The sequence below is a fragment of the Coptis chinensis genome, chromosome 9, assembly GCF_015680905.1.
Source record: "Coptis chinensis isolate HL-2020 chromosome 9, ASM1568090v1, whole genome shotgun sequence".
Taxonomy (NCBI): Eukaryota; Viridiplantae; Streptophyta; class Magnoliopsida; order Ranunculales; family Ranunculaceae; genus Coptis; species Coptis chinensis.
The window spans coordinates 35,041,862-35,113,950 of record NC_141464.1 but is presented as its reverse complement, the minus strand read 5'-3'; the positions used below and the strand labels follow the sequence as shown (position 1 = coordinate 35,113,950).

The 72,089-nt window shown below is 39.4% G+C and overlaps 2 protein-coding genes across 2 annotated transcripts; both read right to left on the bottom strand.

Moving 5' to 3' along the window:
- Window positions 1–40,457: 40,457 nt before the first annotated feature.
- On the bottom strand, window positions 40,458–41,884 carry LOC147475728 (uncharacterized). The gene is made up of 2 exons (XM_086585513.1): window positions 41,751–41,884; window positions 40,458–41,346 (listed from the first exon to the last, which is right to left on the bottom strand). The coding sequence occupies exons 1-2, from the start codon at window positions 41,882–41,884 to the stop codon at window positions 40,458–40,460; spliced, it is 1,023 nt and encodes a 340-aa protein (XP_086441639.1).
- Window positions 41,885–43,740: 1,856 nt separating this feature from the next.
- On the bottom strand, window positions 43,741–44,052 carry LOC147475727 (uncharacterized). Its single transcript, XM_086585512.1, has one exon. It carries the CDS (start codon window positions 44,050–44,052, stop codon window positions 43,741–43,743), a length of 312 nt encoding a protein of 103 aa, XP_086441638.1.
- Window positions 44,053–72,089: the final 28,037 nt, after the last annotated feature.

The window sequence follows — 72,089 nt, the reverse complement described above, 5'->3', positions numbered from 1 at the left end:
ATTTTCCTTAGTAGTGTTAATCCTACCAAAATCCCATTAAACCCACCCACCCTTGTTTGGTTCTAACTGTGGTTGTTTGCTTCAGAACTGATTTTTTTTTGTAGAAATACACTGAGCACGCCCCTCGCCTCATTGGCCTAAATTCAGAGCTCACCCCGCGCCAAAGTGCCTGGACATCGTTCAAGACACGAGCGCGCCCTGCGCCCCTCCAAGGCCAGAGCGCACCCCGCGTTGAAGTGCCTGTACATCGAGTAAGGCAAGAGCGCACCCTGCGCCCTTCCAAGGCAAATTCAGAGCGCACCCTACGCTAAAGTGCCTGGACTTCGAGTCAGGCAAGAGCACGACCCGCGCTTTTGAAAGGGAAAATCTGAGCGCGCCACATGCCCTCTTCTGAACAACCCGATTTCCACAGGTTAGTACAAACTTCTATTTCTTCAAGTTATTCAGGGTTTCTAACTTGTTAAATACACTGAGCTCACGTATATAAGACGCTATTCATAAGCGAAGCAAGGAGGCATTTAGGTACTTCTTTCTTCTACTCCTCACATCTCCTGTTAGAGGATTTATACTAGCATATCAGGGTTGTTTTGACTGTTGTCGTGTTTCTTTAATATTGGATTTAGCCTTGCATGAGATTAAGGTCAGGTAGAGAAAAAATGACTAACGTAATCTATCGTGAACGTCAACACACACACCTATCTAGTATACCACATACTACACATGAAATAATGGCTAAAGAAAGAGAGTCTCCTCTCTCTGACTTTTACAAAGCCTTGAACGATAGCCCAAAATCTTGCATCGTTATTGCAGACCTAGTGGGGGATTTCTGAATCCCCCCGAATATATTTAATTTGTTACCAGTTTTTCATGGGTTAAACCATGAAAAACCTTATCAGCATATGTGTAGAATTGAACAAGTTCTTACCACATTCCATCATCCTACGGTAGGTGCAAAACAAATTAAATTGAGGGTGTTTCCTTTCACCTTAGTTGATAAGGCGACATCTTGGTTAACTGCCCAAGCGTTTAATTCTGTGGACTCATGGGCTAAACTTGTTTAATTGTTTATGGAACATTTTTACCCACCACTGAAGACAGATGAAATACTTTTCAAGATTCATTTTTTCCACCAGAATCCTCATGAATCCTTTTCAGAGGCTTTGAATAATTTCATTGACCTTCTTATAGAGTGTCCACATCATAACCTTGCGAAAGACACGTTAGTTCGTGCCTTTTTGAAGAGACTTTTACACCATCATAAAGATGTCCTTGATATAATGAATGGGGGTAGTTTCCTCAGTAAAGGAGCCTCAGAGGCTTATAGGTTTTTAGAAGATCAAATAAAGTGTAATAATAATTGGGGGTAGTGACGATATCCCCGCTCCGCTAGTTCTTCTTCAACAGTTAAGGCTACCAGTATGTTTGAGGTTAAATATGATCCTGAGCTTAAAACTCTAATTGATCCCTCACTAAAAAGGTAAAAGCTATTTCTGTTCAACAAAAACCTACCCCTGTCATGAATATCAACTCTATTTCATGTAATTTCTGTTTGAGTCCTGCGCATCCCGACTCCTATTGTCCTCTAGTCTATGAACAACCATCCACACAACCGGACAATGTTTCTTCCATTAATAGTGAACCTAACGCACCTTGGTGACAAAACCCCAACTACGGTTGGCAAAATAATTAACAAGTTACACCTCCAGCGTATAATAATCAAAATGTTAGGCCAGCACACAATTACAATCAAGCTCCACTGAGACAAGGACAAGGACAAGGTAATTATAATAAATATAACAATAATAATTATAATGCTAATAGGGGTATCGTTCCGGTTAATCATAACTATCACAACCCACTTGTTAATAATCAACGTGAGATAGTTCCTGTCACACCACCTGTAAAAACTACACATCCACAACCGGATCGCTTCGACGCCTTTATACAAACCCAACAACAGATTTTAGAATCCATCCAACTTTCCTTCCAGCAGTTAACCCAAGAGAAAGTACAACCCAAAGGTGTGTTTCCCAGTCAAGCGATACCTAATCCCAAAACAACAAACATAGTCTTTGAGGTAAACGGTAATACTAGTAATGAAAATGAAAACGTAGGTGAGCTAAATGCCATCACCACTTTCCATTCTGGCAGAGTGGTTGATAACGCCGTAACTATGCCTGTAGTTACCCCACCAGTAGCCCCTACACCTGATATTTTACTAGATACCGAACTAGAAACTGAAGATCCTACCCCTGTAGAGGTACCAGTTAAACCACAACCTAAGAAACAAAAAGCCAAGGTTAGACATCCTGTTGATCCATATGCTAAATATAAAGAGAAACCACCGTTTCCCCATAGATTAGCCATGTTAACCAAGGATACGAATTTCGATGAGATTAGGGAAGTTTTCAAAAATCTAACTATAAACCTACCTTTTCTTGAAGCGATTAAAAAGTTACCTCACCATGCTAAGTTTCTCAAAGAGTTGTGCACTACTAGGCGTAAGACAAATATTCCTAAAGACGCCTTTTTAACTTAACAGTTTCCAACTTTATCCGAACATAATGGAATCGTTAAGTACAAAGACCCTGGTCGTCCTACTGTACAATGCACCTTAGGTGATTCCCACACGATGACCGCGCTATTAGATCTGGGGGCGAGTGTTAACTTACTCCCTTATTATTTATATAAACAAATACATCTACAAGAGATGCAACCTACTAAAATGACGTTGCAATTAGCTGATCGGTCTATTAAGTATCCTAAAGGTGTTGTTGAGAACGTGCTTGTTAAGGTCCAGGATTTCTACTATCCGGCCGACTTTGTGATCCTCGACAAGGAAGTCGCTAATGACTCTGTTCCTATCAAATTAGGGCGTCTCTTCTTGGCTACTGCCAACGCGCTCATAAATTGCCGCGATGGTTTGATTTCTTTGTCCTTTGGCCATATTTTTATTGAGGTAAATGTTTTAAAAATGATGCAACAGTTCCTAGATACGACTAACGATGGAGAGGTTAGCATGATCGAGAACTTAGCTCAAGATTATTTTGACAACACGTTCCCTGATAATCAGATGCCCAAATTTCTTTCCTTTGGAAGTTTCGACTCTGCCGCTTTCGTCCCTACACTAGTTGATACCCATCTCATGGACGAGGACGAAAATCACAATTTTGACTCCTTTGATGAGATTGATGACTTTCTCAGAGATGCAGGGGTATACCATAATCATGTGGATGCAACCAAACTAGATGAGGAATTCGACGAGTTTCTTAGAGCTTGTGACGATCCACCCTCTCAAGAACTACCTAGCGCACCACCCACCTCGATTCCCCGCCTTCCACCTTTTCAAAGGGCCCTTGAGTTTGCACTTGACCCTCTTGTTTCTCTTGTGCTTCATGATTTTCTAAACTCTCCCAGTAAGAAACTACTACCTAAAGTGCCACCCGATATCTTCATTTTCAGATGTGAGATAATACCAACCCATGCCACAAATGAGTTTTATGCTAAACCCACATTCTCATTTTTTCCATTCCTTACTTCTAAAATTCAACCATATCCACAGCCATCCAAATTTTCACGATCATTCACTTGGCCACCCTTTCGTCAAGGGAAAAAGAAGACTTTGCATGCTAGGCTAGATTATATATTCATCAGTATTCTCTCTCATTCTGTTATGCCACGTCATGGGAAATCATGGTGCTTGATGGTGTTTGGATGTGTTTTATCTGAAAATTATTTATGGCAAGATCCACAACTATTTCGGTTGTTGATATATGGCAAACTGCAGGGTATGTATATATATCTAGTTATTTGTTAAAGTCTCGAGTATTTGACTGTAAACGGCTCACTTTGTTGCTTGGTGTACTTCCTTTCACTTCCATATATTGGTGAGTGCACCATTCAGGTAATCGGGCCCTCCTATTGGAGTGTGTGGCTGTAAGTATCGGATCCTAAGTCCACGTTTAATGTAATTCACGCTTTCCACTCTCGCATGTTTTAATTTCTCGGTTTTTTAGTCATGTTTATCTATGGAGTGATTTATGTCTTTACTGCTTATTGTTTTCCTTATATTAAATCTTATTCATAAAAAGTAAAAAATATTAAAATCATAAAAATAGTAATCTAGGAAGTCTCAGGAATCTGACTTTAAAAGACCCACATTTAAAACAAATTTTCTAAACTTTATTCTATAAAATTTGTTTGGGGGGTGGGGTGTTGGTCTTTCCATCCTTGATTGCTCAACTTTTCATTTTTTTTGTTTATACCGTTTAATCGTATTTTGATTCTGGTTGACATTATCTATGAATTTAGCTTTCATTTGTTCGCATAACTTATGTCATTCACGTACTTCGAGGCATTTCCAACCTTTTTATATGTCACCCATGGTTAGAATAGAGTGTTTTATGGATCATTGGATTGGAAATTCTCTCCTGATCATTTTCATATACCATTCACAAAATTCGGACCGGTAACGAGTCGAGAATTTCAATTTTAATTTTGCGCACATAGGGACAAAATGGGTATTTATGAAATTGTTTGGGCTTGGGTCCAAAATATTGTAGTCACGTGCCTCGCACGTGACACCACAGTAAACCAAAAAAACACATCGCGTTCTTCTTCCTCACGCCTCCAGGTCTCTATTAATGAACCAAGAACTAAAAAAAGAAAAAAAAGAAAAAAAAGAAACCCCCACTCCGATTTTTACCACCACCATTTTTAACCACCACAATCAACACACCCACTCCAATTTCGCCCCATCCTATTCATCTTCTTCACTTCTCTCTCCAACAGTTCGTCTAAAAATAATAATAAATAAATAAATAAATTTTCTCCCAAATCAAACAACCACTCAACCCAAATTTCGATTTCTTTGTTAAATACCTCTCCTCCAACTTACCCTACCCCATTTTCGAAATAAAAAAACTAAAAAATGGCCCAAAAATGCAAAATCCTTCCAGAACAAGTTTTCAAAACGGAACAGTTTGTGCCGTTTTACGATGACGAGATGAAATGTAGGAATTGGCAATGGTTGTGGTATACGAAGAATGATTTTTACCATGAGGATTTGGTTTTGAATTTTTATAAGAAGCGGGAAATCGAGGGTAGGAAGATTTTTGTGAAGTCGAGTGGTGCGAATAGAGAGGTGATCGAGTGCTTTGATGTTGACTCATGTTCTGGGCATTATGCCAAAATGCCAACTTGTAGCCACCATGCAGGAATCCCAGTATGGCGGGGTCGAGGCATTGATGAACGAGACTGTGTTAGAAGGAAAGTACAATGCGAAATCACATTGCGTCCGACAGTCATCTATGAGAAACAACCAGCTGGCTGTAGCTCAGTAGGTTTGTAAGAATGTCATTAGGAAAAAGAAGTTCAGTGACATCAGTTTGAACTATCTGCACGTACTCTGGGTATTACAGCAATAGAGGTATGATTTTTGTATCCTTGACTTCTTGTTAACTATGATTAGAGGAGTTGAAACAAGTACCACACCCTTTCCTGTTTTAATTACTAAGATAATGTTGTCTTTTGGTGAGAAACCAAAAACTGAGCGGACTATGTTGAAGTTGCATGCAAATGCAATTACTTATACAGAATGTGTTCAGAAAATGTAGCAATTGCCTGGAGATAAGGTTGTGGAAGAGGTTAATTCGGATGATGAGGAGGAGGACACGGCATGTTTTGATGCCAATGCCTTGGAGAATTGTAATTCTGATATGGAACACATGTCAGTGCTGCATCGTGGTTTGCATTCTCTGAACCATATTTGTGAAGACTTGCGGAATAGGCAGGTTGCCATTCATGAGGAAAATGTGAACCTGCAGAAGACTATGGAGATGAACGTCCAGCGCGGGGATGAGCGTTGGGTAGTGATGAGGGAATATATGGAGGGATAGGGGCTTTCCAAGACGAAGTCCTTAGATGCTTGCCACCTTATCAGAGTCTTGTTTCTGATGACTCTGACAGGCATGAACGTCGTCGACGCAGGACTGACGACACTGGATCATCTTCCTCCTCATGGCGAGTAGCTTAGTTATTTTGGGTTTAGGAGGTTTCCCTGTTTCGTAGAATTTTATTCCGAGTTGTTTAGTTTATTAGTTAGATTTGAATTATGTATTTGTTTTCAAATATTTGATCCATAGTTGAATTTTTAATCTAATTTAGTTTTTGTCCAAGCATGCGATGATTTCTCCATGAATCCCACCTTCCGAATTATTTGGGGGTGGTATTATTATGTTTTGCATTGCTTTTATCTTATCCACCGTTTTAGAATTAAATTTTGTAAACTGTGAAAATATGAGTGTTTAAGAATGTTGCCGATATTGGTGTGGCTAAGATTATATATTGTTGTAGTGATGAAATTTCAATGAATAGAATTAGGAAGTTGCTATTTTGAATTCAACCAAAAAGCTATTGGTTTATATTCGGAATATTCACCTAACTTGTTTTCGTTTTGGTTTTAGAATATTTTGTTTCCGGCAATTGCCTTAAATTTTTTTGGCAACTTGTGGATATTCGTTTTAAAAACTAAAACCCTATATATACTTGATTCACTCTACACTCACAACCCACACCTCTCACCTTGCACTCTCACCTTTCACTCCTCACTTTTCTCTTAGTTTTTCACTGCAGAGCACTCAAGTTATACCGAGCGCACCCCACACCCTATACAGGCTAAATCCAAGCACACCCTGCACTGAAGTGCCTGGAACTCGAGTTAGACAAGAGCGCGCCTTGCGCCCTTCATAGGCAAAATCCGAGTGCACCCTGCGCTTAAGTGCCTGTAACTCGAGCAAGACAGGAGTGCACCCCGGCCCCTATACAGACCAATTCTGAGCACACCCTGCGCTGTAGTGTCTGGACCTCGACCAAAACAAGAGCACACCCCTCGCCCTTCACAGGCCAATTCGGAGCGCACCCCGCACCTTGACCTTCGCAGCCATTTAAATTTCTGATTTTTTGTGAGTTTTTCCAAGGTTGTTTGCAGCACTTTTAGAGTGTAATTGTTGAAATGAACTCTCCTACACTCATACCGGTATGGCAAACCAAGATCTGTATGTGTCGCTTAACTCTCCTACACTCCTACACTCATACTTCGCGAAACCAAGATCCGTATGTGTCGCTTGAGAACAAATCTTCGAAAGACTGCTCCAGTATGGCAATCTTTAATGGTAAGTTCTGATGAACTTTACTCTCTTGCACTTACTTCATATTTTTATGACCATTGTAAATTCTTTTATCGGATGGATGGATTCTCCATCACCATTGACGACGAAACAATGGAAATAACCAAGTTCTTGTTGGCTTTTGTTGTTGAGCTTCCTATGCCTGCTGAGATTCAAGACTCATGGGGATATTTAGTTGATAATTTCTCTGCCTACAACTATGAGCTTTTGCATGAGACTTATGGGGCCGGAATTTTCCGTGTAGAGGACCAAGGGACATATAATGTAGCCTTTGGTAGCTTGTCCCTTAACGTGGGCACGGTGATGTTCTTTATCATGCTAAACATATTAGGGGAGTGGTGGTTTTCTTCTACGAATGACGCCACTTGCGACGTTTTCCTTGCTCTAGCTGAGGGATGTCTGCTATATGACCTTCCCAAGACATTAATGTCTAGTTTAGCACGAGCCCAGAGTATAAGGCATAAGTATCTTTTTATGCCTGTCTTAGTTTGTCGAATCATGCTATGTTTCTTTCCTGCATTTTGTGCTCGTTTCACGGATTGGGTTAGGGTTGACATTGTAAGACCCACCAACTGCATTATTCATTCTTTCCATGCAATGACTTGGCTGGGTGGAGGCTACAACCTCATTGGGTTGCTCCCTACACCCCATCCAACCAAGTGTCGCTTAACAGGTTAGCGATCGTAGATGATAAATGGCGTGAAGCCTGACAAATCATCATGGCGTGGCAGGATGCGAAGGAACCTCATTTCTTTATAGAAGAGGTTGACAACGCCTAAATGCTGGATAAGAGGTAAGTTTTTATTTTTGTTCGTGTCTGCTTATGTCCCAAGCAATTTACTTCTTGTAACCCCATAACGGGTGAAACTCATATAGAGTTGTGTCTATTTTTATTTATCTATATTAGTATGTTGTAACTTCATTTTGCAGATGTTCCAAAATTTCACGCGCTTCCATGATATTTTTCTACCCTTTTTATTTCAATACTTTGAGGATAAAACATGCTTTTTGTTTGGGGGTGGCATAGAAACACGCGTAATTTAAGGCATCTATTAGGATATAGATATGTATAATATGCACTTGTTTTCTAATAAAAAAAAAAAATAAAAATAAAAAGTTATGTTATACACTTAGGAATATTGGTATTGTTTTCTTTTTATGCTTTTAATAATCTAGAAGTTTCACATTAGCTTTTGCATTGGAATAGTTTTTAGAAACTCAGGTTAATATGTAGCTAATAATTTTTGCATCGTTCTATAAATATATTGCATGAGTATCTATGTTTGTATTAACAGTAAGTTTATGAAATCTAGGCTAGTATACTTATTCTACAAATCCTGTGAGAATATAGCCTAAAACCTTATATGAGTGAAATATTTGAGAAATGACACAAGGGAGAAGTAAATTCGAAATCACACGTCCACTTGCTTGATTACTATGCCATATCCTAAGCGAGAATTTAGGCCCTCTTTGGATCGATATAGCCAGAAATTCAAACCTTATCAAATTATTTTCCGCTAGTCGCCCCTCTGAGCCTTTCATAAATCGCAAATCCTTTACCCTTTTACAAAACAAAATAAAAATAAAAATCAGCCTACCCATTATTTGAATGAGTCTGAGAATAGAGATGAAGAATAGAAAAGAGAAAGACCTTTGAAATCAAGAATTGTTAATTGCTTCAAATAAGAAAAGAAAGTTTCCATCCAAATAAAAAAAAAAAAAAGAATTAGAACTCCAAAAACAGAATCAAAGGAGTCAAAAGCCAAAGAAAAAAAAATGGTTATGGATGGAAACAAAGTGTAGAAGCAAAGTAAAGAACAAGGTTTTCTCTAGTTACATAATATGAAGACTCTATTATCTCAGATTAGTTCTTTTTGAATATCCATTTCCTTCATTCTTAAACCATCACCTAATCCTCGCAACACCTAATAAAGACCTCTAGCTCAATTAGGAATAGGTTAGTGTGATAGTAAGTGGCAGATGTGTTTGATCGACTTCGGCTTTCTTGTGTGTCATTGAGATTGTAAGGTAAAGTATGCCCACTACACACTGGAGTAGCGAAACTTGAGAGGAAAAATCAGATTGTTTTTGTCTTGACATTTATGTGAGGACCTACTTAAGGACGTTATTCCAAAGTTTCAGAAATGGACCTGTTATAAAGCAAGCAACTCTTCTTTCCTTTAGCTACGACAAAGGAAGCTTTGGTTAGTTTCCAAACCCCATTACCAAACAAGCTTTGGAAACCGTCATCATCTAACTTCCCAGCATAAATTAGGCTTAGTCAAATGTCTGGGACATGTTTTACATCCTTGAGTGTCAAGGTGTAGCCAACATTGGTTTCTAGATGAACATCACCAATGCCTATAATCTTTGAGACTTCACTGTTACCCATCTTTACCTCACCAAATTCACCATAGTTGTAAGTAGTGAAGAAACTCCTGTGCGGTATGACGTGATATGATGTTCTGGTATCTATCACCCACTCTGTATCCTGGCATGAGGTACTAACACAACACTCACCACAATCTGACACAATCCTCATTAGATCATTGTTTGCTATTGCGGTAGTATCTCGGCTTGTGCTTCCGTTCCTCTTTACCATGTCTTCATGTACACAATTATTCTTCTCATCCCTCTTCAATGTTCTACACTCATATATGAAGTGACTGGTGGCACAATAGTACGTAATATTGTCTCTCTGTCTTAGGAGTTCTAGATTCAACCTTAGATTTGCTTCTGCCATCACCTCTAGAATGAGATGGTTTTCTACTATACTCTTACCTCTCCCCTGCTTCTTTGTGACAAGGATCTTTGAGTGAGAGGAGATGCTTCATGAGCCCCTTTTTGTCTTCTCATTCAACAATGCACCGATAACCATTTCCATTAAAACGATTCCATCCTTAGCGGCTCCACCAAGAGAAACTGCCAAAGTCTCCCAACTGTCGGGTAGAGAGTTTAATAGTAACAAAATCTCAACTTTGTCACCTATATGAATCTTTATCAAATGTAGCTGATTGATGGTATTATGTACATCCTTAAAATGCTTAGACATTGAAGAACCTTCTTTGTACTTCGAGTTAACAAACTTCTTAATGAGTAGCACTTTGTTGCCTCCATACTTTCTCTCATAGAGGTCTTCCAATTTCTTCTACAAGCTAAAAGCGGTTGTCTCTTGGGATACATATGATGGAAGACACTAACGTCAATCCACTGTTGAATGTACCCAATCGTTTTTCTATCAAGTATCTTCCAATTTGCATCGGATGCTTCTGTCGGTTTTACTCCTCCATTCATATTCTCAATGGGTTGTGCCTAGTCTTTGCAATAAAGCAAGTTTTCCATCTTGGTTTTCCAAATAGTGTAGTTACCTCTATTTAGAGTAGTCATGCGAGTGTTTATAGAATGATCCATCTTCAATAAGCTATTTCAACTCAAACCTCCTCTTAGGAATTTTATCAAACACCTTCCGAGCAAAGTTTGGAACAACAATCTTTGTGATTAATCTAACCATGACTCTGATACCACTTGTTGGGGAAAACAATACCAATTGATCCCCACTAAGATAGGTTGCACTTGGACAATCTACTACTCCAATGAAAAATCTAAATTTTAACTACAACCAACAACCACAACCTAAGCTATGGAATTTACTATCAGAAACAAGCAATAGCCATATAAAGTAACTTACCACAATGAGACACAAGATGTAACGTGGTTCGACTAATGATGCCTACTTTCACAAGAGTAAATCCTTATATAAGTGTGGGAAAGAAGATTGCAATCACTCCTCTCAAGTCTTTCCAAACTTACTAGATCTCTCTTCACTAATCTCTCCTTACAAGCTTTATCTCTTTCCAAGGGTTTTCTTTCAATTTTGGTTGCTCTCAAAATTAGGTTTCTCTAAAAAACTTCTCTTACTCAAAACCTAACTTTGGTTTTATAGTAATCTGAAATTTCAGCGCATCTGCGGAATTTTAGTTCCAAATGACATACCAATGTCGAAATATCAAGTCCCGAACGACATGGTGAGGTCAGGCTGATGTTGCTCAGAACAACATGGTGAGGTCGGGCTGATGTTGCTCCGAACGACGTGAGCAGATCTTGGAGACTCAATTCCAAGAGCATCAACTAGCCTTCGAACGATGCGACCGGGTCGATCAAGCTTCTTACCACACGATGTGAGCAGACCGTTCGAAACTCGATTCTAGGAGAATGAACTTCAAACAACACCACCGCGTCGCTACAGCTTCTTCCCAAACGATGCCAAGGGGTCATCCATCTTCATACTAGTTCGACCTCACCAGGTCGTACTAGCCCATGGTGAGGGACCCCAACAAAATAAGGGCATTTGTAAGGTGACCAAAGGCTAGTGTCACATGGGATTAATCAAACCAAGCTCACCCAAATTTATCTCACTCACTAAGTCCCCCAGCTCTATTACGGGTGAGTTTAGTCACGCACCTAACATTGTCAATTTGTCACCTTGGAGTGAGAAATGAGAATGTCCTTAATAATTTATGAGTATGAAAAAAAAATCCAATGTTACAATTAACTAGCTTTAGAGAGAATACTATGCTAACTTTATATATAACTAGGTACGTAACCTCCTCTCCAAAATACAAAAGTTACAAGAATAGAAATATACTAGATTTTGGACCCGGCCTGGCATACAGCCGAGATTTTTTTAATATAAAGTTGGAATGTTAGACATTGTTTTCATAAAAAAAAACATATCAAGAAAAGCCTCTATTTCTTCATATTACAATGGACAAAAAATTGAGAGGACATAATACAACACAAATTATTATGTCTTTCTTCCATGATAAAATTTGTTTGCAAGCGATGGAACATGTTAATCTCAACACCTAGCTTGAGATTCCTTCTCATCTATTTGTAAGTTTCCCTTTTAGAATGGATTCTGTGTAGAGACAGAACCTGGACTGAGAGTTGAGAAAGACAAACATCAAATGCTCCATCCAGGGCCTAGGCGTCATTTACATGAAGATATTTCACATTTATATTATTTTCACCTCACTAAGAAATGCTACTAAATAGTCATATGTGTTTAATATATTAAGCCAATGAAATCTAATGTATGAAGTCATAGTATATAGGGTTGGCTAAGTTACTGATCAAGCCATGATGAAAGAAATATCATATATACCACTCCTCCAAGAGCTCCGTCTTCTCTTCAATCAAATTTGTAGGGGACAATTCCAACAGATGATAGTATTCATAATATTTATGTCTCTTCACATCGTACTCAAGTTTTCCTGCTTGCTGCAATATGCCATGACTACCTAATAGTGTTGGCCCTAATCGACATTTTGGTGGCCTAAAGCAAGACAATAGAATGTGGCTCTATATGCGTTAATGTTATCATTTTTTTTTCACTTGTGTTATTCAATATAATCCAAGAGAGAGCGAGTGGCGTGATTTTGTTATTTGATAGAGGAGTTTTTTTATTTTTATTTTTAGATATAGATAAAAGTTTGGGTTTTTTAATTGTAGGTTGTTGGTTTAGTGTTTTTTGTTTTTTTTAATTGTTTGTAACGAGTGAGATAAGTATTGCCAAAGAGTTTAATAAGGAGCTGGGTTATTGGGGATTGAGGGATTAATTGAAATCGTGTGTTTATTTTTCTCTTAAATATGTTTATTTTTGTCATAAAGAAGTGACAACTAACTAAACTATTTATTATAAAGTTTACTATTTTGTGTCCATAGTAGTGACCTCTATTTTCTGTTTTGGTTTGGTGGCCCGAAGCAACCACTTGGGTTGCTTTGCCTCAGGGCTGGCACTGTCCCCAACACACACACTAAATTTTCCAAAAGTGACTTACCACAACAAATAGGGGTGACACATGCAACACATGAAATTAAACAGTACTGGTAGTAGTGCCCCAGATATAATGCCTAATCTTCTTGTCATTAACTGCATAGTAGCTGAGGAGTGCATATGTTACCAACACTAAGAGACCCAAGAACAAATAAGCTATCAAGCTTCTCCTTTTGTTTACAAGAGCATACAACACGTATATGGTGATGTAGGCAAGATACAATAGGGTTCTAGTGCCACTGATAACATAAAGGACTATATCATGTGATGTGATGAACCACAGTGTATACCTATAAAAAGTATATGTTATCTTATTAAATGATCTTCTACCCTACAAATAATGTAACATTAAAAAAAATTCTACACCAACGTTCCCATATATATCAAGTATGTTATTTACAAACTTGAGCTAAATTCATCAGATCAAATCCCATACCGGAAATAGCCATTAAAAGTACGTCCTATTTAATTTGTTAGTTAGTTTAATTAAAACTTAAAAATATGAAAAATAAAAAACAAGACAAAACAACAACATAAACAACTTCGTAAGTGAAAAAAATATACGCACATCACATTTAGCCGCAATTTAGAATAGTACTAGATGGCTAGACCAAGCCACATTTTTATTTTTATTTTTTTGGAAATTTTATTGATACTGATAACGAATTTTACAAATAATTAGGAGAAGCGCAAACAAGTCACAAGGCAAGTCCTTCTCGTTAGAACCAGCTGTCATAACGTTACTGTCCATAACTTTCTGAAGTCTCTTGAGGAGCTCAACAGACTGTTGTTTCAAGAAACCGAAAGTGACAAAACTATTGGTAAAAGGAACTCTATTGGTACAAAACATACAAAAAAAGTAAAAGGAACTCTTTGGTAAAACATACCACACAGAAGCGAGGCAGCAATACAAGAAAGTCCCCAATTGCTGCATTTTGTGCAATTTGTATGCATGTTGGTCTGCAATAGAAAATATCATAAAAAGGAAAATGAAATAAAGCGTATCGAAAAATAACTATATATGCAGTAATTAAGAACTTAAAACTAGCAACATGCCAACTTCAATGAAGAAATGACAACTTAAGAAGAAGAAAAAACTTACATTGGCAAAAGGTAAAGACAAAAGGAAGCAATGCAGGCCAACACTTGCAGTACAATTAGGAGTGTAAAAAAAAACTGTTGACCCATCATCCGGTAGGGCACCCGGTTTTCACCCGCCACCCAAACCCGCACCGACCCAAAAACAGACCCGCCCCGCCCTGCCACTATTTTTACAAGGTTGGGCTATGTGTGTAGGTTCTATGTTCAAAACCGACCCATCAAGCCGCCCGACCCGCACAATGTCAAAAGTCGTTGACCCAACCCCATTGACCCGCACAATTTCAAGACTCAAGTCTAATATTTTTGTATTTTGTTTATATTTTCTTTTAACTTTGTAGGAATTTTGGGAAATATGAACACACACTTATGATTTCAACATCAATTTCAAATATTCAAGTTTGAACATTTGGCAAATATCAAAAGTTCAAATTCAACTTTCGAATTTTGGAGAAGATGAATTATTAATCCTTGTATTAATTTTGAATTCTTTTAGTTTATATTTTATTGTTTTGTACTATAGATCCTCGCTCCCATCTTCATTTTATCATGCTATGGAAAATAATCAATTTATAAATGGAAAATCACGATAAAGAAGTTTCAAATTTGCAGATATGGTTTTGGGTTCAAGTTCAAGCTTTTTTTTTTTTTTTTTTTTTATTTTTAATTGATTGATTCCATTTTTTTCTCTATGTTGTGAATTGGAAATATATTACTTGCAGAATTTGAAAGTGTTTTTTTGGTGAAATTGGGTTAAAATGATAATTTCCACCCCACCCGGATAACCTGCCCAAAACTTGCCCCGTAAGCTGACCCAACAGGCCAGGTGATGGTACTAAGACATGACACTTCAACCCGCCCCGCCCCGCCTATCAGGGACCACTGGATTTGTATCCCCTAGACCTGCCCTGCCCAGACTCATCACTATTTGACCCGCGGTTGACCCACCCAGCCCCGTATTACACCCCTAAATACAGTGATGATTGTTGACATTCTGCAAAATAACTGCAAAAGTACGAAAAATGATATGATTCATCTCAAATTAGAAGTAAAAGAATTGAAAGAGAAGAAACAATATAATTTATAAGTAATAATTACTTGAAATTCAATAGAAAAAAACTTTTCATGTTGATAGTTGGAATCTCTAACGGTTTTAACTATAGTCCGGGATTTAATAATATACATAATTTTGATAGCTCTAAAAATTGAAATTCCGTACAAATTTAGAAAATATTTCTAGCTAGAATTTGTTTTTCGCCCCTTATTTATAACTTTGATTTCTTAAAGCACTTAAATATTTAGCGGAATTCCGAGATTCCATTGAAATCACGGAATTTGGTTTTAACTAATTAAGATATCAAAGTTCAAACCTCGCCAACATAGTAATTGTATGAATACAATCATTGATGTCCACATCATCACTCCGTTATAAGAATTATTAGTTGGAACTGAAGCAAGATGTACCCCGAAGAAATTAATAGGTAATTGATTACTTGTTACTCAGCTAAAATCATTTATGCAAGTTAACCAATAAGCAAGGAACCAAAAGTGATAAAACAAACGTCAAAACCCATTGCTTACTTTGAATACTGGTCATAGTGTTGGCCCTAACATTTTGGTGGCCTAAAGCAAGACAATAGATTGTGGCTCTATATGCGTTAATGTTATCAATTTTTTTTACTTGTGTTATTTAATATAATCCAAGTGAGAGCGAAAGGCGGATTTTGTTATTTGACAGAGGAGTTTTATTTTTATTTTTAGATATAGATAAAAGTTTGGGTTTTTTAATTGTAAGTTGGTTTAGTGTGTTTTTTTTTCAATTGTTTGTAATGAGTGGGGTAAGTATTGCCAAAGAGTTTAATAAGGAGTTGGGTTCTCGGGGATTGAGGGATTAATTGAAATTGTGTGTTTATTTTTCTCTTCAATATGGTTGGTTTTTTTTTTGTCCTAAATAAGTGGCAACTAACTGAACTCTTTATTATAAACTTTACTGTTTTGTGTCTATAATAGTGGCCCCTATTTTTTGTTTTGGTTTGGTGGCCCGAAGCAACTGCTTGGGTTGCTTTGCCTCAGGGCCGACACTGCTACCTAACCATGTTATTAGATAACACTAAAGCTGAATCCCATAACACAATCTAGTAGTTTAGCACTTTAGCCTGATTCAATTGTTACTCTATGTTGTTTACAACAAGTTTAATGTGAACGGTATTATTGTTTATAAGTTTTCATAGCAATACATTACCTACCTAAGCAATAGAATTGCATACATAGTGTAGGTACCCTCCGTTCTACATTCATATCACTACAACACATGTGTCCACAACCCAGGTCGTATCTCCATCAGCTCGTACCACATGACCAGTACGTCATAACGACCCAGACTCAGGTCGTCCCAAATCTCAGTTACAATCATATATGGAAGCAAATCATCTAACGCAATCCTGGAGCTCAGTCAACACACCAATGAAGGAGACATTTACTTTGTAACATTAGGAGTAATGGCGAATCATCAAGATAGCACACAATGTGGATCTACACTTGCTAACGGCCTGGAGCAAATAAGGAAAGTCAGCTAAAATATCTATAAGTAGAGAGAGATGAACTACGTAAGGCTTGATTCAAGTTTACCCCAAGAAACTTGATATGTAGGCAACTCTTGTCCCAAGTAAGCGTGCAGCCATTCCCTATCAAATAGAACATCAGGTCGTTGACCCCAAAATACAAACCTCTACATTGGCACTGTCTACCGGTTCGTTTCCTTGAGAAAACACACAAACCATTTTCTCAAGCCCATGAAGCTGGTCATAAAACCACCATGGAAGCACAGCTACATGCCTTAGTAGATCAGATGAAGACTCTCCAAGATTCGTTCATAGCCCTTCAACAAGAAAACCAAACGATGCGCGAGCAAACCACTTCCAACACCAATAATGGCACTCCAGACGTAGTGGAGAACAACGCAGTCACAACCCTCACCACTACCACCAATCAACGACTAGGAGACTTCGCCCAGAGGCTGGAGAAGTCAAATGACAAAAACCAGTATGATCCGGATCGCTCAAAAGATAATCCAAATATACAAGGCATCACCATTGACCACTGAAATCGGGGACAAGTAGCCTCCCTCGAATTCATCCAACCAAAGTTCCCGCTATACGACGGTAGCTCGTGTCCAGGCCGGCACGTAGCTCGTTTAAGCTAGATCCTCACATTCTATAACGCTCCAGACTATGATTACTTGAAGTGGAAACTTTTTCCAGCCCGAAAAAGGATTCGAGCACTATAATCGGTTCTACATGCTCATCCCCGATTCAATCAGCAACTTCGACAAGTTGGCTGAGACATTCGCAGCGGAGTTCGTCCACAACAGGAAGAAACAAGCCGACCTGGACTCCTTGTTTCAACTTAAGCAAGCACACGGCGAGACGATCTGCGCTTTCCTAAGGCGTTTTAAGAAGGAACTCCTATCAATGGAGCCAGGCCTCAAGGACAGCTTTGCAACTTCTGCATTCACCAATGCCTTCCTAGACGACTCCGACCTAGTAGAGTTTCTAATGCGCAACAAGCCAGAACGCTTAGAAGACTTGTACCACAGAATCGACAAGTACATCAAGTACAAAGAATGGATGGCCGAACACAAGGGCAAAGAAGTCCTTGCAGTAAGCGACAAGCGAGGACCCAAAGAAAACAATCACTACTTAGGCAACAACAACAACAACAACAAGGGCTCCAGCTCCTACAAGCCCTCATACACCAAAAGAGAATTCTCCAACTTCTCTAGGATGCCAAGTTATATCTTGAAGAAGATATATACAACACCATACTTCAAGCCCAACATCAACAAAGTCATAGCAATCCAAGGACGTCCATACTGCCACTTCCACAAACTCCACCACCACGACACAGATGAGTGTTGGAGCCTCAAGTACTACCTCCAAGACTTAGTCGAAGAGGAAAAACTAAAAGAGTTCCTGCTAGAAAGGGACTTCAGGCATAAGCTGAATGCCAATCGCAATAGAAGCAGAAGCAGGAGCCAAGAACGACCTGCTCTCAAAAGGAGCAGAAGCAGAACAACCCGACGATCTAAATCTCTAGGTCGATTGAGGCATAACAGGGGACAACACTCCTCCGATCACGACTAGAAAACGGTAATCCACATGATTACAAATACCTCCAACAACGAGACCTCAGGTCGTGAAAAGCGTAGGCGTGTAGGAGCGCTGCAAGAAATCTACCACCTCTCCCATAAAGGCCGAGGGTGATCACTCCTACCAACTCTCAATCTTCGACTTCTATATCATTTACCAAGGAAGATCTAGACAATGTGTGCCTACCCCATAATGATGTCTTGGTAGTGCACGTCAAAATCAATGGGTGGATAAATAAATGGGTCCTAATCGATCCGGTAGCCTCAAGGATATCCTTTTCTATCAAACATACAATGATATGCATCTGCGAGACTCGGTGATGAAAGAATCAAATCCACCACTCTATAGGTTCAACAGAGACCGCACAAATGCCATTGGAGACATCATCCTACCAGTCTCCATTGGAGAAAAGGAGGACATGGTCAATACCACAACACGCTTCAGTGTGATTGATGTCAAGTCATCCTACATTGCCATTCTGGGATGCAGATGGATTCACAAGATCCAAGCAGTTCCATCCACCTTACACCAAGTCATGCGGTTCCCCGGACCCCGAGGCATCATTGAGCTCAGGAGCAACCAACTAGAAGCTCATAGATACAATCAAGTCGGTCTGGCAACCCATAGCCAAAACTCAGGTCGTCCAAGATAAAAAAAGTCCCAAAGCTGCAAGATCCTCAAGCGTCTAGCTCACAAGCACCAGTAACAAACAAGCTCAAGGAGAAACAAGCACAAATCGAATCTGGAGAAAAAGTCAATATGGGCACAAATGATGACCCAAAATTTGTTTATGTAGGGGCTGATTTAGACCCCAAGCTTAAGGAGCAACTTGTCAAATTTCTATCTCTCAATAAAGATGTTTTTGCTTGGTCGTATATCGATATGTCAGGAATCGACCCTCAGGTCGCTTGCCACAAATTAAATGTAGATCCAATTGTAAAGCTTATCAAACAACGACCTAGGAAGTTTGCACTCAAATTTCAAAAAGGCATCAATGAAGAGATAGAAAAGCTAAAAAATGTTGGATTCATCAGAGAAGTTGAGTATCCGACCTGGCTAGCTAACATCATAGTCGTTCCTAAGAAAAATGGCCAGGTACGACTCTGCATAGACTTCACCAACATCAACAAGCATTGCCCAAAAGACAACTTCCCCCTACCAAGGATTGACATAATGGTATATCAAACTTGTGGACATGAACTTCTATCGTTTATGGACGCATACAGTGGGTACAATTAGATACCACTTGCAGAAGAAGACCAGGAAAAGATGTCCTTCATAACCGAACAAGGAGCGTTCTGCTACAACGTCCTACCATTCAGCTTAAAGAACGCAGGTGCGACCTACCAGAGACTGGTCACAAAGATGTTCAAAGACTTGCTGGGCGATACTATGGAAGTCTACATAGACGACATGGTAGTCAAAAGTGAAAAAGGTGGAGACCACATTTCTCACCTGCAAGAAGCCTTTGAAAGATTGCGTCCAAACAAGATAAAGCTCAACCCAGCCAAATGCATATTTGGAGTAGCCTCAGGGAAATTCTTAGGATACCTCGTCTCACAAAGACGCATTAAAGCTAACCCAGAATAAATACGAGCTCTCTTAGAGATGCCAGAGCCAACTTCCAAGCAACAAATTCACAAGCTGTCTGGCATGGTTTCAACCCTCAATAGGTTCATCTCACATGCATCTGACAAATGCAGGCCATTCCTGCAAATACTCAAGAAAGGTGCAACATTCACATTGACAGACGAATGCCACAAAGCCTTCAACGACTTGAAGGCTTACCTATCAACTCCGCCCATCCTGTCCAAACCAAATGAAGGAGAAACAATGGGGCTTTATCTTGCAACTACCGACTTTGCCATCGGTTCGGTCCTCTTTCGCAAAAAGCGAGGGAATCGAAAAGGCGGTCTACTTCATCAACAAGACATTGGTAGATCGCGAAAAGTATTACTCGCAATAGAAAAACAATGTCGTCTTTATTATACTCGCCGAATTTCGACCTTACTTTCAGGCTCACATCATCAAGGTTATAACAGATGTACCCATCAAGCAAGTCTTGAGTTCTAACAACAAAACAGCCCGCATGGCCAAATGGGCTGAAGAACTCGGAGAGCATCAGAAGGAACACAGCTACAAAAGTCAATCAAGATCGATTTTGCAATATCAAACAACGAAGTGGAATATGAAGCGTTGATCACAAGCATCCACATGGCACAACAATTACAAATCCAAAAGCTCAAAGCTTACAGTGACTGGCAACTAATTGTCAAACAGATCACCAATAAGTATGTGACAAATGGAGCAAACCTAGCCAAGTACGCTCAGGTCGTCAATAACATTATCAGCTCGTTCAAAACATTCTCCTTGGAATACATTCCCTAGGAAGATAACAAACATGCAGACAGCTTGACTTTCTTAGCCTCAAAAACCCAAGAGACATGTCCCAAAGACAGTCTACATCGACATCCCGAGAGGCCAGCCTACTAGCAAAGAAAGTGTCAATAAATTTCACGGACTTTCGGTCCTCATCCAATGAAGAAATTACTCAATCTTGGATAGGCCTATTTCTGAAATATATCTTATATGGCGAGCTCCCAGCAGAGGCAAAAAGTGCTCGTGCAATTCAATTTCGAGCTCCCAGATACACCGTGATTAACGGACGATTATTTTGTAAAATCCACTGGAGGCCCCCACCTAAGGTGCATAACTCCACATGAAGGCCAACTCATCTTTGACGAAATTCAGAAAGGCGAACGTGGCAACCATACAGGAGCAAGATCTCTGGCTCACAAAGCAATCGCCCAAAGGTATTATTGGCCAGGGATGCACATCGAGGCAAAGATGTATGTTCTCAAATGCCACCAATGTCAAACATTTGGCCACAACCATCTAAGTCCAGTACGAGAGTTGATCAACATAGCCAGCTCATGGCCTTTTCATATGTGGGGGCTAGACATCATGGGACCATTCATCCCACAAAATAAAACATGACTCAAATACGTCCTAGTAGCCATATATTACTTCACCAAATGGGTTTAAGCAATCCCACTAGTTCAAGTCAAGGAAGTCCACATTATCAACTTCATATGGACCAACATCATTACAAGATTTGGTCTACCCCATACCCTTGTCATAGACAATGGAACCCAATTTGCTGGCACACAAGTCAAAGTATTTCTACAAAAATAGCGCATCACTCAAGCATTTTATACACCTAATATGCACAAAGCAATGGCCAAGCAGAGGGCACAAACAAATCCATCAAAAAAATTTTCCAAAAGAAGTTGGAGAGCAAGAAAAGCCATTGGCCAGAGCAACTCGAGAACATTTTATGTTCATACAGAACAACAACCAGAGCCAGTACCAACGAGTCTTCTTTCACCCTTTGCTTCGGAACAGAAGCAGTCATACCATCAAAACTCACAATCACAACCACACGATTCGACATCATCGAATCAAGAGAAAATGACAACATTTTAACCTAATAAGTCAATCTCCTAGAAGAGCGAAGGAAAACAGCTACAATATCCCTAGCTCTGTACCACCAAACAATTCAACGATCTTACAACAAGAAGGTCATCTCAAGATCTTTCCAAGCTGGCGACCTAGTCCTCAAAAAGACGTTAGCACTAGCCAAGCTTGACCCAACATGGGAAGGCCCATACATAGTTCACAAAGTCGTTGGAAATAGAGCGTACTGGATCAAAACTCAACTCAGTGATGTGCTTCCACGACCTTGGAACACAACTCTACTCAAACGTTTTTACCAATAATTTGTCTCCAGATGTACCAATCAATATGAATAAAAATTCATCAAAGATTTTGGTATAAAATGTTATCTTTGCATTATATGGGTTCCATGCATCTTGCACCAACAACCCGACCTGAGACATCAAAGTATCAGGTCGTACACCAACACTATGGTTAAGCACGACCTAACTATAATTACCACGCAGTGGTTAATTATTAATCAAATACAATCCACGGTCCCCCAAAAGGACCACAAATCAACTTAGCACCAACGCCAAGGTTAAGCATGATTCAAATGTAATTGCCACTTAAAGGTTAATTATCACTCAAATACAATCCCAGGGACCCCTAAAAGGACCCCAAGCTAACTTAAGGCCTTTGAAAGGTTCAAGTGTGGCTCAACTATAATTGCCATTCAAAGGCCAATTATTAGTCAAGAATCAATAAGGAGTTCCCCTAAAAGGACCTACTCAAGCAATACTACCACATAAGGACACAAGGAAACCTAGGTGTTAGCTACACACATCTATCGGTCGTGCATATATACATTTACAACCTAAACATGCATCAAACGACCTACAAGCATCTACTACTATGTAGCACAGGTCATCCAATAACAAATCAAGAAGTAATGGAAGCAATCACATTTATACAAAATTCAAAGACAATATCAATTCGGAACAAGTAAGTAATTTGAGTAATTTTTACTTCTTACAAATTCGGTTAGTAGCTAGAGGCCCCCAGGTTATCCTGAGAAAACGACCTCAGCACCCCCATCATAAAAAATGTCAATTATCAGTATCAGTAGGACATATAGTCCAAAACTTCATCACCCAAAATTACAATGCACAATCAGAGGACATGGGGAAGATTCTCCACATTCAAGGGCTCTAGTGGGCAACCCTCTTCACTAACAGGGCCACAAGCTGGATCACCACTTGCATTTAGCACTTTTGTGGCAACATCTTCATTAGGTCGAAAGTACCGAGCAAAGACTCTGGTCGGTTGGTAGGTCAGGTCGTCTACTAGCATCTACAACAGTACTTTCCACAGCTACTATTGCAGCCCCACTTTCAACCGACCTTTTTAGGGTCTTATACTTACGTTCTAGCTCCACGTAGTCATCCACTAGAACGTAAGTATCACCACCTTCTACCAAATCTAACAGGTCGTTATATTCCTTTTGAGCTCGTTCAGCAACGGACTGCGCATTCTTGCACTTAGTAATCCAATGCTGAACCTCCACCTTTGAATCATCAAACGATGGTTGCAGCAAGGCCACCCTCCCAGCCAACTCCCCGACTTGAGCCCTCAGCCCTCCAACTTCAGCCCTTTCCATCTTTTGCACAGCCAGAAGCTTGTGATATGCCTCCTTAGAAGCATCTAGCTCTTTCTTGTATAGATCGGAGATAGTTACCATCTCCCTCAGGTTCTTGTACATGGCCAGAACTTGACAAATCAACAAAATAAGTCAGATAGGAAGGATACTTGCAAAGTACAAAACAGAAACTCAGATCGGAAGGACACTTACGGAGCACATGGAGTGATCCATATCTCTCGTGTTCGCCCAAAAATTCTTCCCAGTCTCCATCCGTGCCTATCTCCATCAAGGGCAATACTCTCCAAGAGTAGCCCTCCAACAAGTAGTGAAAACTTGAAACTGCAGTCCATATTCTTCACTAGCTTGGTCAACCCACTCACTGGGCCGTAGTAGGTGACAAGTCTGTCCAGAATATCAGACTCACCAGCCTTGTCACCTGGAACCGTACTCCCCGATCCCTTGCACTTTTTGGCTACTAGCTCAGCCTCACTGATTTTCTTCTTACCCCGGGCATCCGATACCCCCACATCAACAGCCAGCTATTTTCAGATTCATCTTCTTTAAAGAAGCCCGACTTGAAAAAGTACGACCTTCCCCCATACCAGGTCATTCCTTAGACTCAGTTCGGGACCTCTTCGCCCCCTCAGACTCAACCACCTCAGAGCGCCTCTTCAGCTGAGGCCTCCAGAAAGGTTCAAGAGCATCACCACCTCCCCCAGCACTCCTACCAACACAACCAGCCTGGTCACCGTCACCCCCTCAGGTCATTTAGAAGTAAAATGGCTATCAGTAGCTCCTCCATCCGTTCTCACTCCAAAAATAGGTGCTCTATTGTGGCTCTCCCTCTCCATCTTAGTATCCGAGCTAGAATCAGAGATATCAAGAACAAGCTTTCGAGCCCTTTTATTATGCTCAACTTTTTTCTTGTTAATCTTCGCACCGCCTCGTCTCTTAAAGTAATGTCCATCCTCCTCCAACAAGGACGCCTTCTCTTCCCAGCTCAGCTTTGCAAACTCCTCAATAGCCCTTGTAGACGTACGACCCCGAATTACGACCTCTGCAAAACAAACAAATGTCATAACGTAACCACATCAAACCAATACAAATGACACATAAATGACCTACAACATAAAAACGACCTACCATCAGTCTTCGCACTACGATTCTCTACCTCATACCTAGGAGGACAATAATTACCTACAATGAACATAGGCCTATGCCACCACTCCTCCTTACTCACACCAACAATCACCAGTGATTTACCTTTCATCACTTGAAAACCAATGTTCAAGGCATAAGATATTTTCACAGTGAAATGCTTCAGCACGCCAGACAAACAAAAATTGTAACCCCTCTCTCTCAACAGATCCAGAACGTGAAACACCCTCCAACTATTACCCACAAATTGCAAATGTGACTTACCACAAAAGTTCAGAACGTCCAAAGTCAGACTTGAGAACGGCAGCCTAAACCCCGTCTTTAGTTGACCATACGTAATTACAACCCCACCATCTCGAGGCACATAATCAGAGCCAAAAACGTTTTGTTCACCACTCAGGTCGTATATCATCAGATCGGGGCTATCAATCCCAAAATCCCTCCTCAAGTCCCCAAAGTTATCCCACACCGACCTAGACATTGCCACCTCAATCATCGTCTCCAATGAAAAGGACGATGATGCCTCACCTCCACTACATGCCCTAACGCCATCATCTCCATCACTTATAGTTCTCTCTCTCCACTGATCAATCTCCACTTCCCCACTCAAGCTATCACTAGTGATCGACATTACAAAACAAAATAAGCAAAAGATCAAATTTTTAAGTTCAAGAAGACGACCTAATAACAAAGGTTGGAAAAGTTTTTTCCTTTCTTTCTTTCGCCTCGCTTTTTCCTTTGTTGGTAGAATGAAGAAATGAAAAACCTTTGCACGCCAAAACTCCTCACCGCCCAAACCTTTGAGAAAAGACAAAAACGTTTCGCCTTCCCACAAACACAATCATAACTTCGCCCACAAACCGGGCGGATTTTTTGGGCCCATGGGTCGATCCAACTGTTCTCGCACATTTTTCCAAAAACTAGCCGCCGAACACGTGGTAAAAGATTTGTTTTATCTTTTCTTTTCACACCACAGACTATGCAAACAATAAATAAAACAAAGGGGGGCTGTAAAAGTACCCTCCGCTTCTACATTCATATCACTACATCACACGTGTCCACAACCCAGTTGTATCTCCATCGATTCATACCACATGACCAAGACGTAGGGAGTGTAAAAACCGTTGACCCATCATCCGGTAGGGTACCGGGTCTTCACCCGCCACCCAAATCCGCACCGGACCGAAAATAGACCCGCCCGCCCGCCATCGTTTTTACGGGTCGGGCTATGGGTGTAGGTTCTATGCTCAAACCCGACCCCGCCAAGCCGCTGACCCACACCGTGTCAAAAATCCGTAGACCCAACCCCTGCTAACCCGCAAGACATTTGAAGACTCTAACTCTAATATTTTTGTATTCAGTTTATATTTTTTTTTTTAACTTTTGTAGGAATTTGGGAGATCGATATGAACACAAACTTATGAGTTCAACATCAACTTCAAATATTCGAATTTGAACATTGAGCATATATAAAAAGTTCAAATTCAACTTTCGAATTTTGGAGAAAATAAATCATTCATCCTTATATTAATTTTGAATTTTTTTAGTTTATATTTTATTGTTTTGTACTATAAATCTTCGCTTCCATCTTCATTTTATCATGCTATAGAAAATAATTAATTTATAAATGGTTAATCACGAGAAATAAGTTTCAAATTTACAGATATGGTTTTGGGTTCAAGTTCAATTTTTTTTTATTTTTGTTTATTTTTTATTGATTGATTCCAATTTTTTCTCTATGTTGTGAATGAAAAATATATTACTTGCAGAATTAGAAAGTTTTTTTTTGAGTGAAATTGGGTTAAAATGATAATTTCCACCCGACCCGGATGACCTGCCCAAAACCGGCCCTGTAAGCTGACCCAATAGGCCGGGTGATGGTACTAAGACATGACACTTCAACCCGCCCCGTTGGAGACCACTGGATTTGTATTCCCTAGACCCGCCCCGACCCGACTCATCACTATTTGACCCACGGTTGACCCGCCCCGCCCTGTATTACACCCGTAGCAGTACGTCATAACGACCTAGACTCAGGTCATCCCAAATCTCAGTTACAACCATATATGGAAGCAAATCATCTAGCGCAATCCTGGAGCTCAGTCAACGCACCAATCAAAGAGACATTTACTTTGTAATATCAAGAGTAATGACGAATCATCAAGATAGCACACAATGTTGATCTACACTTGATAACGGCCTGGAGCAAATAAGGAAAGTCAGCTCAAATATCTATAAGTAGAGAAAGATGAACTACGTAAGACTTGATTCAAGTTTACCCCCAAGAAACTTGATACGTAAACAACTCTTGTCTCAAGTAAGAGTGCAACTATTCTCTATCAAACAGAATATTAGTTCCTTGACCCAAAATACAAACCTCTACACATAGGGTCTCTTTTGAAGAAAAGTAGCAATTTTACTTACGGGGTAGGAATACTTTTCCGTTAGTTTACTCAAAAGTACTATAAATATAGATGGTAGAATAGTAGATACAGATAGCACCAAAACATATCTAATTGAAAACTTAATACCACCTAAAAGGCTCAAAGTATTGATTGTATTAGAAACACTCTACTCAACTGATGCAATAATGAAAGTAGAACCTCAAGTCCAACTAAAGTCTAGTACGTACTCCTTAGAGAATTTGACGGCCAGATAATGTCTTCCAGCCAACACAAACTAATATCAAGTTTTAAATCCTCATGAGTTGGGACATTTCCAGTAGAAAACACAGCACACGCATCGGTACTAAGTACTAACTGTGCCACTTCAATTACATCTTTAGCATTAGCAACGACTATGACAACATCAATCCCTCTTCCTCCCCTTTCTAAAACATTTTTAACATTTTCGGCACCAATTACCAACCTTTCAGCATTAGTAGCTTCTTTAATTACCAAATCAAATAGATAATATCTGCACCTTTTCACATTAAAAAAAAGGTGCCGAAAAAGGCATTCATCCGCCACTGAATGTATAACTTCACCAAGAACTTGATCACCCCAGTAAACAAAATCCTCCCACCTACAGGGGATCTAACGTCACTATCAAAATTTTGAAGACTGACGTGTTACCTCTAATCTAAATTACGAAAATTATAGTTCTCATATCATGTTATATTGATCCCTCCCCCCCACCACACACACAAAAGAAAAGAGAATAATGATAAATAAATCACTCATCATGAATCTTTAAAAAATTTGTCGCTACACAAATGAGCAATCAACTCCAATTAAGAATCCCGTTGAATTTTGCATTCTTTATTTGATCCATTCATTATTGTGTATAACCTACTATCCTCTTTATAGAATAGAATAATATAAACTAATTCTTAATTGTGGATACATTTGATACTTAAAAACGGTACCTCTCTTTGTTTCTCAGACATGTACAATCCCGTCAAATCTCGTAATACTGATCGAAATTCCTTGAAGCACACCTTGCCATTATCGTCTATGTCATATACTTTGAAGATGACAGGAACACATTGAGAAAAGTCACGGTTACTACAACACCTAACAAACTTGATTAGTGTAAAAACAGAATGGGAACTAACCATTTATTACTACTAAACTGTAACTGAACAAAATAAACAAAAAGCTTGATCAACTAATCATAAACTGCAAGGGATACAACAACAAAATTATTAGAGTAATAACTGATTTGTTGTGCAATACATCTCGCTCCAGCCCGGAGAGAGATCGTCTTCATGAAGAACAGAGAAAAAAAAACATTTCGCCCGTAAAGACGTAGATATTTAATTTTACTCGGGATATTTTAGGTATTTTTTGTGATGTAAAAGAAATACTTCTAATTCAAACACAAAATGTGTATATGGCTCTTCCAGGTCAAGCTCTTGGGAGAACGCATAAGCTACTAACCCAACCAGTGAGGCAGTGACCCATTACTAACTTTACTAACATCACTTGAAAATATTAACTTTTTCACTAATTTCCTTTGTGCAAGCTCCTATCATAACATTCTATTTTTCTTTTCTTCTTTGAGTATTGCTGATAGATCAAGAATTGTTTGGGTCCTAGCAAAGAAGTCTTCCTGTTCTGTTTTCGTTGTTGCCTCAATCCCCTCCTTTGGCGTCATCTAAGCCTACAACCATATGCATTTGCTTTGGCTTGAGTCGCATTGCCAAGAAGAATACCCTGTACGTATGTGGGGGATGTTCAAACTCATCGCCTTGCCCTTCTTATGAGTGCTATGTGCTTATATATAATATATCCTTTTGTGCACTTCTTATGCCGAACAAAGATTTTTTAGCATACAAATTTAAGCTTTCATAGGCCGAACAAATCCACTTATTATCTTAAAGTCTATATAACTTTTTTATTGAATTGAAACTAAAATGTGGTCGATTGAGTGATGAGTTAGTTGCTAAACTTGTGAATCATCCCGAAATCCAACAAAAGCTTCGGCAATGGGCTAGACATTATTGTCGTACCTCCAAGGCGTAGTCAAAGAGACCCTCAGACTTCGTATGGTAATCCCACTATTGGTCCCACACATGAACCTCCACGATGCTAAAGAAACTTGACAGAAGAAGATCGACACAATTGATAAATGTGGTCAATCTAGCTTGCACATACTGAAGCATTGCACTATCGACGCAAAGCCCACGTTGTATTAGAGTTTTAACTCATTATATTTGTCTTCATGTTCAAACATCAAACTGTAGTAATTGTATTGTGATGGGAACCACGGATAATTTTTCTCTTTTAATAGTTTGGGGAGAGTTCTACTTCTAATAGGAAACTTGCTTAATAACTTCCGTTCTCAAAATTGCACTTGCTCTGAAACTCTCTTCATATATAAAGCATCGTAGAAAACTACCTTGGAGAGAGAAAATGTTCTCTCTCATAATAGAGTGCCACCTAGCAGAGAAAAATCTCGCCTGAAGGTCTCTACTTTAGCATATATATAGTAGATGAGGAGGTGCCTCATATGAACTCAATGGTGGGCATCCACATAAGGCCCACACCTTTCATAATACTCTCCCTTGGATGTCCACCATCCGTCGTAGTTGTCGTGTCTAATACCTTGTCAACGAGACAAGTGGAAGAAGAATCAAGTTAAGGCAAAATACATTGTTCTTCAGGAACTCTGGTGGGTGTACCTTTTGTTGCCTCATTAAAACCTTGATTGAGAAAACCCTATGGGAAAAACCAAATCGAAGGAAAAAGTACAATGTGCCTTCTTCTGGAGGCTCTATCACTATTCAATGACAGTTGTCTCGTTAAAACCCTGGTAAGGAAAACCCAGTGGGAAAAACCAAAGCGAAGGAAAAAAGAGTACGACATAATCTTCGTGGATCATTGAACTAGTATATATTGGGACTTGCATAATATTGCCTCATTAAAACCTTTTACTAGGAAAACCCAAAGGGATAAAACCTAGATAAGGAAAAAGAGTACAATGTATATGTCTTGGGACACATTCTTCAGGATGCTCCCTCTGTTCTATTACTCCACCTGATAAAGACAAGTCTTTACATGGCTTGGTGGTGAACTTTACATGTCAATCCCATTAGGGTAGGAACGGGTCGAGGTCGGCTCGATATGGTTGTATCCGAATTTTTTCAATCAATCCAAATCCAAATTTCTTAAAATATTTCTATCCGAATCCGAATCCGAATCCAAATCCAAACCCGAACCAAATCCAAATTCGAATAGAAACCCAATCGGGTAACACTAAAATTTTGTATTTAATTGAAATAATTTGATATTTTATTATTTCTCCGTGATCCTAACCTCGACCGGATATATCCGTATCCATATCCAAATTCAAAAATGGATATATTTTTTTACCTGAACCCTACCTGAATTGGATTTGGGTAAACTCAACCCGATTCCATGCCCTAGATCCCATATACAAGCTTATGAAATGTATGCTTCGGTAGTGATTTAGTACGTGAAGGAATCAACAAGGTTGTCACTAGAATGAACTTGTTTGACTTTAATATGGTTCTTTTCTTGAAGCTAGTGAGTGTAAAAGATTTTTGGTACAATGTGTTTAGTCATGTTTACCTTTATAAATCCTTTTTGAATCTAGGCTATTCAAGTTGCATTGTCCTCATATATAATGCTACGAACATTTGTTATAGAAGGTAATTGACAAGAACTACGAATATTCTCAATTAATAACCTGTTTGAGAGTGACCTTTTAAGGGTTAGATAGATAACCTAAACCTGCATAGCCAATGACTAGATCATAGTTGTAACGCCCGTATTTAAAATACATGTTTATTTATTAATTAATTAATTTAATTATTTATTTAAAATTGGTTGGATTGGATTTGGGATAGGTGGGCCTGGTTTCTGGTCCCGAGTCTGTGTTGGGCTTGGGTTTCAAACCCAAGTATATAATCACATTGTTCTAGAAAATAGGGTTTTTAGAGAATAAAATATAATAAAAATGGAGGCGGTTTGTTTGCTCGAGCGTTGGAGCGCGACGACTCGGACTCGGAGGAATTCGTAGGAGCTGTTAATACAGGTGAGTAGCTATTTTTGCTATTTCACTGGATTTATAGTTTTTCGGGTATCGGTGTATACTGCCTAAGATTTCTGCCTATTGATACTGTTCATTATCCTGTTTTATTCGACGTCGTGCATGTCGTATTTATTAAACTTTGTTAAATATCGGAATTTTATTGAACTGTTGAAGCTTTGACAAGCGGTAATGGCGTTGGCAGACTGAAATAGAGAAAACGTCCTGATTGTTGGTTTGCTGGGCTGTTGGAAGCTTGAACAACTGTGTTAATGGCGACCAGAAATCGCCCAGTTTAAATTAAACTTTGTTGTTTGGGTTTTGTTTGGTTATTTGAATGGGTTGTTGGTAATGGGATTAGGAGGATTGATTGAGGTTGGAATGAGGCTGTCGAATGGGTGCTGGAAAGGGCTGTCAAAGCTCGGAGAAACCATTAATGGCGGCTCGCCCAAACACTCTAGTAAAATAGTTTGAAATGTTTGATGGTTGTTTGTGTTGGTGGATGGATGCGTGGTTGTGATGGGGTATTGTAGAGTGAGTGAGTGCTGTTGAAAGCTCAAAGAACCATTAATAGAGGTAGAAATTATTCTAGATCTAGTTTTGAAGAAGATATGGATTGAATGATTTGAGGGTTTCGGTTTTGTTAATGTTGTGGGTTATTTTTGGGTGGTGTGTGGAGATTGTGGTGGTCGATTTTGGAGGTGGTGGAGGAGAGAACTGTTGGAGAAGATGAACAGTAGGTCGGTTTGGGCTTGGGCTGAAATGTTTTAGTTTTGGTTGGGCCGAAATCTAATTTCAGTTTTTGGGCCTTAGCTTGTTAGTTGGGTTGGGCCAAAGTTCTATTATTTGGTCTTGGGCCTTAGTTGGTTTTTGGGCCCGATTTTAGTTTGTTTTGTTTGGGCCTTTTCCAATTAGTTTTTGGGGCCAAATTTCTAATATTGTTTGGGGCAGTCCATAGGACTTAATAGAGATCCAAATGGGTCTTTCAACATTTTAGACTTTCGGGTTCTAAGGTTTGGGCTTGGCCAGTTGGGTCCGAACCATGACCTTATCCATGAGCCCATGAGCCATGCACCTTTGATCTTAGCCATGAACCATGGCTATGACCCTGAACCTGTTAAACATGGAAACGACACTTTGACTTTGACTTTGACCGTTGACCATTGACCATTGACCTTTGACTGTTGACCGTTGACTGTGGAATGTTGACTTTTTCCAGATTTTCACATGTTTGATTTTATGGACAATTGTAATAATAAAATATTGTCGAACATTGTATAACTTTGTTTGTCATTATCTAATTAAGATTTGACGTGAGTAGTGTGTAAAATCTATAATATATTGGCACGTAACAAGAGGGGAATTATGATAATAAGACTTAGATATATATGTTTTTATGAGTATTAAATTATATACGGACTTAGATTCATGGACTTTGACTGTGGACTGTTTAATTGTGCTACGTTTTATGTTGTAAATTGTATGGACAAATTAAATGCTAAAATGCTGTGGAAGCTTGTATAAATTTGGTTGTCATTATCTAATTAAGATTTGACGTTGATATTGTGATATTATATAATATGTTGGGATATATATATTAAATGCAATAGTTCTGGAGAAATAAATGCGTAAACGCTCCATTATTTTATCTGTGAGATGCTAGTAGAGTATTTGTGGATATTTTCCACGGGAATGTGGCGTAGTGCAATAATATATTGGCACGTGAAAGAATAAAAGTGGTTATGAGATATAATTGAGATAATTCTAAATATATTTGGCTTAGTGCAATAATGTATTTGACATGCACGTGATATAGTGAAATGATTATGAGTCATAAATGTATGACACACGAAAATCCTAGAACCTAGCTACCACAACTCATGTGATTTGCCCTGTGTGGGCGTGTGTAATTTGATTGGCCCTTCTGGCATTTCAGTGAATCTGAATGGCCCTTCTGGCATAGCCGAATAGTGGCTTGATTATTCCGTTCGCAAATTAGAACAAGACGCGCGATATTTTATGTCAAATAGTGGCAGTACTTACATAATGGCTTTCGTGTGAGGGTTACCTGGTGTGCGGCATCCCGCTCAGGGTAGTTATGCACAGAGTGGTTCATTATGTGAGGGAGGCATGTGGATGTACATGTTCGGCATTGGGAAGCGATTGTGGTAGCCAGGGAAACTAGGTAAGACATAGATACAACGTGATTTTAGGGACACGCAAAGAAAGCCTTAAATAATCTAATTATGGTAATATGTTGGTTAATGATGTATCTTTAGATAGATGATTGTATATGGTTTTGCAGAAGGGTGGGTCAAACTAAGTACTTGGGCAGAGACGACCCACTCTGTAATTGAGCATGAAATGCGGTACGTATATAATATGCTTGGTTGGTCATTAGTTTAGTTAGAACCTAAGGTGCCTTGATGGAGGAACTACATGCCTTATTTATTATGTGTATAGTTTGTTGTGTGGTTAGTGGAAAGTTAAGGCGCCTCAGTGGAGGAACTACCGGCCTTAATTATTGTACTTAAGGATATTATATTAGTTGTTGGGAGTTAAGGTGCCTCGGTGGAAGAACTAACTGCCTTATGGATGGTGTATGTATATATATAAGTATATGTTGTATTTTAGAGCTACTCACACCAAAGATTTTTATAATGTCGACCGATTTGCATGTTTGTTTATCGGGTGTGTTCATTAAATGAACATAGTTGATAAGTCTTGACAGTTTAGTGTTGAAGAAGATTGGTTGTCGCTTGTGGTTTATGCTAGCATCGCGATTTCAAGATAGGCTTTGTTTTCCTTTGAGGTGATATAGAGTTTCAGTTGAGACAAAGTTATTTGTATTTTCATTTGTTAATTTTTGCAATGAAGAGGACTTTTGTTTAAGTTAAAATTTTTATTAGTTTTTAATTATCCGCACATTTAAATTGTTTATGGGTTTTTGGAAGTGGAGAGTGCGTCACACCTCGGAGATCGAAGAGTCGGGAACAAATAATGTTTTTCCGAATTCTGTCGAAATTCGGGGTGTGACAATAGTCGTTAGTGGAATCACAAGAATAAAATAGTTTCATATTAGTTATTCCACGAAAATATCTAAGTGCGTGTTCGACATCATTCTAGTGTCTAAGTGTATGCGAACAATTATATCTTTATAAGAAACTAATAGAAAATGCAATGTCTAATTTTGCGCATGTACTGTGCTAGATACAAAAATGCTCCAATAGCATTCAAGTATAGTACTTCAGGACCAAAAACTTCCTCATGTTCTTCCTTTGGTCGAAATGGATCCTTATCCAAATCTAGACTCTGCACAACCATGAGCTTTGTCCATTTTAAACCGTTCTAAGCTTTCAGTGTATCAGGATTGATGGACTAGAATCCCACTAGAACTCCTAGTCTATCATTTCAAAAAAATTCTTCATATAATAAGCATTTTTCTCCAATTATATAGGAGTCCCAATCAAGTTTATGCCATCCAAACTTGCTGCTACTATATTGAATCCAACCTCAGATTTTACTATAGTTCCACACCACATTTTTCAAAAAGTTTAATTATGCTTGGATGGCAAATTCCAAATTGGCCAATCATTCCTTTCCTTTAAACACGTGGTTTCTTTATTATCAATATTGTCCTTTGATATTTCGATATATAGCTATAACATAGCTAAACATGTCATCCATGAAAAGTGTTTTTCAATCCCACAATTCACTTGAACATGCATGAAATATTAAGAGATCTTCATTTTTAGGTACTTGTGCCTCTCCATGGGCAACCATAGGCATTTAAGTGAATTTGGATATTGTACATTTTCTTTATTTGTTTATGGGGTTCTGATATAATTAAAATTATGGCTTTTACTCCTATTTAGCTAATTAAACTAGGCAGAAGTAAAAACTACTTAATCTTTTGTTATAAAATTTCTACTCTCGATTATCATATAATAAAACTGGAGTCAGAATTCGTTCCACTCCTAATTGCTTAGAACATAATTAATTATACTAGTGATTAACAATTCAATAACTTAAAAGTAATTATTTTAAATATAACTAATATGGCAATAACTATGATTGAATATATTCTAAATTGAACTATGATAATTAAATAATAATATGTGAATATGAGAAGGAATTAGGGAGATTTGAAATCCATCTTGATTAATCCCTAACATGCTAGTATTGAGTTTGTTGCAACCCTAATTTTCATGTTTTCACACAAGATTTAACATAAAGGTTAGGTTTTTTTATCCCTAATTATTCATGACATCTCTAACCAACTAATAATTAGCATGAGAGGGAGTTGAAACCCATTCTCATGGTGAACAAATTACCCTCTAGAATTGAAGCTTTTTAATACAACTATTCTATACTAACACATCAAGTCTTCATCAAAGCTTCAATCAAACCCCTCTAATGGAGGTTTAACTATGGTTCATTAGACTATCATGGAATAAATAATAATAAGAAGAAGACATAATTTAAAGGAATACTTGTATTGAAAAATAACTTGAATTGTATTAATGGTGGCTAGGCTAATAAAACATAAAACTAGGTGATAAGTGCTCAAAAGTAATGATTTATAATCCTAATTATGTGTATGTTAGCCTCCATTTTATATTTAAATACTCTAATATGATGCAATTTGAGTTTTTGCAGGTCAAAAAACCTAAATATGAAATATGGAGGGAAAAGAAATCAAACAAGTCAAAAAAGAGTCACTGGGAATTACAGCTAAATGCCTAGGGAAAAAACGTCATATTTATCTCCATAAGTGCCAAGCCTAATGGGACTCTAAAAGAGGATTGTTATATCTCAATTACTCCTCTACTCACCCTCTCCTACAACTCTAGGTATAGCCTCTTAGAATAATGAAAAGTCCTCCTTTCTCTCTCCTCTTCTTTCACTTTATACTATTATCCTCTATCATCTTAACCATCCACCTATCTCCCCATCTCATGGCCATCTATCTTCCATGTGTAGGGTATTCGTACCCTAGCTTAGGGTTTGCAGACTGATTCTGTGCACCCCTCCTTCGCGGTATATGTTGCCCCCAGTTCACCTCACCATTGATTTGTCCACTCCCAGATCCTACCACTACAGATGCCCCCTCTCGAGGCCGTGATCCGCCATAGGTCGGGGTCGAGTCCTTGCACTCCCTCTCTTCGACAGCCGTGATCTATCCCCGTCACTGTGCCCCTGGGTCTTGCGTGTTCAGCACGCGCAATGTGTCAGTGTCTCTTCGAGTTCCGTGCACCCACGTGTCACTTTTTGGCTGGTCCTTGTGGGTGCCTCCTTGATTTCAGCACCTCCCAATTACAATTTTACCCTTCCTCTTATAAAAGCTCACTTAAACTCATCTCTCTCCCATTCAGACTCTTCCTCTCGCATTTTGCTCTTCTTCTACATCCTCTCGTATTTTCGCTTCGCTGGTTGGTAGTTGTGTTCCTGGTGTTTGCTCCACCGCCCGCCTCCCAACACTGGATTACTCCTCTCATCATTCTCAGGTTTGTTTCTTTCTCCCACTCTCACTCTCATACGTTGTTTTCTTCTATAGAGTGGCTATCATTCCACTCCCCCTTTCGTAAACTGTTCGTCTTCTTCTCTAGTTTGGATTCTTTTTCCAATGTGGGACGCCGATTTTGACAATTCTTCTTCCTCTACCTCCAACACGGTGGGCTCGCCCCCTCCGTCAGACCCTTCAGAGGCCCCATCCACTTAAGGACAACAATTAGCTCTCCCCCCACCGCTGCCTCGCAGTCGTAAACCTAATTTAGAAGCGGTCAAGGCGGCCTACGGCATCCCCGCGGATGTCGTCCTAGAGCACGTGCCTGACCTCACCCACTTTCCAAACTTAGTCCCCCATAAGCCAGGGTGTCTGGTAGTCACGGTTGGGCAGATTGTCGCTGGCCTCCGCCTTCCCCTAACTCTTTTGGATGTCATGGTATGCAACCATTTTAACATCCCTCCCTGCCAGGGTATTGGTAATTTTTGGCGCATTATGTATGTTGCAAACCATTATAACAAGTCTGGCGTGCCCAAAATAACCTGCCGCGACATGGTCGCTCATTATTATATAAAAAGAGGCACCAAGTATGTTAGCGTCGATTACCATTCTTTCTGTGCCCGCCCCAAGAAACTGTCATTTGTCCAACGCGACACTTCTTCGGACAAGATGTGGCACCACTACCCCTTGCCTTGACTCTCACTCATCTCGCCTTTCTACCCAGTGGTGAGTTCCCCTAGCCCCTTTCCCTTTGCATGTGTTGCTTGCTGTAAGACTCTAATACTATGATCCCCTTTCTCTATGTAGGTTGGAATCCAGACTCGAAGTCTAGCTATTATGCCGGCGTGTACTCCACCATATTTCAGAAGCTCCGCGACCTAGGCACTTCTCAAGCTGCGATCCTGGGAGTTGACCCGAACACTTGCACCCCTCTACTGTCTGACCTTCAGTTGCAAACCATCGGTGCCTATAACACCCCCTTTTATCGACCTCCCCCTCCAAGGGAACGCAAACCTCGAGCTTCCCCTCCAGCCCAAAGGTCCCCCACTCAAAAGCCTTGCCCCCTCCCTGCTCACACTCGCCGCCCTGTGCATCACTCTGTTCACTTGCCATCTATCTGCCAATCCTCTCGTTCTTACCAGTCTCTAGCCACTTGGGAAGATCAATACCATTCCCTTCACTCCCCCACTACAGCCTCCCCCTACTCCGATATGAATGCCTCTAAGAGAAAGTTGTTTGACAGCGACTCAGACGATGATGTAGTGATGGAAGTCGCTCCTTCTGCCCCCGCAGCTCCTCCTCCCAGGCCGCATCTCAAGCGTCCACAGACCACGGCTACCGATGCACCTATCTCAACAGTCACAGCTCCCCCTCCCGCTGCTCCGGCTTGCCATACACAGCGGCCAGGAAAGGAGGCCACTGATCCCCCACTTGCTTTTCGCCCCACATTCAAAGTCCGCAGATGCACTATCAACATCCAGGACTCGGTTTTGGACAATCCAGCTGTCGCCTCCTCCTTATTCTATGGGTCCCATCTTCCCAAGGATATGGCGTACACGGAGGAAGGTTCCTTTGACCAGCATCGGACCTCATTCTATATTGGCTAGGAGAAGGTGTACTTTAATTCTATTCCTCTCTCTATTTTTATCATCCACCCAGGGGGTGTTAACCCCTTTCTCTTTCTCAAGTGAGTTTGGATATCTCATATATGATCCGCGGACTATTCGGCGCCCGGTCCAAGGTGGAATCCCTAGAGGCCGAAGTCCTTCACCTGGGGATCTGAAGGAGACCTGCAACCAACTCAAACTAGATCTGGAAGCCACAGCCCTGGATAAAGTTAAGGCTTAGGATGAGCTCAGGGGTGCTGATGCTTCTCATCAAGCTTACATGGACACAGTCAACGACCGCTTAAGTAATCAGCGAGAGACCCTTCTTCAGCAACACTCAGAAGCCCTGGCCACCCTCTCTCAGCACCACAAGGAAGCCACCGACACTCTTCTAACACAACATGAGCTGGACATGGATAACCTTCAAGAGCGCTTCAAGGCCCAGGCTAATAAAAGGGTGGCCAAAAAGGTCAAGGAGGAACATGACCACCTTATCAAAGAGGGCAGACTTCTTCCTAAACACCCTGCCCCCGTGGACGAGTCCACAGCTGCCTTGGTTCCCAAACCCCCTACCCCCTATTGATGCTTTGGAATCCAGCAGTCTTCCTGTCCTAGTGGCCGAGGTCATTGATGCAGCCGCAGACGCGGCAATTAATGATGCTGCGGATGCTGTAATTGTTGAAGATGTTTAACTTTTATGACTCTTGTAATTTGTTTTCGTTTTGCTACATTGTATTCTTTGTTGCCAATGGCAGGTTTTGCTAAGTCCGGCCTCTTTTACTCTTGGTTGATGACTCGTCTTTCTCCCTTGACTAGCTCTTTTTTATCTAGGTCACATGATTATTTCCTTCTGGGGGAGCAACTACTCTTGGCCCCCGCCCTCTCTGCTCAACTCGGACCCTCTGTCCGCGAAAAGGGGGTAACCCGTCTTGCCCCTAGTTCGTCGCAGACCTCATGTCTGAGGAGGGGCAACTCATCTTGCTTTTTATGGAGATTTGAAACTCTCTCTCGCAAAGAGGCAACTCAACTTGCCCTTATCTCATTTTGGACCATACGTCAGTGAAGGGCTCACCCCCTTCGCGATCCCCACTCTTATACTTGATCAAAACATAAAGTAACACTGTCCAATCAAAAGTGCTATGATATTATATATTTATAAATAGCTCATGTAGTTGATGATAGCTTCATATTACATTCATTGGTGCAATTTTTTCAACAATCTCACGTTCTATGGTCTCTCCACTACTCTTCCCTCTAGGGTTTGTAACTTGTATGTGCCTGCTCCTCCCACGTCTACCACGGCATAGGGTCCTTTCCAACTCGGACCCAATTTCCCCTCACTTGCTTTCTTTGTGCTGGGGGTCACTCTGCGAAGCACCAGGTCTCCTACTTTGAATCTTCTCACTTTCACCCTCTTGTTGTATTGCCTTTGGATACAACGATGATACTCTTCTAGCCTTATGCGGGCGGTATCCCTTCTTTCTTCGGCCAAATTCATATCCCTAGCCAGAATGCCCCAGTTTGACCCATCCTCGACAGCTCGGGTTCGTGTGGTAGCCGCCACCATTTCTGATGGGATCACAGCCTCTATGCCATAGGCCAAGGAAAAAGGGAGTCTCCCTAGTGGTTGTCCGTGGTGTTGTTCGATAAGCCCATAATACATGGTTTAATTCATCGGCCCACGCCCCCTTTTTAACCTCCAACTTCCTCTTGAGGTTGTTAAGTATGGTTTTGTTGGAAGACTCAGCCTGTCCATTGTTGTATGGGGCTCAGAATCCCTGCTTTACCTGATATGCTTGTAAAAACTCCCTCACTTTTGAGCCTGTGAATTGGGTTCCGTTGTCCGCGATAATAGCGTAGGGTAGCCCAAACCGACATATTATGTTCTCCCACAAGAATTTGATCACTTGCGTCTCTTTTACCTGCTGCAGCGGCACGGCCTCAATCCATTTTGTAAAATAGTCGATAGCGGCCAACATGAATCTCCTATTACCCCTAGCCATGGGTAGTGGTCCCATTATATCGAGGGCCCACATCGCGAACGACCATGGACTGGACACATTGTGCAGCAGCTTTGCTGGGGCAAAAATCAACTGAGAAAACCTCTGGCATTTATCACATTTTTTTGGCAAACTTTACAACATCCCTCTTCATGTGAGGCCAAAAGTATCCTTGCGTCAATAGCTGATGGGCCGTGGTTCTACCCACCGAATGGCTTCTGCAATTTCCCCCGTGTAACTCAAGTTGCACCTCTTGCGCCAACCTCGCCCTAGACACTTCAGTAAAGGCCCGTTGAAATTCTTCCTGTACAATTCCCCTCCCATCAATGTATACCTCTGAGTCGCCTACTCCAGCCTCCTCCTCTCTTTCTTGTCAATCACCTCATATCCAGACAAGAATTGCTTGATAGGCTCCATCCATCCTTCATCCTCTTCCGCGACATTCAGTATCTCCAGAGTTTCCTTGGTACTCGGTCTTTCTAACTTTTTCACTTTGATAATCCTCTCCTCCGACCTTGGAATGGCGGTGGCCACATATGCAAGAGCATTTGCGTGGCGGTTCTCTCCGCGGTTCAAATGTACGAATATGATTTGTGTGAACTTCACCTCCCATGTACGTAAGACTTCCAAGTATTTCACCATCCGAGGGCATCTTGCTGCAAACCCGTCGTTAGCTTGACACACCACTAGATTCGAGTCTGAGTATACGGTGAGCTCTTTCACTCCCAGATCCTCAGCCATCCGCAGGCCCGCAATCACCGCTTCATATTCTGACTTATTATTGGAAGCCGCAAATCCCAACTTCATCGTTTGTTCTATCCTATTGTTTTCTGGAGTAACCAGCACAACACCTATTCTGCTGCTTGCATCTATCGCCGATCCATCCGCGAATACCCTCCAACCATCCCTCTCATCCCACGGGTTCAAGCGGTCTTGTTCCTCTTCTCGTTCAGGTTCCAGGACCATCTCCTCCCCCCACGTAGGATCCTCCGCTGGAAATTCTGCCAAGAACTCCGCCACTGCCTGAGCTTTCTCTGCCGTCCTGATTTGATATTGGATCTCATATGAACTCAACATCGCGGCCCATTTCAGCATTCTCCTTGATTTTTTAGCTTTTAGAGCTTGTTTGAGGGGCAAATTCGTCACCACGATCACTGCATGAGCTTCGAAATATGGTTTCAACTTCAAGGCTGAGAATATTAAGGCCAGCGCATACTTCTCCACCCGACTGTATCTAGTCTCCGCATCTAACAAGGTTTTACTCTAGAAGTACACCGACCTTTCCATTTTCTCTACTACACGAACGAGGACCGAGCTGATCACATACTCTGGACCCCCCTAAGTACAAATACAGTTTCTCTCCTATTTCAGGCCGACAACAGAGGTGCTTCTCCGAGGTATCTTTTTAGCTCCTGAAACACTATTTCGCACTCTGCTATCCATGCAAAGTCTGTGGTGTTTCTCAGCAACCTATACAGCGGCTTGAATTTATCGGATGATTTTGATATGAATCTGTTTAGGGCCGCGACTCTTCCTTCCAATCGCTGCACTTCTTTCACCGTCTGAGGTGACGACATTTCCACCAATGACCTTATCTGCTCAGGATTAGCCTATATTCCCCGCTGCGTCACAATATACCCCAGAAATTTTCCAGTGGTGACTCCAAATGTGAATTTTTCTGGATTAAGTTTCAAATTGTGCCCTCGTAGTATCCTGAATGTCTCCCTCAACCCTTCTAAGTGCTCTTCCTCTGTCATACTTTTCTCCACCATATCGTCTATGTATATCTCAATTCCCTTTTGAATTTTATTCTCGAACATTTTCTCCCCTAACCGTTGGAAAGTGGCCCCTGCATTTTTTAACCCAAATGGAATTCTCGTATAGCAGTAGGTTCCCCCTTCCACCACGAAAAATGTCTTTTTCTGATCCGGTCCATACATCGCAATCTGATTGTATCCCATGGATGCATCCATGAAAGAAAACATTTTGAACCCCGTAGTTCTGTCTAACAACTCATCTACGCGCGGTAGGAGTGTAAAAAAAAATCGTTGACCCATCATCTAGTAGGGTACCCGGTCTTCACCTGCCACCGAAACCCGCACAGACTCGAAAAAAGACCCGCCTCGCCCTGCCACCATTTTTATGCGGTCGGGCTATGGGTGTAGGTTCTATGCTCAAACCCGACCCGTCAAGCTGCCCGACCCGCACTGTGTCAAAAGCCGTTGACCCAACCCCGTTGACCCGCACAATTTCAAGACTCTAACTCTAATATTTTTGTATTTTGTTTATATTTTCTTTTCACTTTTGTAGGAATTTGAGAGATATGAATACAAACTTTTGAGTTCAACATCAATTTCACATATTCAAGTTTGAACATTGGGCAAATATCAAAAGTTCAAATTCAACTTTCAAATTTTGGAGAAGATGAATCATTCATCCTTGTATTAATTTCGAATTCTTTTAGTTTATATTTTATTATTTTGTACCATAGATCCTCGCTCCCATCTTAATTTTATCATGCTATGGAAAATAATCAATTTACAAATGGTAAATCACGAGAAAAAAATTTCAAATTTACAGATATGGTTTTGGGTTCAAGTTCAAGTTTTTTTTTTGTTTTTTTGTTTTTTTTATTGATTGATTCCTTTTTTTTTTCTCTATGTTGTGAATTGGAAATATATTACTTGCAGAATTAGAAAGTTTTTTTTTTGGGTGAAATTGGGTTAAAATGATAATTTCTACCCGACCCAGATGACCCGCCTAAACCCCCCCCCCCCCCCCCGTAAAGCTTACCCAATAGGTCGGGTGATGGTACTAAGACATGACACTTCAACCCGCCCCGTTGGGGACCACTGGATTTGTATCCCCTATACCCGACCCATCACTATTTGACCCGCAGTTGACCCGACCCGCCCCGTATTACACCCCTAACGCACGGCATAGGATAACTGTCCTTCAGACACTCCAAGTTTACATCCGTAAAGTCAACACACATCCGAACCTTGCCGTTTTTCTTTGGGATCGCGACTATATTAGAGAGCAAGTTCGTGAATTCCACCTCCCTTATGATTCCCGCACCCTTCAGCCTGGCAACCTCCTCTCAGATTCCTTCCGCGTACTTGGGTCTCACACCCCTCATCTTCTGTCTGACTGGTTTCGCATCCTCCCTCATGTGAAGCCGGTGACACGCAAAATCGGGGTCTAGCCTAGTGATATCTTCTATCCCCCATGCGAACACATCCCTATTCTCCGACATACACTGTATCAGCTTACTCTTCCACTCATCCGTCAAGTTTGACCCTATTGACGTAAATTTCTCCTCTTCTCCTGCCCCCAAATTCACTACCTCGATCTCATCCAAAGTCTTTGGCCCCATAACAACCTCCTCCGCCCCCTCCACGGCCCCGCACTGTAATTGCTATGCCTACCGTTTCCTAGGGTTCAATGATTCTCCTCCGGGTCCATGGACCATTCTTTTAACGGTATCCTGATGACTGTTCTTTGAGGCCACTTGATCTCCGCGGACTTCATACATTCCCATTGAGGTGGGGAACCGAATAACTTGGTAATAGGTCGAAGGCACCGCTTTCATTTCGTGGATCCACCTCCTCCATAAGATCGCATTGTATTAGGAGTTGGAATCGACCACCATAAACCTCGAGAACACAGTTACAGGCCCTGTTGTCACTGGTAATAAAAGCTCTCCCATAGGCTCCGTGGCACTCCCATTAAACCCATACAAACTGGATCGTGGCGGCCTTAGTTGCCCCAGGTCAATCCTCATTTCTTCTAGAGCTCCCATGAACAGCAGGTCCACTGCACTGCCACAATCAATCAGTACCCTTTTGACCATGTAACTGCCCGTCGCTACAGTAATGACCAATGCATCTTCGTGGGGAGTGTCAACGGCTTGGAGGTCTGCACTAGAAAATATGATCATATCTTCGCCGTCTATTGTTCCTGCACTATACCGCGGTCCTCTGGCTGACTCATTAACCTGCTGTATACTCGCTGTCAATTCTGACCTTATCTCTATGGGCGTTATGGCTTAGAACTTCTCCACTAAAAATAACATTAATTGTCCCCAATATCCTCCCTGGAGCTGGCACCGGCTCCACATTCGGGGCCTCCGCTATAAATTCTCTCATCATTCCCTTTTCAATCAACCTCTGGACCAACCATTTTAAACAATCATTAGTCTTATGATTGCGTACCTGGTGGTACGCACAGTATGGCTTGGTCGGCATCTCTGTAGGTACGGTTCGCGGTCCCTCGTTCCCCTGCATGTTCTTGATCAACGACAATATCTCGCTCAAAGGCCTATTTAAAGGTGTATGCTCTAGCTTGCGGTATGACTTCCTTTCCCTCTGTTCTCTTCGCGCTATCTCTCTACCCCTTTCCGGACGCGACGGTTGTCCGCGATATCGTTCATTACCTCTATCCGCGGACTCTGTCTTTCTGCGATCCCCCTCTTTTTCTACTGATGACACTGTCTTTGTACCCTCTTAGAATCCTTCTGCATTATCGTGTCTTCGTATCTAATATACTTCTTTACCCGCGGATATAACTCATGCAAGGTCGCAATCTCATTCTTCGCAACGGATTGATGGACCACTGTTCCAGGCCACAGACCTCTTTCAAACGCTATCACTGCCGTTCTTTCATCCAGATTCTCCACCTTCAAGGTTTCGGCCTTGAAGTGGTTCAGGTACTCCCTAACCAATTCCGCAGACCTTTGCCTCACATTGAATAAGGCCGCGATGTCCACCACCCTCCTCTTCTGATGTATAAAATGATCTATAAATGCCTACTCCAACTCTTGGAAATTGGTGATACTTTTCGAAGGCAATCGATAATACCAGTCCGACGCTCCCCCTTTCAAGCTGGCCGGGAACATCATACACCATAACCCGTCATACCGCAGCTCTTGCTAGAGTGGCATCTGTTGCCTAAAATGATGAATGTGATCTGTTGGGTCTCATGTTCCATCATATCTCTCAAACCTTGGTTAATTGAACCATTTAGGCACCTCCGAAGTCCATATCGCATCAGCCAGCGGATTGCGGTTCAACCCAGCCACCACCTGACTGGCAGTGTCGGTCTGGTTCTTCGTCTGTTGAAGATTCGCCACCCGGTCGTTGTTTATCATCTCTTGTACTTGCTCCATTGTTAATCCAGCTACTGGGTTTTCCACAAGATTCAGTCCGGGCCCCTCCTCATCCTCAGACCCCTCATTTAGTTCTCCCCCAACCACTTCCTCCGCCCTCTATTTTTCTCTTCTCAGCCCCTCATTCTCCTCTCTCAGCCTCTCAATCTCTTCTCTCATCAATCGCACTTCCTCCTCTGCTCGCCCCTCTTCCCGTTCTTCCCCTTCCTCTATCATCCTTCCTCTATCGACTCTGAACCCTCTTCATCTATCCTCTTCCCACCCTTCTTTGGTGCTATTTCTATGTTGCTTGTATCTTTCCCCACAGACGGCGCCAAATGTTATATCTCAATTACTCCTCTACTCACCCTCTCCTACAACTCTAGGTATAGCCTCTTAGAATAATGAAAAGTCCTCATTTCTCTCTCTCCTTCTTCTTTCACTTTATACTATTATCCTCTATCATCTTAACCATCCACCTATCTCCCCATCTCATGGCCCTCTATCTTCCACGTGTAGGGTATCCGTACCCTAGCTTAGGGTTTGCAGACCGATTCTGTGCACCCTTCCTTTGCGGTATATGTTACCCCCGGTTCACCTCACCACTGATCTGTCCCCTCCCAGATCCTACCACTACAAGGATAATAATTGAGTTAGAAGAGTTTTAAATCTGATCTCAAATCCTTAATTTTGACTTCATAGGAAGAGAAGGTCAACATGGAAAAGAAGTCAGAGTTTCACAAGAATTAGAAAACTGAAAGTTGTCAGGAGCTGCAGCTTGCAAAATAGCCTGCAGGGCAAAGTGGGCCACGTCTCACTTTTTGCAGACGAATCTAACTTTTTCAGGATTTCTTCTAGAAAGATTACAGAGAGTTTGGCACCAAATAAACATAGGATTCGGATCTCTATCCAGACGAGCATGTAAGCCAATATATAAGGCATAAAAACCTCAGTTTACATCATCTAGGAAATTTAGTGTTTGCATTTTAGATCTAGAATTAAGAGAAAAGAAAGTTCAGACCTTTTCACCATTAATAGCTATAAAGATTATTCTTTTTCATATTGTGTTCATAGCATAGTATGAGGAGCTAATCTCCCTTCTCTTGGGAGGGGAGATGAAGCCTTTTTCGTATGTTTTAGTTTAGTTCTTCTTCTATCATGTTTTTGTTTAAATCCCTCATTGAGTTTCTTCTTATTCATCCATTGATCTAATGCTCCTGTGGAGGTTAGGAGGTCTTAGGGTAATTCATAATTGTGTAGAGCCAAATACCACAAACCCTAGATTCTTTTATTCTAGTTTTTAGTGTTATAGTATGATGATTAAATTCTTTATGGCACCTCAATTAGTTGTATGGTTAATGCCACATGTGGATTTTTCATGGCACCTAGAGTTGTATATTGAATGCCACTTAAAACACAATTTGGTTAGATAGAAGATATCATTGGAGATTGAAGAAGTATTTGATGGGAAGATAGAAAGCATGTTGAAAGCCACATATGATCATCATGGTTATGAGCATAAGGTTTGTAGGTATGGTGAGTTTCTATTGGTGATTTATATTAAGCATGATAGATAGATCTATTAGACTAATGCTATGATTTTGGTGGATTCATTTCTCCCAAGATATTCTCTCATTCATATTCATATATTTAATTTAGTTTAGTTTATGCATAGTTTATATCTCAAATCAAATCAACTATATATTCATCATTACTTAGCCACATCTTCTATTTGCATCTATTAAAATAACTTAGGTTAGGAATTTCTATTATCAACACTTAGTTATTTAGAGTAGGATTGATACCTTGCTAGCCACTATACTAATTAATATTTAATAGGCTAAGTAAGATTTGCAAAAGATATGTAATGTAACACAAAGAACGACAAAATAAATACGTGTTGCGTGCTTTTTCAATGGCGCCGCTGCCCTCTCTAAATTGATTAGGTGATTGAATATTTAATTTAGATTACTTTAATTTAGGAATTTATATAGTTTAAACTGCATATTTAGCATAATTAGAATAATTTAGAATAATTCAATTAGATTTGCATAGTAGAAAGTATTTTCATAAAGTTTAGTGTTTGTTTAATAGAAAATAACAGTACAGAAAATGTATTTATAAATTTCAAACAATTCTGAAATTTTACAGAGTTGATCTGTACAGTATCAGTAATTTATTGAAATTTTTCGAATTTTTAGTACTTGTCTTACCTGGGTAACTAACATCGTCTTTGCAGTACCCCATTTTCAGTTTTTAGGACGCAAGAATCTGTAAACACAGTCGAGCAGAGTTATTTGGACATTATTAAAAATTCTAAAATTTTTACAGGAGGAACCTCGATTCGTCAGGAGCTTCCATTAAAAAATTGAGTATTGTTTGACCTATTTTGACCACTTAACTAGTTGCTTGTTTTCAGTGTGTTTCTTCAGTTTTTCAGGACCAAGGTCTCTGGAAGAACACTCGAGAAGAAGGATCTGTAAAACTTCAAATAATCCAAACTTTTTACAGGATCATCCCTGACACGTCGGGAAACTCAAGTAAAAATTTCGTGATTTTTAGTACTCTTTTACTTATTTATTCAATTGATTGTTTACAAGTGTGTGCAGAAAACTTCTTCACTGAACTCTGCAGGATTAAACAGTACAGAAGAGGGACTTAGCAAGCTCCGATTGTTCTAAAATTGTACAGACTATTTCCTGGAAGTATCAGGTAGCTGCTATAAAAAATTCAAAATTTTTGGACTTGTTTTGCTTGCTGTAACAGTAAGTGCTTCTCTTCCATCCCTGAATCCCCTGTTAGCGGTTTCATAATTAGCATTAATAGTTAGCATCATATAGTTTGATAATATAATTTAGTTAATTAAGTGCATATTAGATTATTTTATATAGCTTTATTATCTAGTGCATGAAAACTTGGTTTCATGATTCACCTCGTAAACATTTAATCAGAAGAGCTAATTCTTGTAACAATCTTCCATTTCTGGTTTTGGAGGAGACCACACCATCGAACTCAGGATCTGATTCTGAATCTGAAACACACACACCACTAGTAGAATTAGAGGATACACCAGAGAGAGTACCATTAGCCGCCATGGCTGATCAAAAAACTCTTAGCACCTTGTTTTAACCTATCGCGGTTCAACCACCGAACTGCATAGTGATGCCCAACAATAACAATAACTATGAGATTAAGCCCACCATTCTTCATATGTTGCCAATATATTATGGTAAAACAAATGAAGAACCGTATAATCATCTGAGTAAGTTCTTGAGCATATTAAGTACTTTTAAAGCACCTCATCTTTCCCCTGAAGAAACTAGATTAAGGTTGTTCCCCTTGACTTTTGAGGATGCCGCACTACGTTGGTATAGATCCCTACTCTCTAATTCTATAACTACTTAGGAGCAACTATCACAAAAGTTTATGAAACAATATTACCCTTTACGTAAAACTGAAGCCATGCAATTGGCTATTTCAACCTTCAAAGGAAAACCTAATGAAGAGTTTCATACAACATGGGATAGATTTAATGATTTACTTGTTCGTTCTCCACATCATGGTTTTGACATACTTAATATAGTACATTACTTTATAATAGGTCTTTCACCTATGAACTGTCAGTTAATTGAATCAATGAATGGAGGAAGATTTACAAGTCTTACTCCTAATGAAGCCTACACTTTTTTGCAAAACTTTTCTGAAAGTTCTAAGGATTGGGCCAATAGTAGTGACCATGAGGACATGGCACGGGTAGATGGGGGGATGAGTTTTAATAAAGTAGGTATGTATGAGGTTAGAAACGATAGTGATCAAGAATTAAAAGCTGCACTAGTTAGTTTAATCATAGGAATCAAAAACTTAAACAAGAAATTTGATTCATTAACTTTAAACCCTCCAAGGAATAATCAACCTCAACAAGCAATGAGTGTCAATCAATTTTGTGAAAATTGCCTTACTACAGATCATGACACCTTAGTTTGCTCTATGTTTGTTGCTCAAGGTATTGATGATGTTTGTGCTTTTAATACATTCAAAAGATAGGATTATCAAAATAATTTTAGTAATGTAGTAGCCATATTGATAGAAGGAGCATGTGTGTCTTGAGCTAAGGGGTAAAGCCAGCACCATAGTATGTATTGGGCCCAGAGAATAAGCCCAGGACCATACTATGTCCCATGAGTAAACCTAAAGGAGGGATATAAAAAGAAAGAGAGGAGGAGAGAGGGGGGAATGGAGGCAGAGAGTGGTGAGGGGAGAGAAGAGAACTATGATTAGGCTTGATCCCCCAAAAAAGGGGTACGTAGGCAACCCACTCGGGTTCAGCGGTCAGTGAGAATGAGCACTATTCCTCGAGAAAGACATGTAAGATCGGAGGTAGAGAATTGAGTTATAACAAATGGCGTCGTCTGTGGGGATTAGACATAGGAGATTTAGATAGGTTATTTTTCAATTCTCTCCACAACATCTCCAAGAACAATTCGAACTAATACGACCGTCGTCGCAACCTTGACTCAATTCCCTGGTACTTACATCACGGAAACCGAATCCACCTCAACAAAATCACTGCTTTCTTTAACTGTCACAGAAACCCAAATGTTCCATCAACTGAAATTAAAACCTCCACCATGGCTGCATTATTGATTGGGTTAGAAACACGGATGTCCGGATCTTTGATAATGAAGGAATTTGCCCGGTTTATCTAGCCAAATACGCAACTAATTTGTTAGACAAGTTCATGAAAGCGAGAGGTGCTTTTACTGTCGATTATATAGTGGTTCTCTCATGAGATCTCTCGGGAAATGGGTTGAACTAACCGTCGTACCGCGAAGTAGTGGAATGGGATCGGTTAACAATGGAATCCACTTCTTTTTAGCAAGATAAGTCTCACTTCTCCATAAATATAAGTCATCTTGAATTTGTTTCTTAATGGGCTTCAATGGTGAACTTAATTCCGGGTTTATATATATTGTGTTCACCCTCTAAACTGATTTTCAGTTTTTGGGAAATTTGTCAGGGCAATTTTAGTTTTTGCAGAGTATTCAAAAATGTGTTTTCGCGATTAGGGAGATGGCCTGGGAACAACAAGTGTTTGATGAAATAGTTGGGAGAGCATGTTTGTAACTTGAGTAATTACTTTCAACTAGCTTTCGAACCCGTCCTACGAACGGGTGCCCTTATATTAAATTATTCTAAAAAAATATTAGCAACTATGCATATATGCATAGTTAGTTAGCTATGAGATATGAAAATTATATTAATCAGTCATTCAAATTTCTTGCACCATTCTCTATAAAAAGGAAGCACCATATCTTAATAAAACCTATTGACTTCTTTTTGTTGTTAGGTTTAATAATAGAAGTTTCATTGAAGTTTTGTGAGAATGCCAAATGTGGCGAAAATAATATTGAAGCTACTTGAAGAGCAAGACATTTCCAATCATAATAAAAGAATTATGATAAACACTACTTATAGTACAAAACTATATTTGTCGAGACATTCCCCCTACATGTAATACAAACATGTTTTAGGGTTATTAGTTCAATACATACGCATCAAGTTTCTGATTTTCCATTAATTATTCTTTACGGTTAGTTCAATGTAGTACGTTCCATCCAGTTTCCAATTTCTCATTAATTATTTTTTGAGGTTAGTTCAATGCAATAATTGCATCAAGTTTCCGATTTCCCGTTAATTATTATTTGAGGTTAGTTCAGTGCAATTGCATCCACTTTATGATTTCTCATTTGTTATTCATTAAGGTTAATTCAGTACAGTTGCATCCAGTTTTTGATGTTTCGTTAATTAGTCTTTTAGATTAGTTCATTGCATTTGCATCCAGGTTCTAATCTCCTATTAATTACTCTTTGAGGTTAGTTCAATACATCTGCAACCAATTTCTGATTTCTTGTTAATTATTTTTCTAGGTTAGTTCGATAGTTTACAATTTCTAGTTATTTATACTTTGAGGTCAGTGTGATACAATTACATCCGGCTTCCGATTTCCACTTAACTATTCTTTAAGGTTATTTTAATGCATTTACATCCAATTTCTGATTTTCCGTTAGTTAATCTCTGATTTTAGTTTAATGCAGTTGCATCCAGTTTCTGATTTTCAGTTAATTATTCTTTGAGGTTAGTTCAATACAGTTGCATCCAATTTCCGTTTTTATGTTAATTGTTATTTGAGGTTAGTTCAATATTTTTGCATCAAGTTTTTGATTTTTTGTTAATTATTTTTTGAGGTTAGTTCATTTTTTGAGGTTAGTTCAATGCAGTTACATCAAATTTATAATTTCCCATTAATTATTCATTTAGGTTAGTTTAGTGCAGTTTCATCTATTTTTCAATGTTTCGTTACTTAGTCTTTGAGATTAGTTCATTGCATTTGCATCCAATTTTTAATTTTCCGTTAATAACTCTTTAAGGTTAGTTCAATACATCTGCATCTAGTTTATGATTATTTATGTTTTGAAGTTAGTTCGCTGCAATTACATTCGATTCTTTGAAGTTATTTCAATGCATTTGTATTTAGTTTATGATTTCCCACAAATTATTCTATAGGGTTAGTTCAATGCATTTGCATTCAGTTTCCCATTAGTTATTATTTGAGGTTTGTTTGACGTATTTGCATACTATTTCCAATTTCCCGTTAAATATTTTTCAAGGATTTGTATCCAATTTCTAATTTCCCGTTCTCTGACATTAGTTTAATGCAATTGCATCCAGTTTCCGATTTCTAGTTAATTACTTTTTGAGTTTAGTTTATTGCATTTGCATAAAGTTTCTAATTTCCCGTTAATTACTCTTTGAGTTCAGTTATGTATTTGAATCCAGTTTCTGATTTTCTTTTAATTATCCAATGTAGTCTGTAATACCAACTTCTACTGATCCATCTGTAGTGTCATTGCAAATATGACATAAAAATTAAATTATGCTTAATTTACTATGTGGGATCATCGAAGATTATCCAGTTCCCGATTTCCCATCAATTATTCTTTAAATTATATGCATGACTCATTATGTGGAATCTTCAAAGATTATCTACGAATGGGTGTTAGTTGTTATATTAATTATTCTGAAAAATATTTGCAAATATACAGAACTATTATATATTAATATTATATTGATCACTCATCCAAATTTCTTATAATGTGAAAACCTCACTCTCCATTAAAAAAAACTCACTTTTGATAAAACCCTTCAATTCAACTTTATTTTGTTGTTTAATAATAGAAGTTTGATTGAAGTTTTGTGAGATAGTCTAATAAGGCGAAGTTCATATATATTGAAGCTACTTGAATAGCAATGAGTTCTCAATCATATGGAAATAGATAAGATAAACACCATTTTAAATGCAAAACTGTACTTATCGAGACATTCCTACAACATATAACCCAACTATGTTTTGAGGTTAGTTCAATGCATTTGCATCCAGTTTCTGATTTTTCGTTATTTATATTTTGAGGCTAGTTCAATGCAAGTGCATCCGATTTCTGATTCTCGTTATTTAGTTTTTGAGGTTAGTTCAATACAGCTGCATCCAGTTTTCAATTTCCTGTTAATTATTTTTTTGAAGTCAGTTCAATACATTTGCATACAGTTTCTGATTTTCTGTTAATTATTATGTGAGATTAGTTTAATGCATTTGCATCCAGTTTTCGATTTCCGATTTCTTGTTTATTATTTGATAAGGTTACATTTACATCTAGTTTCCGATTTCATATTAACTATTGTTTGAAGTTAGTTCAATGAATTTGTATCCAGTTTCCAATTTTTCATTAATTATTCTTGAGATTAGTTCAATGTATTTGCATCCAGTTTATTTTTTGAGATTAGTTCAGTGCAGTTGCATCGGGTTTCCGATTTTCCGATTAATCTTAATTATTCTTTAAGATTAGTTCTACGCATTTGCATCATGTTTCCAATTTACAATTAATTTTTTTTAGGTTAGTTCAATGGAGTTGCATCTAATTTCCGAGTTCCCATTAATTAAATCTTTGAGGGTAATTCAATGTATTTGCATCCAATTTCCGATTTTTCGACAATTATTTTTTTATGTTAGTTTGATGTATTTGCATCCAAGTTTTGATTTCCCGATAATTATTCTTTGAGGTTAGTTTAATGCAGTTGTATCCATATTCCAATTTTCTATTAATTACTTTTTAAGATTAGTTTAATACTTGTATTTGCATCCATTTTCCGATTTCACGTTAAATATTATTTGAGATTTAGTTCGATGTATTTGTATCCAGTTTTCGGTTCCCCATTAATTGTTTTTTGACGTTATTTTCATTCAGTAATATATATATTTTAAAATATTTGTCATTATTGTTTTGCCGTTATTTTTTTTTCATTTTCTATTATATATTTTGTGATGTTATTTTTTGTATAATTTAATTTTTCACATGTAATTTGTTTTGATTTGGTATATAATTTATTTAAATTCAATGTCCACTTTAACTTAATCTCGTTATTCCGTCGAATATATAACATTATAGAGTTGAAAAATTATATTATAGTGTTGAAAAATTATAAATTCATAAATTTAATTGGAATATGTCATAATTATTGTGGCCAGAATTCTGATTTTTGGAATCCTTAACTATGAATAAATGTCTAAATCCCACAGTGGATGGCGTATCAAATCAAAAGGCTTTTAGGAAAATTGTTTTCGGTAGAAACTATTGTTTTTAGCAATTTAATTGTTTGTCTCATATTTTTTTTTTCGAATTAGCTATATGGTTTAGGAAAAATTGGAGACTCTGTGAAACTCTAGATGAGATTTTTTTTTTCGTATTTAGCTATAGTGTTTAGGAAAAGTTAGAGACTCTGTTAAACTCTAAATGGGATTGTTTCCTTATTTATATCATACATTTTTTTTATAATTAGTAATAAAGTTAAGAAAAAACTGGAGTCTCTCCGAGTGCTCAAAAAAATAGATTGGTGAGGGTATAACTATAATATATATCTAAGGAATTGGAATATGTCGTAATTATTGTGGTCAGAATTGTGATTTTGTCTCATTTTTTTCCCCTTAATTAGCTATATTGTTTAGGAAAAGTTAGAGACTCTATGAAACTCTAGATGAGGTTGTTTTTTCGTAATTAGCTATAGTGTTTAGGAAAAGTTAGAGACTCTGTGAAACTCTTGGGATTGTTTCCTTATTTATATCATACTTTTTTATAATTAATAATAGAGTTTAGAAAAAACTGGAGTCTTTGCCAAAAAATAGATCGGTGAAGATATAACTATAATATATATCTAAGGATAAAGATAAATATTTGTTTCCTATTTTATCTCCTACTTTTTCTTAATTAGTCATGACACGTGGACACCCTAGAAACGCTTCCTCAATTGAAGAGGGTATAGCTATAATATATATATAAAGATAATTTTCCTGGAGTGTGAGGTTGCAAAATCCTTCGCTGCCACCTAGATAATCTACCATGGACTTGTATAATAATGGTTACAAAAAGACACCACATTTCAACTCTAGTTACTGTTAACAAGGTAAGCTCACATCCTTCTTAAATTCTAATCAATTACTTTTTGGGTCTTAGTACCTTTCGGCTTCTCTCTTTTGGTGTGCGATCCATGTGATGATTAGTGGGGGCTTCCAATTTATGCTCTTTATTAAATAAATTCGAAATTTGCAAATGTTAGTTGCACATGGAACTAACAGTAACGTGCAGGTGTCATGTGTCATGAGTGGAGCTTTATTATGTAGCATTTCTTGGCTGATTTATGCACGCTCTTGTAGCAAAAATCTCTCTCTCTCTCTCATCAAGGGGATGGGATTGGATGTGAGTCAATTGTGAGCACAAGATAGTCGGGATTTGGTGTGCCCTTGTCAGCATAATTGATGCTCAACTTAACTAGGGGAAAAAGTTCACTGTCGACAAATCACAACGGCATATAGGTGTACTGAGATAAGCTCTATGCGTAAAAGACATGACGACTGTAAGTGGATCGATGAGTCACAACGGTAGAGCAAACATGTTCGGAAAATATTCAACAACAGTGACGGTGATGAAGTTTGGAGACAGAGGATCAATGAGATCAATAGGTTGGGTTGGGACTGAGTTGTTCCTCATCAGACTCCACAACAAAGCAGAGATAGCAGGGGGGGGGGATGAGCCCTCCACGGACATGAGATCCAAGTCAAACCTGGGGGCAAGCTGAGTTGCCCCTCGTCAGACTCCACTCCAGAGCGGAGATAGTGGGGGGATGAGCCCTCTGCGAGTTGGAGTTCCAAATTGCAATTGGGAGCAAGCTACATATCCAGAATGAACAATACTATTGAGTTCTACTAAAGAGAAATAGAGGGATTGAGTCCCTTTGCGGACGGAATATTGAACTCCATAAGTAAGTGCAAAGGGGATGAGACCCTTGGCGGATACAATGTTGAGTTCTATGAAAGAGTGAGACACTTCGCGGACATGATGATTGAGGTGGAAGAGGGAGTTCCAAGGGAAAGAGACCCTTCGAGGAATGGTAGTGAATTATGTAAGGAGAGCTAATTGCAGAAAGAGAATGAGGATTTCGGGTCACGCGACCAAAGACATTTAGTAGAGAAAACACCGCGAAAGTAAGACTTCTTCAGTCCCAAACTATCGAAAAGAGGGATCGCAGTGTAGAGTATATTTACGGCTGATGCTCGCAGAACAATTGTAGGTTTGCAGAAAGAACCATAGCAAATAGGATAGAAAGATAGAGAAAGCGTAACCAAGGAAATGGGTTAGAAGAGATGTAATGCACCTACATATAACAGAAGCCTATGGAGATCTGAGATACACATAGTTTATCGGCTGAGGTTGGAGAACTCGGGTAAGTAGTGGTGAAAGAAAAGTGAGATGAGGGGAGGACTAATACAATTCGCGGCCAACAAAGTCACAAAGTCAAGAAAGATAAGAGTGCAAAGTGCAAGAGTATCTGCGGACAAAGAGAATAGGGACTGAGTACTTCACAGACATATGGTCCAGTAGCAGAGTACCTAGATATGAACGTCCTGAGTAGAAGAAGACTGCATACAGTCACAGGATACTGCGGATATCTAAAGTTCAAAGAGAGACACAAGGTGGTTCAAGGACTTCTCAGGTTCGCCGTCATCATCGCCGCCGAACCCGAGAGGGGGCAAATGTAGTAGCCATATTGATAGAAGGAGCATGTATGTCTTGAGCTAAGGGGTAGAGCTAGCACCATAGTATATATTGGGCCCAGAGAATAAGCCCAGGACCATACTATTCCTCATGAGTAAACCTAAAGGAGGGATATAAAAAGAAAGAGAGGAGGAGAGAGAGGGGGGGTAGATAATGGAGGCAAAGAGTGGTGAGGGGAGAGAAAAGAACTACGGTTCAGCTTGATCCCCCAAAAAAGGGGGTACGTAGGCAACCCACTCGGGTTCAACCGGTCAGTGAGAATGAGCACTATTCCTCGAGAAAGACATGTAAGATCGGAGGTAGAGAATTGAGTTATAACAAGTAACAACAACAACAATAACCTAGATCATCTTAGAAATAACTCAAACAATTCATGTCGACAAAACATGTCTCCACAGCATAACCAATATGGTTTTCAAGGTAATTAAGGGAACAATAGACAACAATACATGAATAGTAGAGGCGCAGTAGTACCTTCTCCACAGTATTACCCACAACAACAACAACAAGATATGAACAGAGAATTAGCCATAAACCCCATGGCTAATTACCAAACCAATGTCATAGATGAAACCAAGACTGAGAATGAATTCAAAAGGATTGACCAAAAATTTCATGTTATGACTCAACAGATAAGCCAACAATTCAATCAGATACTAGCTACTCTAGCCGAGAGACCCAAAGGAACCTTACCAAGCCAACCTGAACAAAACCCAAAAGGTAGAAATGTTTATCAAGTTGAAACCACCCCTTCATCCGCATCCACAGAGGGAGTTAACTCGATATCTTCCCTTAGGTGAGGAAATAAAGTAGATAACAAAGTTGACATATCTGATTCTGATGAATTTGCTATAACAAAAGATAAGGAAAAGCCAGTTGAAACTGAGAAAACCAAAGAGCAGGTAACTGAAAAAATTCCACCCGCACCATTCCCCTCTAGGTTAAAAGATAACAAAAAGGAAGCACAATATAATGAGATCATGAATATTTTAAAAAATCTACATATATTCCTTTTCTAAGTGCAATTAAACAAATACCTTAATATGTTAAATTTATAAAAGACCTAGTAAAGAAGAAAACAAATATTCCTAAGGACGCTTTTATTGCACAAAGTTGTTCATCCTTTCTACAGAACAAAGTCGTAGTAAAATATATATAAGGACCCCTGGTAGTTCTACAGTTACGTGCAGAATAGGAGAGGACTACACTGATCAAACATTATTTAATTTAGGTCCTAGTGTGAATTTGTTATCGTACTCAGTTTATAAACAACTAGGGTTAAAGGACTTGAAACCAACAACTGTTAGACTACAGTTAGCTGATAAATCTATTAAGATTCCATGAGGGATAATAGAGGATGTGATTATTAAGGTCTTTGATTTTTATTACCCTGTTGATTTTATAGTTCTTGATACTTTACCTACAAATGGAAACCAAATTCCTATCATCTTAGGTAGACCATTCTTAGCTACAGCAGAAGCTTTAATTAATTGTAGGAATGGGAACATGTCTATCACTTTTGGGAATATGAGAGTAGATGTAAACATATTTACACTATTTAGAAACCCTGACAATGATACGAAAAAGATGAATGATCTATGTGTAGTACACACAATAGCTAATAAAAATTTTAGAAACACTCACCACAAAGATCTATTTTTATCATGTGTATCACAATTAGGCACAAATTATAACAAGGATAGTGTTATACACCAGACTAATGCATTGCTAGATGCAACCCATCCACTAGACACTGGTCAACCTCATGAAAAAATAGAAGACATTCGAGCATCTTTATGTCAAGATACTTTTAATCATAGATTTATCAAAGATTTAATTAAGATGGCTCACCCTCTACTAAAATTTATAGGCCATGCATGGAAAAGAAGGAAAATAAAAAGAGCAAAAATTGGATTACAAACAAGTTTTAAGTCTAGGGAATCTAACTATAAAAGACCCACAAATTTATAAAATTAATTACCTAAGCTAGTTAGGGGGGTAACCTTAAGTTTTCCCCCTTTGTGTCGGTTGGCGACATTAAACGTAGCTCTTATGGGAAGCAACCAAAGTAGTTTAAATAGATAGTAGCTCATGACAAGGAAATCGACCTGAGAAAATAAATGCGTACCTGAACCTGTGCTGAAGATATAAAGTAAAAAACTCACCGAATTCTTGAGCTTTTTATATTTCCATTCCAACTGTGAGTAACTTTCTCCAAATCCAATTCAAACAATGATAGATGACTAGGGAAGTTCCAATATAACCAGAAAACTAACCCAGTTCATGCAAGGCAAAAGAGGGAGAGTGCGATAGATTTTGGAATTCGAGTTAAGATAGGAGTTGATATCTACCTAGCGTCAGGAAGCTGTAGCTTTGCGATCATGACTACGAGAGAAGTGGAGCACTTTTAAAGTTTTCCTATAAAGCTCAATCTTGTAGAGTCTTCTGAGTTCACTACTTCAACACTTTCTACATATATGTATTATCTATCCTATCACCACAACAGGTTCGGGAAGGAGTTTGAAGTATTAAGAGTATGGAGAATTAATCTATTTTTAGTCGTTATGGATATTATTAGAAAGATGGTAGAAGCTAAGTATAGTTAAGTTTATTTCTTACTGTCATGAGATTCGTTGCTTTTAATTATTTAAAATATCAATAGTTTATAAATTGAGTGATTATTTTTATTAAAAAAAAATTGAATTGATAGAAGCTTTGAAGTGTATGCGTGATGCATATATGTGTTAAGTTGTGCTTTAGTAAGGTGGAATTTTTCTGTATTACGGACTAGCTCTCTATTCTGGACTAGTAAGTTAGAATCCTACTTTGTTTCAGACACCAATCTAAGTCAAAGTTTACAGACAACCATATGGGCCTAAAACCTAAAGAAAAGCCCAATCAAAAATAAAAGAGATCGATAGTTTGATACATCATTTTTCCTTTTGCTCATCTCTTACCTACAGGCTACAGCCACACCCCCACCATAACTTACCGTCTGCCACCACCAACCAGGAGCTCCGCCACTCACCTTTACCCATCGTCTACCACTCCCTCATCGTCATCACCACTTAAAAGTTCAACTTGAACTAGATGCTGCAGCCTCATGTCATAACTACCCTAGACGTGGAGCACTTGCAAATCAGCAAGGCTTATCTCCGGTCAATTCACACAGTGTTTTAAAATTTAAAATTTGGAACTCTACATGTCCAAACAGTAGTTTCGATGTCCCCCTCTCCCGATTAGCTCCACCAAGTTTCTCCAGTTCCAGTTCTAAGCGATTCCCCAATTTTTAGATTCTCTTTTTAATTTATATTCTCTTGATGACGTGGTGAATTCGATTTTGCATTCGATAAGGAAAAGCGAAAGAGAATCGAGTTGTGGCAGTTTTGATTGAATTCGGGTTTCAATTTTGTTTACTGTTACAATGTGGGAGAGAGAAGAACAAGAGGGGTGTCAGGTGGTTTCGGTTGTAAAGATGGGTAGATTATGAGTATTTGTTTAGGAATTGGAGAGAAAGAAGGTTTTGAACCTTAAGGACTTATTAGCTAGTAGTAGTTCTTTTGTGACTAGGTTTTGAACTTCAACAAATTGTTCACGGTCCTTCACTAATAAGGTGCTGATAAGGTGCTCTCGATTATAATAAAATAATGGTAGATTATAGGTATTTGTTTAGGCTTGAGAGGATTTGGAGGGAAAGAAGGTCCTGAACCTTAAGGACTTGTTCGCTTTTTTGTGATCCAGTTTTGAACTTTAATGACTTATTCACCGTGCTTCACTAATTTGGTGCGATGTTGATAAGAGCCCAAAACTGTAGTTTTAACCCTGTAACAGTCATACTTTTAGACCAATTATGTGAGTAATAATTAAGAGTTAACACTGATTACGTGTTTTTATGCATTTCCGGTTTCAAAGTCCATTATGTGCATAAATGTGCCACTTTAGCGAGATAAAGGTGCTAAGGTCGGTTACTAAGGAGTTCCATGATTAAAGGCCAAGATTCAAGAAGACAAAACCTTTCTAAAGCCCGGTTAAAAGCTGAAAAGTCGACGGGGGCCGAAACAGCACACAAGTTAGCAGAACTTCCGAAAGCCGTATCTTTCGACTCAGACCTCGGAATTGGGCCTACCTTATGTCAAAACGACCGGCTCAGAAAAATCTTTCCAATGGTCTAAGCCTTGACCTAATCAGGAGAGCAGAAGTGGACAAAAACTCTGTTGAAGCCAACTGCAGCTGAAGAGGCCTTTTTGGACTAAAGAATTGGGTTTTGGGCCTGATTCTCTGGCCCAAAATATGGCTCCAAGCCCATGCATGATTTTTGGATCTGGACATATAAAAACCAAAGCTTAGCTTTTTGTTAATGGTAGCTAGTTAGACCTAAAATAATATAGATAATTCTAGATCTAGTTTCCAGTATTTTAATTAAGTTTTAGTTCCATTTTCAATTCTTGTTTTAGATTAAGTCTTTGAATCATTGTTCTTGATTGATTAAATAAATAAAATAGTTATTTTGTTAATTTCGATTTTGTCATCTCAATTTATAGATCTAGTTTTAATTATTGTTGGTTACCATTTCTTAGTTGTTAATTAGAATTTATTTATTGTTTAATTTAGATTAGTAAATTTCGAATCTTTGATAATATGTTTAGTTTAGATTCATATGGGAATGATTGTGGAATGATTCAAGGCTAAAACCTCCATTAAAGGGGTTGATGAAACCTTGATGAAAACTTAGTGGTATAGTGTAGAAGCATTGTAGAATCTATTCAAATCTAGAAGGTCGTGATTCGCCATGAGAATGGGTGGATGACCTCACATGCTAGTTAGTATTCGGTAGAAATGCCATGAACACTAGGGATTAGAACTCGAATTCTTGCCGTAAGAACGTGAGAATCGAGATACAAGAATCTATACTAGGTTATTAAGTTGGATTCGAGGTGGATTCAATTCCCCTCTAATCCTTTATCTAGATTCAAAAACAATCGTATTTCCATAGCATTCGTAGTTAAATTCACATAATCAATTTCATATTGTATCGTAGTATAACACCCTTCGTAAAGCTCTCATTAGACTTAAGACTGATTAATTAGATTAGAAAACATTCCATGCTAGAGCACTAGGAGTGGAACGAATTTGTTACTCCACTCTATCTCGATAGAATTGAGAGTATAAACTTTGATAAAAATAGACATGCATAAATAGTTTTAGTTTACTTACGTTTTGAGTTTTATCGTTCATTTCGTAGGTAAACTATTAATGTTACATTTTATCAAATGGCGCCGCTGCCATCTTAGTTCACTTTAGCATTGTTTTCATAGTAGAATTAGTCATTTTTAAGTCCCATTAAACCCACCCACCCTTGTTTGATTCATACTGTGGTTATCTGTTTCAACGTCGAAAAATTCCGCGACAAAATTACACCGAAGCGATCAAGCGCTTATAAGGAGCGCACTGCTAAGCTCTATAATCCGGAACACGACCAGCCCTCAAACCGAAAAGCAACCCGCCCTCAGACCGAGTGTGACCTGCCCTAAGTTACTGGACCACGAACACTCCTCATACCGGCGACCGCTAAGTCATGGAACAAGGAGCGCCATCACAGCTATCTATGCGCTTTTGCAAGCCAAAAATCCAGGATTTCAACAAGTTTGTTTCAAACTTCGATTTTTAAGTTTTTAAGTGTTCTAACTTGTTATTTACACTGAACACGCGTACAGAAGACGCTATTCATAAGCGAAGCAAGGACGCTATCAGGTATTCCTTTTTTCCATACCTCGCATCTCCAGTTAGAGGTTCATACTAATATATCAAGATTATTTGGATTGTTGTCGTGTTTAGATTTAGACTTGCATGAGATTAAGGTCTGGTCGGAGAAAAACACCAAACGTAATTAACCGTCAACGTCAACAAACAAATCTATCGAGTATACCAATCACTACACCTCTAACTACTATTCCACCAACCACACCTGACACAATGGCTGAAGAAAGAGAGACTCCTCTCTCCGACTTTTACAAAGCCTTGAGCGATAGCCCTAAATCTTGCATCGTTCTAGCAGACCCAGTGGGGGATTTTTTAATCCCCCCAAACATATTTAATTTGTTACCCATTTTCCATGGTTTAGGCCATGAAAAACCTTACCAACATATGCGTAGGATTGAACAAGTCCTTACAACATTCCATCATCCTACGGTTGGTGCGGAACAAATTAAACTGAGGGTATTTCCCTTCACCTTAGCCGATAAGGCAAATATGCTTTTGTTAACGCCCAAAGCGCTAACTCTGTGGACTCGTGGGCTAAACTTGTTCAGCTATTTATGGAACATTTTTACCCACCCCTAAAGACGGATGGGATACTTTCCAAGATTCATTTCTTCCGACAGAACCCTCATGAATCATTTTCTGAGGCTTGGAATCGTTTCACCGATCTGCTTATAGAGTGTCCACACCATAATCTAGCAAAAGACACGTTAGTTCGTGCCTTTTTCAAAGGACTTCAACATCACCATAAAGAAGTCCTTGACATAATGAATGGGGTAGTTTCCTAAGTAAAGGAGCCTCGGAGGCTTACAAATTTTTTAGAAGAACAAACTAAACGCAATAACAATTGGGGAGTGATGATATCCCCGCTCTGCTAGTTCTTCTTCAACAATTAAGGCACGGTATGTTTGAGATGAAACCCGATCCGAACTTAAAAATTTAATCGAATCTCTAACTAAAAAGGTAGAGGCTATTTCTATTCAACAAAAGCCTATCCCCGTCATGAATGTAAACTCCAACCCATGTAATTTCTGTTTGAGTCCTGAGCACCCTGACTCCTATTGTCATCTCGCCTATGAACAACAACAATTAGAGCAAGATAATGTTTGCTCTATTAATAACTATCTTATTCCTAATGCCCCATGGAGACAACATCCCAACTTTAGTTGGCGAAACAATCAACAAGTTACACCTCCAGGGTTTAATAACCAAAATGTTAGGCAAGCAAACAACTATAATCAAGCTCCACCTAGGTAGGGACGGGGACAAGGTCAAGGAAATTATAATAATTATAACAACCAAAGCGCTTGACCACGACAAGGTGTAGCACAAGGTCAGAATAATTATAATAGTTATAATACCAATAGAGGTATCATTCCGGTTAACAATAGTAACTATCACAACCCACCCATTAATAATCAACGTGAGATAGTTCTAGTCGCACCACCTGTGACTACTACACCTACACAACCGGATCGTATCGACGCCTTTATACAGGTTACCCAACAACTTTTCCAATCAATGACTCAATCAAACCAACAGATCTTACAATCCATAAATCAGGGCATACAACAGTTAGCCCAAGAGAAAGCCCAACCAAAAGGCGTGTTTCCGGACAAAGCGATACCAAACCCTAAAACAACAAACACAGCCTTTGAGGTAAATGGTAATACTAGTATGGAAACGACAATAGTAGGTGACCTAAATGCCATCACCACTCTCCGCTCTGGAAGAGTGGTTGATAACAAAGTAACTATGCCTATAGTTACCCCATCAGTAGTCCCTACATCGGATATCGAACTAGATACCGAAATAGAAACTGAAGAGCCTACCACTGTAGAGGTACCAGTTAAACCACAACCTAAGAAACAGAAAGCCAAGGTTACACATCAAGTCTAGCCATACGCTAAATATAGAGCTAAACCACCGTTCCCTCAAAAATTAGCCATGCTAACCAGGGATACAAACTTTGAGGAGATTAGGAACGTTTTCAAGAATCTAACGATAAACCTTCCTTTTCTCGAAGCTATTAAAAAGCTACCTAATCACGCTAAGTTTCTTAAAGAGTTGTGCACTACTAGGCGTAAGACCAACATACCTAAAGATGCCTTTTTAACTGAACAATTCCCAACTTTATCCGAAAATAATGGAATTGTTAAGTACAAGGACCCTATTCGCCCCATCAAAAATGCACCTTAGGAGATTCCCACACGACGACCGCTTTATTAGACCTGGGGGCGAGTGTTAACTTAATCCCGTATTACTTGTATAAACAAATAGGTCTACAGGAAATGCAACCTACAAAAATAACGTTGCAAATTAGCGGACAGTCAATTAAGTATCCTAAGGGTGTAGTGGAAAACGTGCTTGTTAAGGTTCAGGATTTCTACTATCCTGCTGATTTTGTTATCCTCGATACAGAAGTCGCTAACGACTCTGTACCGATCATCTTAGGGCGCCCCTTCTTAGCAACTGCCAACGCACTTATAAATTGCCGCGATGGTAAGATGTCCTTATCTTTTGGCCATCTTACAGTTGAGGTAAATGTTTTTAAAATGATGAAACAATTACCAGATTCGTCTATAGATGGGGAGGTTAGCATGATCGAGAGCTTAGCTCAAGATTATTTTAACAACACGTTTCCTGAAAACAATATGTACAAATTCCTTTCTTTTGGAACGTCAGATTTTGCAAATGACTCCTATTTAGAGGAAGTCAACACCATCCTTGAGTCCACACCAGTTGTAGACCTTTCGGTTGCTCCACATATTGAGTATGAAGACTTGCTACCTAAGCAAGTATTCATTATGCAAAATGAGGACCCCGACGAAACATCTATTGATTTTCCTTCCACCCCAGTGCTTAAACCCCTTCCAGCAGAGTTAAAATATATTCAACTTGATCCGGATGGTAGTCATCCGGTAATTATATCTTATCTGTTATCTAAGAATGAAGAGACACGTTTAATCTGGGTGATTAGGGAACATCGGTCTGCGATTGGTTGGTCACTAGCCGACATTAAGGGAATTGACCCTAATATTTGCACTCATCGTATCCATTTGGAGGATAACACGAAGACTTCTCGCGAACCTCAGCGTCGCTTGAACCCAGCCATGAAAGAGGTGGTTAGGGAAGAAGTCTTACGATTACTCGATGCGGGTATCATATACCCAATCTCTGATAGCGAATGGGTAAGCCCCATTCATGTAGTTCCTAAGAAATCGGGAGTTACCATGGTACGAAATGGGAAGGGTGACTATGTTGTCACACAAGGTCCTATGAAATGGAGGATCTGTATTGATTACAGACGGTTAAATGCTATGACACGAAAGGATCACTTTCCCTTACCTTTTATAGATCAAATGCTCGAACGCCTAGCTGGTCATGCTTTTTATTGTTTTCTGGATGGCTACTCAGGCTATTTTTAGATTATTATTGATATTGATGACCAAGAAAAGACTACCTTCACATGTCCCTTTGGAACGTATGCCTATAAACGAATGCCTTTTGGCCTTTGTAATGCTCCTGGAACCTTCCAGCGGTGTATGCTTCATATATTTAGTGACATGGTAGAGCGCTTTATGGAAGTTTTCATGGATGATTTTTCTATCTATGGAGACTCCTTCACAGACTGTTTGTCTAACCTGTCTAAGGTTTTGACATGGTGTGAAGAAAAGAGCCTCGTTTTAAATTGGGAAAAGTGTCATTTCATGGTGAAAAAGGGCATAGTACTAGGTCACATTGTATCTAGTGATGGCATCGAAGTAGATAAGGCCAAACTAGATAAGATAGCGACTCTACCTAAACCACGGACTGTCCGTGATATTAGAGCCTTTCTAGGCCATGCAGGTTTTTATAGGCGGTTTATTAAAGACTTCTCGAAAATAGCTAGGCCTTTAACTAATCTGCTTTTGAAAGATGCAATCTTTGATTTTAATTTTAACTGTATGCAAGCTTTTGAAACTTTAAAAGTCACCCTAACCACTGCACCCATTATACAGCCTCCCGATTGGTCTAAACCTTTCGAACTCATGTGTGATGCTAGTGACTATACAGTTGGTGCAGTCTTGGGACAAAAACTAGATAATAAGTCCACTGTTATTTATTATGCTAGTAAAACCTTAAACGATGCTCAACGGAATTATTCAACTACAGAAAAAGAATTCTTAGCTGTCATTTATGCATTAGATAAGTTTCGTCCTTATTTGGTTGGTTCTAAAACGTTAGTTTACACGGACCATGCAGCACTTAAGTACCTTCTTGCGAAGAAGGATGCTAAGCAGAGATTAATCCGATGGATCCTTCTCCTGCAAGAGTTCACATTTGAAATAAAGGACAAAAGAGGGGTCGAAAACGTAGTTGCCGACCACTTATCTAGACTCACAAACGACGATCAGACTGATTCTGAGTCCATACCGGACTCGTTTCTTGATGAGCATCTGTATGCCATTTTTTCAGCACCATGGTATGTTGACATTGTAAATTATTTAGCGGCTGATGTTATGCCTTATAATTGGTCAAGAAATGAACGTAAGAAGTTTTTGGCCTGAGTTAAGTTATACTACTGGGATGAGCCCTACCTTTTTAAGTATTGTGCGGATCAGATTATTCGTCGTTGTATTCCCCAGTGGGAATATAATGAAGTTCTATCGTTCTGCCATGACAAAGAGTGTGGTGGCCATTTTAGTGGGATGAAAACAGCCGCTAAAGTTCTTCAATGTGGATTTTATTGGCCTACCCTTTTTAAGGATGCCCAAGTGCATTGCAAGACGTGTATTCGTTGCCAACAACTTGGGCTTAATCACGGCGTAATATGATGCCATTAAATCCAATCTTGATAGTAGAAATTTTTGACATTTGGGGCATTGATTTCATGGGTCTTTTCCCCGTGTATTCCCACGGTTTCATTTATATTCTAGTTGCCGTGGACTACGTGTCTAAATGGATAGAGGCCCCTAGCTTGCGTAGAGTAATGACCATAAGACCGTTGTATTTTTTATTAAAGAATATATTTTCTCGGTTTGGCATTCCAAAAGCCATCATCGGTGATGGTGGAACACATTTTTGCAACAGAGTTGTTGCATCCCTAGTGAAAAAGTTTGGAGTTACACACAAAGTAGCAACTCCTTATCATCCACAAACTAGCGGACAAGTAGAAGTTTCTAATAGGGAAATCAAAAAGATTTTAGAAACAACTCAGAAACCCGATAGGAAAGATCGGGTCAAAGCGTCTATCGGATGCCTTATGGGCGTATAGAACTGCTTTCAAAACTCCTATAGGTATGTCTCCCTTTAGACTTGTATTTGGGAAACCATGTCATTTGCCCGTTGAATTAGAGCACCGTGCTCTGTGGGCTATAAAAAGCCTTAACTTCAATATTGATGAGGTAGGTGTCAAACGCAAGTTGCAATTGAATGAGCTTGAAGAAATCCGTGGCGATTAAATGCGATCTCGCCAAGGATTATAAAGCTAACATGAAACGTGTTCATGATAAGCATATCTTGCGCAAAAGAGTTTGTGGTCGGTCAAAAGGTCTTGCTTTACAACTCCCGCTCTACATATTTTCCCGGAAAACTAAAACCCGTTGGTGCGCCCCCTTTAAGTTATCAAGTCACCCCCTTACGGGCAATCACCTTGGTAAATCCAAATGACAACAGTACCTTTCAAGTTAATGGTCAACGGTTAAAACATTTTCATGAACTTCTGTCCCCTGATGTATAGGAAGTCCTTTTACAGGACCCTGTCTATGAGGACTGACCTTGTCATTTGGTGTACTTCCTTTCACTCCCATATAGTGGTAAGTGCACCATTCAGGTAACCGGGCCCTCCCTATGGAGTGTGTGGCTGTAAGTACCGGATCCTAAGTCCACGTTTCATATAATTCACGTTTTCCACTTTTGCATGTTTCCTCGGTTTTTAAGTCATGTTCCTCTATGGGGTGAATTATGTATTTATTGTTTTTCGTGTTTCTTATAATAAACTAATAAAAAATAAAAAAAATTAAAAAATAAAAAAATAAAAAAAATTCTAAAATCATAGAAATAGCAATCCAACAAGTCTTGGGAATCTGACTTTAAACGACCCACGTTTTAAACAAATTTTGTGTTTAAAAACTTGTTTGGGGGTGGGCAGTCGATCTTTCCATCTGGATTGCTCGAACTTTCCATTTGTGTTGCTTAGGCCCATTACTTGTAGTTCAATTGGGTTGACGTAATCTAAACTTAGATTTCCTTCGTTCGCATAACTTACGTCACACACGCACTTCGAGGCGTTCTTCCACCCTATTATACGTCACCCATGGTTGGAATTGAATGTTTTATGGATCATTAGATTGGAAATTCTCTACTGATCATTTCCATAACTCATTTGCCAAAATCGGGCCAGTAACGAAGCGGCAAATTGAATTTGAAATTGTGCGAAAAATCGGAAAATTTCGGAATTTACATTGGGCTTGGGCCCAAACCGCACGCACAGTGTTTCCCTTTCAATCCCACCGGTTACAAGTTAAATAAACTTTGAAAACCAAAATAAAAAAAAAAAAAAAAATATAGAGAGAGAGAAGGAAACCTAACTACACCCACACCAAGATAATCAAAGCCAACTTAAATCTTCTCTAAACCATTACCACCACCACCCCAACCTCAAAAACAGCCCACCACGGTTCAAGTAACCACCGCCACCACCGTGTTTTAGTAGTTTTTCTTCACACTCGCCTCCCCACAGTCTACAAAACCATTACTTGCCTAAGAAACTTCAATGGCGCTTACGACGAGAATTTTGCCGAGCACGTTTGCTTCGACGGTTTTAACCATTTTACTGACGGAGATGATTAAGAGGCATTGAACGGACTGTGGTACTTTCGATTGAGGAGTTCTATCACTATGATTTGGTAGAACAGTTTTATAAAAAGCGAGAATTGGAAGGGGATAGGATTTTCATAAAGGTAGCGAGGGCGAGGAGGGAACTAACGGAGGCGGTTGTTGGCCGAATCATAGGAATTACGCTTTGAAAGCAACCTCGGTAACGACAATTCAGGGAATCCCATTATAATTTGGAGTTCCCGCTTTGATGAAGGATACTTTCGTGGAGGGTGAATACAATCCGACATCTCATTCGTCCGCCACATTAACCACGAAACCAATCAACCAGAGCTCGGTGGATTGGTAGGAACGCCCTCGGGAAAGACAAAGTCGATGATATCGGCCTGCAATGTCCGCGACGTTCTCGGATTTTGCAAACAAATAAGTATAATTTCTCGTCATTGATTTAATGTTTAATGTGATTTGAGGAGTGGGGAAGAGCTTGGCCTCTTCCCCTATTGATCACTAAGATCATGCTCTCCTTTAGAGCGTCACAAGATCTGCTCCTATTAAGATCAAATTGCATTCTAATGCAAGTATCTATACGGATTGCATCCAAGAGACTTGGCCGTTATCTGAAGAAAAAATGGTTGAGTCAGAGGATGAAAGGGAAGATATGACATGTCTGGATGAAGATGCATTAGATAATTGTAATTCTAATTTAGAATGCATGCAAGTGTTGCAAACCGCCTTGGCGTCGCGTTTATGGTATTTGTGAAAATATCCGAGATAGACAGATTGTAGTTCAAAAGAAGCAAGGGAACCTTCAGACGAGATTTGAAATGCTCGAAGGGGTTCTGGACGATATCTTGTCTAACATGGAGACTATCCACCATCATCAACAAACCCAAAGATGCGGTGATTTTCGATCGAGATGGAAGCCCGGTAGCTTGTTCGAATAGAGATGCTACGACGCATGCCACCCGTGGAGGACTCTGTTTCAGCCGAGTCCGTCAGGCATGAGCGTCGTCGCCAAAAGACAGATGGTTCAAGCCAATCTCCATCTCAGGGTCCATCATCATCACAAAACTAGGTGTTCACCATCAACAGGTTATTTGTTATTTCATTATTTTGTTTTATTAGTTGGATTTTAATTCAGTAGTTAAATTTAAATAGTAATGTGTTTATTTAATGTTGTTTGGATTTAAATTTTATTTTTAATATAATTGGTTATTTTCGAGTACTGCTTGTTTTATCATTAATCCGACCTTCCCGACTTGTTTGGGGGTGGAAATATTTATAATGAGCATAAGTCGTTGTATGATCATCTGCTGTAAAGTTGTATTGGAGGAAAGGTTGATAATTTGGCCGATATCGGCAAATCTATGATTTGTGTGGTGGTAGCATGAAATCTAGGAGAGTTTAGAAGTTACTATTCTAAATCAAGTATGAAAGATACCAGGATTTATAGAAAATCATGGAAATGGTTTGTTTCCGTTTTCGGGTTTGGAATTTTTCTATTTCTGGAAATTGCCTTCAAACAAATTGGGAACTTGCCGATTCGTTTTGGTAGCTCAGAACCTATTTAAACTCCCTTCTTTCTACACTAACAAACCACACTACACCCCACCATCATCCCCCCTGACCTTCCACTCCAAGTTTTTCTTTCTTTTTGCTCTAAACTCCGGTTTCAGCACTTACGAGCGCGCCTGCGCCCTCTACATTTTCACAAAATTTTGTCAGAGCGCGACCTGCGCCCAAAACACTATAATTCTAAAACCCACGAGCGACCGCCTCTATGTGAGCGCATTCCACGCCGCCAAATATACGGCACGCGGAAAATTCCAATTTTCAGACGTTCATTCCAGGATTTTTGTGGAACTATTCAAAGAGTTGTTGTGATGACATCTCCTATAGTCATACCTGAACGGTCCTTCGAAGATGTGTTGGGCACCGATACCTATGGAAATTGGTTCCGACACAGGATCCTGCAGTTAGGATGGCGTCATCTACTGGTAAGTGATGACGATTCATATTCACCACAGCTTATTGCTTATTTCTACGGCCATGTTAAATTATATTGTAATCAGGATGGAGAACAAGAATTCTCTGTCGTAGTCGAAGACACGACACATCAATTCGATAAAAATGTGGTCGCTTTAGTTTCAGGATTACCAATACCTGATCCTGTTCACACATGGGCATATATGACCGATAATGCATATCTTTATGATTATACATATTTCCATGAGTATTATGGGGGGAGGGTTTTTCGAAGTAATGACCAGGGGCGATATAGCATTGCCCTTGGTAGCCTTTCCCTAAACGTAGGCACCACCATGTTATTCATCCCGATGAATATTTTGGGGAATGGCGGTTCATTTCGCAAAACAAGATCTTTTGCTGGTGACATTTTCCTCGCTTTTTAGGCGAGGGGCGTCGCCGATATAACATTCCTCGAAAGTATTAGTCGCTAGTCTTAAGAGAGCCCAAACCATGAGGCGTAAGTATCTTCTTATGCCTGTGTTAGTAAAGCCGCATCATGCGTAGTTGTTTACCCGTATTCTCGTGCACAATTCATGATTGGGAAAGGGTTGAAGTCATGAGACCCACCAATCGGGCGGTTAAGCTTTGTTGTGAATAATGACTTGGCGGGATGGCGGTGCGACCTCATTTGGTTGCCCCCGTACATCCCATCGGACATGATAACACTTAACAGGTTAGCATTAGTAGATGATAACCGCGGCAAGCTTGGCAAATTACAATGGACTGGCAGGATGCGAAGGAACCTCGTCTCACTAACGAGGAAGAGGATGCTTAAGTGGGAGATAAGGTAAGTTTTTAGTTTTGTTAGTGTCTGCTTATGTCCCAAGCAATTTAATTCGGTTAACCCCATAATGGGTGGAACTCTTATAGAGTTGCGTCAGTTTTTTTTAATTCCCTATATTAGTATGTTCTAACCTTGTTATGCAGATGTGCCAGAATGTCACGCGTTTCCATGGTATTTTTCTACCCTCTTTATTTAAATGCTTTGAGGACAAAGCATGCTTCTTGTTTGGCGGGGAGGCATAGAAACACGTGTAATTAAGGCATCTGTTAGCAAGTTAAAAA

Bases quoted from the DNA above. Each gene is read 5' to 3' on its own strand.
- LOC147475728 (XM_086585513.1), bottom strand. From the start codon at position 41,884: ATGGTGGAGAAAAGTATGACAGAGGAAGAGCACTTAGAAGGGTTGAGG. The intron at 41,347-41,750 runs GTATATTGTGAC...TGCGGAGACTAG, and splicing joins ACCACTGGAAAATTTCTGGG to ATACAGTCGGGTGGAGAAGT.
- LOC147475727 (XM_086585512.1), bottom strand. From the start codon at position 44,052: ATGATCATATTTTCTAGTGCAGACCTCCAAGCCGTTGACACTCCCCAC.